The sequence below is a fragment of the Euphorbia lathyris genome, chromosome 6, assembly GCF_963576675.1.
Source record: "Euphorbia lathyris chromosome 6, ddEupLath1.1, whole genome shotgun sequence".
Classification (NCBI taxonomy): domain Eukaryota; kingdom Viridiplantae; phylum Streptophyta; class Magnoliopsida; order Malpighiales; family Euphorbiaceae; genus Euphorbia; species Euphorbia lathyris.
The window spans coordinates 76,115,583-76,187,671 of record NC_088915.1 but is presented as its reverse complement, the minus strand read 5'-3'; the positions used below and the strand labels follow the sequence as shown (position 1 = coordinate 76,187,671).

The 72,089-nt window shown below is 34.1% G+C and overlaps 1 long non-coding RNA gene across 4 annotated transcripts; it reads left to right on the top strand.

The window, feature by feature from the left end:
• Positions 1-16,998: 16,998 nt before the first annotated feature.
• Positions 16,999-20,363, top strand: LOC136233246 (uncharacterized). Of its 4 annotated transcripts, none has more exons than XR_010690742.1 (4): positions 16,999-17,204; positions 18,561-18,911; positions 19,925-19,954; positions 20,104-20,363. It is a non-coding gene; the product is annotated as an uncharacterized lncRNA (long non-coding RNA). The 4 variants fall into 4 exon arrangements; XR_010690741.1 differs by having other exon boundaries at positions 19,925-20,030; XR_010690744.1 differs by having other exon boundaries at positions 18,122-18,911; positions 19,925-20,030.
• Positions 20,364-72,089: the final 51,726 nt, after the last annotated feature.

Here is a 72,089-nt window from a genome sequence, read left to right as displayed (position 1 = left end):
TAGAGGTTTTATCAAACCAATTCCTAAATCAAACAAACGGTTTATCAACCAACTTCATAATCAAACAAACGGTTTATCAAACCAAATTCTTCATCAACAAACTTAACATTATATCCATCCTAGAGTTTCTCCCCATACGTATCAATCCCCATAATATAATCGAGATATCTCATAATTTTGCCTAACCCGCATGGTCTTATTCAACACTTATTTACCATAACCGATAGGTCTTTCAACTGTGTACACAGGTCATGTCCCTCACTGAACATGGGCTTCAAATATAAAACCACCGATCCGGATTGCTCTAGATGGATATATATAAAATCATAAAAGTATAATATGCTCAAATCTCTTTTCACAATCAAATTTTATAATTATTTCATAACCATAACCATAAACCATTTGGCTTCCGCAAAAGAAGCACAATTATTCAAATATTCTCAAAAAAAATTCGAAATACAAAATCATTTAAAAATCAAATACTCCTTTAATATAACTAAGATTGTCAAAATTCATATGAAATCACAAATTCATAATTTAATCAAACTCCAAGAATGAAATCTCCCAAATTATGGTATCAGTAAAGTTAAATATTCTTATCGGGTATTTTAAGCACGAGATTAGTAACTCTTATTTAGAGTAGTTAACTATTTATTAAACTCGTTAGATTATCATAAATCTACTTGTACAATTTTATGCTCCTCATTTTTGTACTGATTTTATATACAACTAATTTATATTCAAACTCTTTTGTGGATTGTAATTGACAATTATCAATAGTAATCATTTCTATTTTTCTAAGACAATTATCAATAATTATCATTTCTATTTTATAACTTATTTTAATTTTAACTTGATAAGATTTAAAATAATCAAAATATTCTTATTGGAATATTTTCGGTCACTAAAATGTAATTTTTAAACCGACATAATTAATTTAGACCGATTATACTTTTAAATTCGTAACGTTGCTAAAAGCCCATTAATACCGAATTTCACGTTAATAAATCTAAAGGACAACTAATCCAAAATTTATATGGATTATCCATAGTCGATAAATTATTAATCATAAATCTAAAGGGGCAAGTGTCTAAATTTTATATTTTCAATATAGACTTGATAAATCACTACTCCTAAACATGTTAAAATTTGATAAAACATAACCTAACTTACTCAAAATCATACTTATAACATTCTAAAAATAATTTAGATCTAAAATACAGTTACCGAAATGTCGTCGTCGGTTACCGAAAATCAATCGATATGATCCGTTGACAGTTGATCTGAAACTGATCCGAAACAGAACAAATCATCATCCTTTACGTTTTGGATACTTCAAATCCAAAACAACTAAACAATTAAAGAAAAACAATCACAAAATCCCATTTAGTAAACCCTTTTGTAAGTAAATGCCATTATTTATGCTTTTATAAAAAAAAACTCAAGGTGATATTCATAGAGGAAATATGTGATTGATATAAGGTTTATATTTGATTGTTGATGATGACTTGGAGTTCATATTCATCATGATTGGAGTGAAAAATTATAGATATAAGTATTATTATTATGATGGAGTAAGATTATAGGTTGATGCAAATCATTGATTCAGATTATTTAAAGGTTAAAGAAAATATAATATCGTACATACTAGTGGTTCAAACGTGATTTTTTTTGAAGTCTATAGAACTTGGAGATAGGGGAAATATATTCGATATATATGCAATTGATGGAATTAATTGTGATTTAAATCTATTAAAGTGAGATTGGGTTTAATGCTAGCAAAATACGAAATATTTGAAGTTTCGAGTTATATGATATTTGAAGTTTTATTGTGGATTTATTGGTGATGGAATTGACTAGGTTGAAAATTTAGAGTTACTAAGAGTTATGTATAAATAATTGTTACAGTGATGTGGATATAGATAAATGATGGAGTTAATGGAAGGAAACATTAGAATTTGTGGTTTTATGATGATTATGAGAAATCTTGATGATGTGAAATAATTTCGTGATCTTTGAGATTATTTGAGGAAGAAAATTTTGATTAGAGAACGTGAATTTCGAGGACGAAATTTTCTTAAGGTGGGGAAAATTATCACGTCCGGGTCTAAATTTCTAGAATTTATACCTTGATAGTAAAATATATTATAATTATTAGGTGTATGATTTTTATTTGGTGTTATAGAAAAAGTTTGAAGTTAATTTGATGGTTTTAGGTGTAAATTAAAAGTTTAGAGTAATTTTTAAAAGATTATATAAAGATGGAGGATCAAATTGGATATTCGTCAGATTTGGATATATATAATATTGAAGAGGTGGAGATAAGGATTATTTTTCTTTTCTGCTTCTTTCATTTTTGACCTTCTTCGTCGTTCTTCGACCGTTCTTCACCGTTTCTTTGATTTACGGAGATTCGACCTTCCGAATCACTCGAAATTGAAACCATAGCATCTTTATGTATAGATCTAAGTCCTAACCGAAGAGTTTTTGAGTTTCGGCAGTGTTTGGAGATGAAACGTCTTAGAAAGAGTTTAGAGGTGAATTGAACGGGTGTGTTTTCTTCAATCAACTATAGTTTGAGTTTTATGTATATAGATATATATATCTAATCAAAGAATTTTCAGACAGTGATATTTTAAGGTTATACATGAATTTTGTAAAATTGGATTTTTCACGATTTTGCTTTTTATTGTGAAATTATGGTTCAAATGAAACTATTGACTATGCTTCTATGTAAATTTCATATTTTACTTGATTATGTTGATTTAAGGCCTAATTTGGTTGATTTACATATATACATATATGTTTTTGGTTTCAATATATATATCTATATTGAACAAAATGAATTTGATGATTTCTTACGAATTATTTTTGGATTGAGAAATCTATTGCGGTTATTGTTGTTATTATTTTGGATTGAAGTCCAAATATAACTTTTATGATATAACATGGCTAATTGAAGCCAAATGATTTATGGTTATGAAATAGTTTGGAATTTGATTGTGAAAGGAAATTTGAGCACGTTATGATTTTATGATTTTATATCCATCGAGAGTTATCCGGATCAGTGGTTTTATATTTAAAGACCATGTTCAGTGAGGGACATGGCCTGTGTACACAGTCTGAAAGACCTATTGGGTATGGCAAAGAAGTGTTGGGTAAGACCATATGGGATAGGCAATGTTAAGAGACGTCTCGACTATATATGTGGTTATGGATTGATACTTAAGGGGAGAAACTCGAGGATGGATACAATGTTTTAAGTTCATTTGGATTATGTTTTCGGTTATGATTGATTTTGATATAAGGTTTTACGTTTGAATGATTACGAGGTGATTTGATAAAATATTTATTTGATTACAAGTTGGTTTGATAAAACATTCATTTGATTACGAATTGGTTTGATGAAACGTTTATTTATTTTGATTCATTTTGAGAAGATACATTATATATATAAAGTTATATGAACTTAAGCTTTGAGTATATTTTATAAGGTTTTGATTCAATCCCTTAATCAATGTATATATGTAGCTATGTTAAATAAAGTTGGTTTTTATAGTTAATAGTTTCTTACTGAGATTTTTGTCTCACGGTTTTAAATGTTTTAATGTTTTTAGGTGAGAAAGTACAAGATATAAAGAAGGTTACCGACCGCTTAGGTGAGATTTGGAAGTTGGCTGCTTATTGTTAGAATTATGGTTAGAACTTTGGTATTTCAATTGTAATATAATATGATATTATGAGATTGTGATAAATTAGAGACTCCTAAGTGTTGATTATGATTTTTTTTATTTCACGCTCGATGCCGATTGAGATCGTCTAGGGTCGGGTGTGACAGTTTGGTATCAGAGACTAGATTAAATTCTTCGGACCTAAGGTTGATAGTAATTGAGGAATATCGATATTTGGTGATAGCTAAGAACTAATCGATAGTAATTGAGGCATATGGATATTTGGTGATAGCTAAGAAATAATCGATAGTAATCGAGGCATATGGATATTTGGTGATAGCTAAGAAATAATTTGGAATTTTTCGAGGATTGAGTAGCTAGCCAATGAGGTGTAAAAATGAGATTTGATGGTTATCAATATTTAGGTGTATGAAAAATAGTAAATTATTTGATATTTGGTGATATGGGATATGAGTAAATTTTAACTTTGAGCTAGAGATAATAGAGAATTGTCTATCTAGGTGCTGTGAGAGAATCAGATTCGTATCTGAATATTATGATGCATTTTTCAACCAGATATAGGCCGAATCTGTCATGGAATCCTAAATGAAAGTTCTTTATTATTATCTTACGTTTCCAATGGTTTTTGAATCGCCTTAATCGGACTACGTATGAAAAAGTTATGCTGAAAACGGCATATGTTGGTCATTTTAGCTTTAAACCAGAATTTGGTTTTTGTTTGATTTTTTCCTCCGTATGATTTGACATTGATATTTGAGAGTTTAATAGTGGCTGAAAAATATATGTATCTCAGATGTGAAGTAAGGTTAGGCGACTTTGAAATGATATGATGAGTTTTGAAGATAATATATATGTGATTAAGAAAGTGAGAATGTGGAGATTTCAATTAATTGTTTTGGAGGTTAATTATAAATTGGAGATTATGATATGAGTTTACAAAGTTATGGAATCTTAATTGGAATAAATGATATCTGAATTCAAAGTGCAGATCTATTATTTAACTTTATCGGGTTGAGGTTTAGAATTATTGAGAGTTATATATATGATGTTTAGAGAGATAGCGATGCTAGTGATCAATGAGAAGTAAAGTGTGATAATATATTAGAGTTCATGATTTGATGATATATGAACATTTGGTAAGCTTAAATAGTGTTTGAGGAAATAATTAAGATGTGAATTTTGAGGTCAAATTTTTCCGATCTTAAGCACAGTTTGAGGTAGGAAATTAAGAGATAAATATGATGTAAGAGGATATAAGGATCAAATTGAGTGTTTATATGTCGAATAAGAAAAATCGAATGATATTATAGATTTATTAACTTTTATGGGTGTAAAGATATTATTTGGAGTTTGGAGAAGACAAAAAAAACATTGATTATCGTAATTTAGGTACTCTATCTTCCTTGGTTATATGGTTTGGAGAAAAGATTGAAGTTTCGAGGATTCTAGTCTAAATTTACATAAAAATCAAATTGAGTAGTTATAGATCAAATCAAGAAATTGAATGACATTATAAAAATTTTAGGTTTTTATTGTGTTAATGGGATGTAAGATGATAGATATAAGAATGATCTATATTGATTTTTCTTATTGTAAGGATTTGATGATAGAGGTTTGACGAAAATAAATAAGTCAAGGTGATATTCATAGAGGAAATATGTGATTGATATAAGGTTTATATTTGATTGTTGATGATGACTTGGAGTTCATATTCATCATGATTGGAGTGAAAAATTATAGATATAAGTATTATTATTATGATGGAGTAAGATTATAGGTTGATGCAAATCATTGATTCAGATTATTTAAAGGTTAAGGAAAATATAATATCATACATACTAGTGGTTCAAACGTGATTTTTTTTGAAGTCTATAGAACTTGGAGATATGGGAAATATATTCGATATATATGCAATTGATGGAATTAATTGTGATTTAAATCTATTAAAGTGAGATTGGGTTTAATGCTAGCAAAATACGAAATATTTGAAGTTTCGAGTTATATGATATTTGAAGTTTTATTGTGGATTTATTGGTGATGGAATTGACTAGGTTGAAAATTTAGAGTTACTAAGAGTTATGTATAAATAATTGTTACAGTGATGTGGATATAGATAAATGATGGAGTTAATGGAAGGAAACATTAGAATTTGTGGTTTTATGATGATTATGAGAAATCTTGATGATGTGAAATAATTTTGTGATCTTTGAGATTATTTGAGGAAGAAATTTTTTATTAGAGAACGTGAATTTCGAGGACGAAATTTTCTTAAGGTGGGGAGAATTGTCACGTCCGGGTCTAAATTTTTAGAATTTATACCTTGATAGTAAAATATATTATAATTATTAGGTGTATGATTTTTATTTGGTGTTATAGAAAAAGTTTGAAGTTAATTTGATGGTTTTAGGTGTAAATTAAAAGTTTATAGTAATTTTTAAAAGATTATATAAAGATGGAGGATCAAACTGGATATTCGTCAGATTTTGATATATATAATTTCGAAGAGGTGGAGATAAGGATTATTTTTCTTTTCTGCTTCTTTCATTTTTGATCTTCTTCGTCGTTCTTCGACCGTTCTTTACCGTTTCTTTGATTTACGGAGATTCGACCGTCCGAATCACTCGAAATTGAAACCATAGCATCTTTATGTATAGATCTAAGTCCTAACCGAAGAGTTTTTGAGTTTCGGCAGTGTTTGGAGATGAAACGTCTTAGACAGAGTTTAGAGGCGAATTGAACGGGTGTGTTTTCTTCAATCAACTATAGTTTGAGTTTTATGTATATAGATATATATATATCTAATCAAAGAATTTTCAGACAGTGATATTTTAAGGTTATGCATGAATTTTGTAAAATTGGATTTTTCACGATTTTGCTTTTTATTGTGAAATTATGGTTCAAATGAAACTATTGACTATGCTTCTATGTAAATTTCAGATTTTACTTGATTATGTTGATTTAAGGCTTAATTTGGTTGATTTACATATATACATATATGTTTTTGGTTTCAATATATATCTATATTGAACAAAATGAATTTGATGATTTCTTACGAATTATTTTTGGATTGAGAAATCTATTGCGGTTATTGTTGTTATTATTTTGGATTGAAGTCCAAATATAACTTTTATGATATAACATGGCTAATTAAAGCCAAATGATTTATGGTTATGAAATAGTTTGGAATTTGATTGTGAAAGGAAATTTGAGCACGTTAAGATTTTATGATTTTATATCCATCGAGAGTTATCCGGATCGGTGGTTTTATATTTAAAGACCATGTTCAGTGAGGGATATGGCCTGTGTACACAGTCTGAAAGACCTATTGGGTATGGCAAAGAAGTGTTGGGTAAGACCATATGGGATAGGCAATGTTAAGAGACGTCTCGACTATATATGTGGTTATGGATTGATACTTAAGGGGAGAAACTCGAGGATGGATACAATGTTTTAAGTTCATTTGGATTATGTTTTCGGTTATGATTGATTTTGATATAAGGTTTTACGTTTGAATGATTACTGATTTGATAAAATATTTATTTGATTACAAGTTGGTTTGATAAAACATTCATTTGATTACGAATTGGTTTGATGAAACGTTTATTTATTTTGATTCATTTTGAGAAGATACATTATATATATAAAGTTATATGAACTTAAGCTTTGAGTATATTTTATAAGGTTTTGATTCAATCCCTTTTTTTTAAAAAAAATTTGCGCAATGCGCTTACATTAAAGAAGAAAGAAAAATCTCCACCAGACCCGGATGTGATTCGAACACATGACCTCCCAAGGCATAGGTAATCTCTCAACCACTAGGCTAAGAGCTTCACCACCAAAAATGAGATTGGTGTAGTTTGTTGATTCAATCCCTTAATCAATGTATATATGTAGCTATGTTAAATAAAGTTTGTTTTTATAGCTGATAGTTTCTTACTGAGATTTTTGTCTCACGTTTTTAAATGTTTTAATGTTTTTAGGTGAGAAAGTACAGGATATAGAGAAGGTTACCGACCGCTTAGGTGAGATTTGGAAGTTGGCTGCTTATTGTTAGAATTATGGTTAGAACTTTGATATTTCAATTGTAATATAATATGATATTATGAGATCGTGATAAATTAGAGACTCTTAAGTGTTGATTATGATTTTTTTTTATTTCACGCTCGATGCCGATTGAGATCGTCTAGGGTCGGGTGTGACAGTTTGGTATCAGAGACTAGATTAAATTCTTCGGACCTAAGGTTGATAGTAATTGAGGAATATCGATATTTGGTGATAGCGAAGAACTAATCGATAGTAATTGAGGCATATGGATATTTGGTGATAGCTAAGAAATAATTTGGAATTTTTCGAGGATTGAGTAGCTAGCCAATAAGGTGTAAAAATGAGATTTGATGGTTAGCAATATTTAGGTGTATGAAAAATAGTAAATTATTTGATATTTGATGATATGGGATATGAGAAAATTTTAACTTTGAGTTAGAGATAATAGAGAATTGTCTATCTAGGTGCTGTGGGAGAATCAGATTCGTATCTGAATATTATGATGCATTTTTCGACCAGATATAGGCCGAATCTGTCATGGAGTCCTAAATGAAAGTTCTTTATTATTATCTTACGTTTCCAATGGTTTTTGAATCGCCTTAATCGGACTACGTATGAAAAAGTTATGCTGAAAACGGCATATGTTGGTCATTTTAGCTTTAAACTAGAATTTGTTTTTTGTTTGATTTTTTCCTCCGTATGATTTGGCATTGATATTTGAGAGTTTAATAGTGGCTGAAAAATATATGTATCTCAGATGTGAAGTAAGGTTAGGCGACTTTGAAATGATATGATGAGTTTTGAAGATAATATATATGTGATTAAGAAAGTGAGAATGTGGAGATTTCAATTAATTGTTTTGGAGGTTGATTATAAATTGGAGATTATGATATGAGTTTACCAAGTTATGGAATCTTAATTGGAATAAATGATATCTGAATTCAAAGTGCAGATCTATTGTTGAACTTTATCGGGTTGAGGTTTAGAATTATTGAGAGTTATATAAATGATGTTTAGAGAGATACCGATGTTAGTGATCAATGAGAAGTAAAGTAGGAGAATATATTAGAGTTCATGATTTGATGATATATGAACATTTGGTAAGCTTAAATATTGTTTGAGGAAATAATTAAGATGTGAATTTTGAGGTCAAATTTTTCCGATCTTAAGCACAGTTTGAGGTAGGAAATTAAGAGATAAATATGATGTAAGAGGATATAAGGATCAAATTGAGTTTTTATAGGTCAAATAAGAAAAATCGAATGATATTATAGATTTATTAGCTTTTATGGGTGTAAAGATATTATTTGGAGTTTGGAGAAGACAAAAAAAACATTGATTATCGTAATTTAGGTACTCTATCTTCCTTGGTTATATGGTTTGGAGAAAAAATTGAAGTTTCGAGGATTCTAGTCTAAATTTACATAAAAATTAAATTGAGTAGTTATAGATCAAATCAAGAAATTAAATGACATTATAAAAATTTTAGGTTTTTATTGTGTTAATGGGATGTAGGATGATAGATATAAGAATGATCTATATTGATTTTTCTTATTGTAAGGATTTGATGATAGAGGTTTGACGAAAATAAATAAGTCAAGGTGATATTCATAGAGGAAATATGTGATTGATATAAGGTTTATATTTGATTGTTGATGATGACTTGGAGTTCATATTCATCATGATTGGAGTGAAAAATTATAGATATAAGTATTATTATTATGATGGAGTAAGATTATAGGTTGATGCAAATCATTGATTCAGATTATTTAAAGGTTAAGGAAAATATAATATCGTACATACTAGTGGTTCAAACGTGATTTTTTTTAAGTCTATAGAACTTGGAGATAGAGGAAATATATTCGATATATATGCAATTGATGGAATTAATTGTGATTTAAATCTATTAAAGTGAGATTGGGTTTAATGCTAGCAAAATACGAAATATTTGAAGTTTCGAGTTATATGATATTTGAAGTTTTATTGTGGATTTATTGGTGATGGAATTGACTAGGTTGAAAATTTAGGGTTACTAAGAGTTATGTATAAATAATTGTTACAGTGATGTGGATATAGATAAATGATGGAGTTAATGGAAGGAAACATTAGAATTTGTGGTTTTATGATGATTATGAGAAATCTTGATGATGTGAAATAATTTTGTGATCTTTGAGATTATTTGAGGAAGAAAATTTTGATTAGAGAACGTGAATTTCGAGGACGAAATTTTCTTAAGGTGGGGAGAATTGTCACGTCCGGGTCTAAATTTCTAGAATTTATACCTTGATAGTAAAATATATTATAATTATTAGGTGTATGATTTTTATTTGGTGTTATAGAAAAAGTTTGAAGTTAATTTAATGGGTTTAGGTGTAAATTAAAAGTTCAGAGTAATTTTTAAAAGATTATATAAAGATGGAGGATCAAACTGGATATTCGTCAGATTTGGATATATATATAATTTCGAAGAGGTGGAGATAAGGATTATTTTTCTTTTCTGCTTCTTTCATTTTTGATCTTCTTCGTCGTTCTTCGACCGTTCTTCACCGTTTCTTTGATTTACAGAGATTCGACCGTCCGAATCACTCGAAATTGAAACCATAGCATCTTTATGTATAGATCTAAGTCCTAATCGAAGAGTTTTTGAGTTTCGGCAGTGTTTGGAGATGAAACGTCTTAGACAGAGTTTAGAGGCCAATTGAACGGGTGTGTTTTCTTCAATCAACTATAGTTTGAGTTTTATGCATATAGATATATATATCTAATCAAAGAATTTTCAGACAGTGATATTTTAAGGTTATACAGGAATTTTGTAAAATTGGATTTTTCACGATTTTGCTTTTTATTGTGAAATTATGGTTCAAATGAAACTATTGACTATGCTTCTATGTAAATTTCAGATTTTACTTGATTATGTTGATTTAAAGCTTAATTTGGTTGATTTACATATATACATATATGTTTTTGGTTTCAATATATATCTATATTGAACAAAATGAATTTGATGATTTCTTACGAATTATTTTTGGATTGAGAAATCTATTGCGGTTATTGTTGTTATTATTTTGGATTGAAGTCCAAATATAACTTTTATGATATAACAGGGCTAATTGAAGCCAAATGATTTATGGTTATGAAATAGTTTGGAATTTGATTGTGAAAGGAAATTTGAGCACGTTATGATTTTATGATTTTATATCCATCGAGAGTTATCCGGATCGGTGGTTTTATATTTAAAGACCATGTTCAGTGAGGGACATGGCCTGTGTACACAGTCTGAAAGACCTATTGGGTATGGCAAAGAAGTGTTGGGTAAGACTATATGGGATAGGCAATGTTAAGAGACGTCTCGACTATATATGTGGTTATGGATTGATACTTAAGGGGAGAAACTCGAGGATGGATACAATGTTTTAAGTTCATTTGGATTATGTTTTCGGTTATGATTGATTTTGATATAAGATTTTACGTTTGAATGATTACGAGGTGATTTGATAAAATATTTATTTGATTACAAGTTGGTTTGATAAAACATTCATTTGATTATGAATTGGTTTGATGAAACGTTTATTTATTTTGATTCATCTTGAGAAGATACATTATATATATAAAGTTATATGAACTTAAGCTTTGAGTATATTTTATAAGGTTTTGATTAAATCCCTTAATAAATGTATATATGTAGCTATGTTAAATAAAGTTGGTTTTTATAGCTGATAGTTTCTTACTGAGATTTTTGTCTCACGGTTTTAAATGTTTTAATGTTTTTAGGTGAGAAAGTACAGGATATAGAGAAGGTTACCGACCGCTTAGGTGAGATTTGGAAGTTGGCTGCTTATTGTTAGAATTATGGTTAGAACTTTGGTATTTCAATTGTAATATAATATGATATTATGAGATTGAGATAAATTGGAGACTCCTAAGTGTTGATTATGATTTTTTTTTTTATTTCACGCTCGATGCCGATTGAGATCGTCTAGGGTCGGGTGTGACATAATTTTTAAACCGACATAATTAATTTAGACCGATTATACTTTTAAATTCGTAACGTTGCTAAAAGCCCATTAATACCGAATTTCACGTTAATAAATCTAAAAGACAACTAATCCAAAATTTATATGGATTATCCATAGTCGATAAATTATTAATCATAAATCTAAAGGGGCAAGTGTCTAAATTTTATATTTTCAATATAGACTTGATAAATCACTACTCCTAAACATGTTAAAATTTGATAAAACATAACCTAACTTACTCAAAATCATACTTATAACATTCTAAAAATAATTTAGATCTAAAATACAGTTACCGAAATATCGTCGTCGGTTACCGAAAATCAATCGATATGATCCATTGACAGTTGATCTGAAACTGATCCGAAACAGAACAAAATCATCATCCTTTACGTTTTGGTTACTTCAAATCCAAAACAACTAAACAATTAAAGAAAAACAATCACAAAATCCCATTTAGTAAACCCTTTTGTAAGTAAATGCCATTATTTATGTTTTTATAAAAAAAAACTCATAAGGACATAAAACGTTTTTTTTTCATTGGTAAACCAAAAACTTCACAATTTTTATTGTTTTTCTTCATTTTAAAAATTATAAAACAAAATTAAATCTCCATATGGTTTATTCTAAATTCATTTAATAAATCATTTTAGCCACCAAATTAAAACTTTTCATAACAATAAACCATTTCAAATCAGGTAAAATTTCAATTTTGCTTTTCAAAAACCTCCATTTTCACCTCTTTCATGAAAATAGTATAAGTTTTTGTATCTCCATTTTCTTCTTCATAAACACTATCTATCACATTTTTTTATTTATTCATTTTTAACTAAAGTGTATGCATGAAACATTTTTTTATTCTAGATATGACACATGGTACTTAGAAATATGCATGGATGACATCTTTTTTTTAAATTGAAAATATGCATGCCACGTTTTTTTCTTTTGCATGCATTTTAAGTCATTTTTGGAACTTTCAATATATACTTTATATCTCAATTTTACAACACATGTCATATCATGCAATTATATATATATATATATATATATATATATATATGGGTGAGATCCAGCGTGACAATGGCTTAAGTTGTGACAAGGAGCTTATTGTGTGACATAACAAAACTACGTAGTTTTGATGATAATTAAAAAGGGCAAGGTGACAAATTGGTAAATAAAATGAAAAAGAGGATAGAGAAAATTGTTTTATATCTTTTCTTTAAAATACATTTCCCCGACATCTCTAACATCGTTTTTCAAAAATTTTTATACTATTAGACTCGTCTAAATTAGACGGTCATTTTAAGATCCCTAAAGCTCAAGTAAAAATATTTCCGGTGAACGGAATCCGGGTGGGCGTTTTTCGGCGAGAAAAAAAGTACCCAGAAAATTTTCAAAAATTTCCAGAAAATGTAAAACATTATTCTAAGAAACTTTAATTCTTGGGTCGAAACAAGATTTCTTACGGTTTAGTCCCAATAAAACGTTTTCCTTAATTTTATCCATTTTACATGCTTCAACAATTTGTTGGGACTATACCGTAAGAAATCCCGCTTCGACCCAAGAATTAAAGTTTCTTAGAATAATTTTTTACATTTTCTGAAAGTTTTTGAGAATTTTCTGGGCACTTTGTTTCTCGCCAGAAAACGCCCACCCGGATTCCGTTCACCGGAATTTTTTTTACTTGAGCTTCAGGGATCTTAAAATGACCGTCTAATTTAGACGAGTCTAATAGTATAAAATTTTTCGAAAAACAAGGTTAGAAATGTCGGGAAAATGTATTTTAAAGAAAAAAAATAAAACATTTTTCTGTTGGAACAATACAAGTATTATGTTGGAACAAATGGTATATTGATTTGGAACAAATGGTACATTGATTTGGAACAATGTAAGTAGGATAAAAAACGTACCCAGAAAATTATCAAAAAATTCGAAAACATGTAAAACATCATTTTAAGAAATTTTAATTCTTGGCTCAAAGCGAAATTCCTTACAGTTTTGACCCAATAAATTGTTGAAGCATGTAAAATGGATAAAATTAAGGAACAAGTTTTATTGGGACTAAACCGTAAGAAATCCCGCTTCGACCCAAGACTTAAAGTTTCTTAGAATAATGTTTTACATTTTTTAGAATTTTTTGAGAATTTTCTGGGCACTTTTTTTCTTGCCATAAAACGCCTACTCGGATTCCGTTCACCGGAATTTTTTTTACTTGAGCTTCAGGGATCTTAAAATGACTTTCTAATTTAGACAAGTCTAATAGTATAAAATTTTTTGAAAAACGAGGTTAGAAATGTCAGAAAAATGTATTTTAAAGAAAAGAAATAAAACAATTTTCTGTTGGAACAATATAAGTATTATGTTGGAACAAATGGTAAATTGATTTGGAACAACATAAGTAGGACAAAAAACGTGTCCAGAAAATTATCAAAAAATTTCAAAATATGTAAAACATTATTTTAAGAAACTTTAATTCTTGGCTCAAAGAGAGATTCCTTACAGTTTTTACCCAACAAATTGTTGAAGCATGTAAAATGGATAAAATTAAGGAAAAAGTTTTATTGGGACTAAACCGTAAGAAATCTCGCTTGGACCCAAGAATTAAAGTTCCTTAGAATAATGTTTTATATTTTTTGAAATTTTTTAAGAATTTTCTGGACATTTTTTTCTTGCCGGAAAACGCACACCCGGATTCCGTTCACCGGAATTTTTTTTACTTGAGCTTCATGGATCTTAAAATGACCGTTTAATTAAAACGAGTCCAACGGTATAAAATTTTTTGAAAAACAAGGTTGGAAAAGTTGAGAAAATGCATTTTAAAGAAAAAAAATAAAACAATTTTCTTTTTCCTTTTATTTATAAATTTGCGACCTCCTTTTGGTTAATTACAAAATTGGTCATTGTCACACAATAAGGCTTGTTGCACCATAAACAATGTGTCACACCTGATATCTCCTATATATATATATATATAAATTATTAATCATATCATTCTCCATTTTATCTAAAGACCATGTATTAAGTTCTTTGTATTCTTATTATTAATATTATAATAAAGGTCCTGAACTTTTCTATTTCTCCAATTTACACCTAAAATAATTAAACTAACTTCCATAATATACTTTTAACTTCTAGGTTTTTAATCTCTATTATAATATTCAAAATAATTCATACGATTATTTAAAATATATGATATATTATAGTATTGAATATTAACACTTATATATATTCTAGTATTGAATATTAACACACAATATAAAAAAAAATTAAGGGCACGAACGTGACATGCTTAGTAACTCAGCACATAGTAATCACACAATATATATGTCTAATCAGCATAAAGTGATTTTATGTCATTCATGTTAGCTCAGGATATGATAGTTACTTATTAAGCAATAATCACTCGGCATATTATAATCACTCAACATTCATTTAGCGTAGAAAACTTATTGAAGAGGATTAGTCATACCAATAGCTCCCCTTAGTATGTTAAACTGCTCACGAGCCAAGGGCTTCGTGAAGATATCCGCAAGCTGTTCATCTGTTGGAACATAGGTCAGCTTGATCTCATCCTTGAGTACATGGTCTCTGATGAAGTGATGCCTAATGCTGACATGCTTCATCCTGCTGTGTTGGATTGGATTTTTGGATAAGTCAATGGCACTTTTGTTGTCGCATTTGACTTCGATTGTCTTCGTTTGTACTCCATAGTCCTCCAGCTGTTGCTTGATCCATATGACTTGAGCCACACAGCTTCCAGCAGTAATGTACTCAGCTTCAGTGGTTGACAGGGCAACTGACGACTGCTTCTTGCTGAACCAAAACACTAGACATCTTCCAAGGAAGTGACATCCTCCTGGAGTGCTTTTACGCTCCAGCTTGTCTCGTCCATAGTCAGCGTCAGTGTATCCAATGAGTGTGAAGTCATTTGTGTTTGGATACCATAAACCTGCATTTACTGAGCTCTGCAAATATCTAAAAATTCTTTTCACAGCTATATAGTGAGATTCCCTGGGGTCAGCTTGATATCTCGCACAGTGACATATTGAGTACTGAATGTCTGGCCTACTAGCAGTTAGATAAAGTAGAGAGCCAATCATACCTCGATATAACTTGTTGTCTACTGACTTACCTTTCTCATCAGCACAAAGCACATTGTCAGTACCCATTGGGGTAGATATGGGCTTACATCCTTCCATATCAAATTTCTTCAATATCTCCTTAGCATACTTGGTCTGACTAATGAAGATGCCATTTTTACCTTGTTTAATTTGAAGTCTAAGGAAGAAGTTGAGTTCTCCCATCATTGACATCTCAAACTCAGTTTGAATCTGTTTGCTAAACTCCTTGCACATAGTTTCGTTAGTAGTACCAAAGATAATATCATCTACATATATTTGTGCCAACAGGCACTACAACAAATCATCACTTGCGCCACGAATCATGTCACATGAATTCAAAATTCGTGGCATATTTTCAGTTAGCCACGGAAAAAAGAAATTTCAGCACAAACTTTAAATTACTTGATATATTTATGCCACGGGTAAATGTTTTTCGTGGCAAAAATACACTTATGCCACGAATTTTGCCACGCGATTTTTTGTGTGTGGCTAAATCTATTTATGCCACGGAAAAGTTTTATACGTGGCTTAAAATTAATTACGTCACGAGTAATTTATTTCATGGTAAGAATATATTAATTATTTTCAAATTATTTTTAATCTATTAACTTTTGGATAATAAATTATTTAGTACTTATATTTTTAAGTATTACATCAAGGAGTTTCTAAAAATAATTATATAGCTCCTAAGGTATCTTTCTATCAACTAGTTAATATATTAAATAAAGACATAATGCCATTTGGCTCCCTAAACTAAGGCTTCAAAGTCAATTAAGACCTTAAACTATCTAAATCTTAATCAGGTTCCTGAATTAAGCAAAAATCAGAGTCTCAATTCTAAACAAATTATAACAGTCTATATTAAACAGTCACCGTTTCTTATTTTAGAATAAGTTTGTGGATTCAATTGATGATTTTTAGAGATTTGCTTAATGATTTTGATAGTTTAAATCTTAATTGACTTTAAAATTTTAGTTTGAGAACCCAAATAAATGTAATGCCTAGAATAAAACTACATAGACTAAATAGTTATTTAATCTTAATTTTAACATATCATTTTTTTTTTAAATTTTCCACTAGTTAATGTGGCGGGGAGAAGAAAATTTCATTTGCCCCAAAATTTGAGAACCCCGCCACTCCCAATTTTTGTACTCTTTCCTTAACCCTCGTTCTCTCTATGGTTGCTATCTCAAATTCTTTTGCGCCAAGAGGCTCGTTCACTGTCCGATCTCGATACCAACTCTAGAAGTCGAATTAATATTAAGGTTCTTTCAGATTGATTCTTACTCTTTCACAATTTCTGGGCAACATCTTCGCCATCAATGCCATATATGGTATTGTATCTCTCTCTGTTTTCTGTTACTTGTTTTGCCTTGTTGCTTGCTAGGAAATTTAGAACTAATTCGAATTTGTTGGTTCGTAGACCTTATGAAATTGAAAAGATGTAGACATTTAATTGTTCAATTTAAGTTTAACGGAGATCTCGATTTTAGTTTCATATTAGTTTGCATCTTAGTTTGTATGGTTCTGCATCTTTTTTCCAGTTTCTTACATTAAGGATTTGAGTGGATAATGCTTGAATGGAGTTTTAATGCTTTTTTATGGACATAATGTATTCAAACTTCAATTGCAATTGGGATTACTTTCATATTTATAAGAGGATTATTTTTCAAATGCACATGAATACTGCTCACAACCTGAGTTTCATAGCATTATCCACCATTTTGTTTTTCATTTGAAGCATTCATTGAGCATTATGCCTTTACCAATTGTATTATTAGCATACATATAGAAAATTGCATAATAAAATAAGAAAATGGTCACATAATAGAGTAAGCATTAGGGTTCTCATCGCTGAACAATTCAGGGGCATAAGCATACTACAAGTATGACTTACTTGGCATATATTTACTTCTTTTAATCTCACTATTCTAACTGGATGTGATATAAGCATGTGTGATGAATCATTTGGATATGGAAATTTTAACCAATTTATCAGTTAGTGTAAGGCCCCTGATCTTCACTGTTTTCATATGGTTAACTCCCTTATTTATGATCTTACATGTCAAGTTTCTGAGCTTTTATTTTTAGATATTGAGGTTCCAATTTTATATGTTTAAAACATTTAATTATTTAGAAATTTTAAATGCCTCTTTCATAAATCATAAAAAGAAAATAAGAAAAGCAGAAAAAGTCTGCTGCAAAGATTATATTAGGTTGATTTTGTTATGTATTTTCTGCTTTGTAGCAGGGTTCTGGTTTGAGCAGAGAGAGGAGACAAAGTTCTTCCTGGGAGGGTGTAGCTTATCCTTGTTCCTTTTATTTCCAAATTCGGATGAATTCAATAACAACTCCTATATTGTTTGCTATTTGGGTTAAAAATATCACATTGTTTGTTTCTATTAGAATTCAACGGACAATTTAAGAAATTTAAAGATTTAATGATTTGAATAATAGTCTTCTTGCATGCACAAAACTTCACTAAGCAAGGATTCTAACAACAAACTATAAAGAAGTACAAAGTCATGGTCTTGAAAACTGAAGACATTTTAGTAATTTAATAATTAAGGCAAGTTGGCATAGGTTGTCTTTTACTGCATTTTCTCAATTTGAATAATAAAAAATTGTGATAAAGCAAAGAATTACTCTGTTATGTTAAGTGTTTGATACTTTAATTTTATTTTTTCTAGCTTTGACACAAGTTGATTTGTAAAGCATTTTGAAGTGAAGCCTTAACGGTTGGATCTCGCGCAAGAGGCTGCTGAAGTTAAAAAGACCGTTGAACAAACAATTTTAGAAGCAAGAAACTATGACGAAAATGTTGGTATAAGTGGCTTAGGATGCTAGAAAAGAAGTTGAGGAAGCTAGAAAGGATTTCGAGCATGTGAAGAATGAAGCCAGAGATAATAGGAATTGGGTAGACCCAAAAATTGATGCAAACAATTAGGTTGGGAAGAAAAAGCTAAGCCAAATAATTCAAGCTTTGGGGCTGGAATTTTCTTACATTAATGACTCAGAGAGTGTCAATTCATCATCTTAAAGTAAGTATACTCATATTCGTAAATGCATTTGATTTGACTTTAACATTACAAATTTATTGTTTCAATTCAAATGGTGTGTATATGATTTAGTTTAACATGTTCATTATTGATTTTTACATTGATTGGGATTATTTGCTTCTATAATATGGTTCAAAATTTATAAGTTTTTAACAAAATTTCCATTCTGATGGGTATTGTTTCATTTGTCATGAATCCTGAATTGTAGAGTAGGTTAATTCACAAAGAACGAGATATTCACTTCAGCCCCCATGTGCTTGTCTATTGCGTGTTCCTCTAACTCAAAAAAAGTATGCATTTTTTGTGGATTGAATTCTACCTCCTGCAAATATTTTACACATATTAGTAGTAAGGATTTAGTGTTACTAGTTATTGCATTTTGTGGCCATTTGTTTGAGACCTCTTCTGTGGTCTCCTCTGGATAAGTATTTTTTGGATTTTTCTTCTATATATTATGTTGCTTTACTTTATAAGGATAAGGATGAGTTTAAAGGTTAGAATTGGTGCATGAAAAAAAGGCTTAATGGTGTTAGAGTTTCTATTCTCTTTGAGGAGTGTTTACGGTTTTATTTATCTCTATATCCTGATAATAGATGATAAAACAAGTAGTGCTTAAGGTGTAAGTCTTAAGTTGTTTAAGGTTTTATTTTCTAAATTATTTGTAATTGTGTTGCCACTTTATTGGTTATTGGTCATCTGATTTTATATCAATCTCTAGGTTTTGTTTATCTCTACTCTGATCATATATGATAAACAAGCAGCGCTAAAATTTAAGCTTTAAGGTTTTATTTTCTAAATTATTTGTAATCGATACCATGTCAGCCTATTGGTTAATATTCATCTGATTTTATTTTCTAAATTATTTGGAATTGACACTTTGTCAATCATATGGTCATAATTGTTTAAGTTATTTAAGGTTTTATTTTCTAATTCTTTTGTAATTTGCACTTTGTCAATTTATTGATTATTAGTATTTTTTTTTTTTTTTGTATTAGGCAAGCAGTGCTTCTCTTGGCAGCAAAGTGGTATGCAATAGTCGAGTTGTTCATTCAGCTTGACAATACATTTGTCAATTAAATTTGAGTTCAATTTTGATAGCATGTAAGTTAAGTCATATCAGTAGAAAATGAACTTTTTTTTTCTCTCTTAATAGATGATTGTTTGGGATTTGCAGAAATCAACATGGAGCTGATGGATCAGGAGTACATTGTAACTTCGAAAAATTCATTATATTCAACTCCACGATTTTTCCACTGTTATTCATATGTATTGTACCATATGGGAATAAAATCTTTGTGTTGGATAGATTTATTTTAAATTTGGGTTTCCTTAATATATATATTTTTTCTAATTAGGAGATTTTTTTATGTTGCTAGGAGTTCTTTTCGTTGTATGATCGAATGATTGATATTCATTTAATAATTTTTTATTTTTCATTAAGTATGATTAAGATTTTGGACTTTCTTTATTTTCTATTGTTTCATTTGATTTGAGTCGTAGCTCCCTTCAATCTAAAAGTTAATAATAATAACAAAAATTACCAAAATTTAATCAATTAAGGTTTCTAGCAACGAGTAGTGTTTTATTTTTGCCACGGTTATGTTTGTGGCCAAGCAAGATTTCTAGTAAGATGTGTCCTATTTTTGCCATGGTAATGCTCGTGGCTAAGTAGAATTTATTGCCACGGATCGTTATATTTTACCACATGTATTTTACTTTTGCCACGATTTTATCTGTGGCAAATGTATATGATTAGCCACGGATTTTCACGTGGCATGAAAACCAATTTATGCCACGACCACTATTTTTCCGTGGCAACTACTTAGCCACATTCACTTGCGCCACGGAAGTACCTACCTTGAATTTCTGTGGCTAAATAGCATAGCCACAGAAATATTACACTTAGGCCACGATTTTAACTGTGGCGCAAGTGATGATTTGTTGTAGTGAGGGTATCTTTACCCATTTTCTTAATGAATAAGGTTGTGTCAGCTTTTCCTCTGACATAGTTCCTGGTCAGCAGGAAGCTGGTCAGCCTTTCGTACCAAGCACATGGTGCTTGCTTTAGGCCGTATAGAGCCTTTTTGAGCTTATAAACATGGTTTGGAAATTTTAAATCATCAAACCCTGGAGGCTGACTAACATAAACCTCTTCATTTATAACTCCATTAAGAAATGCACTTTTTACATCCATTTGGAATAGTTTAAAATTCATAAAGCTAGCATATGCACACAGTATTCTAATTGCCTCTAATCTAGCTACGGGTGCAAAGGTCTCGCCATAGTCAATACCTTCCTGCTGACTGTAACCTTGAGCTACAAGTCTGGCCTTGTTTCTGACTACGTTACCTTGTTCGTCTAACTTGTTGCGAAATACCCACTTCGTTCCAATGGTCTTTTGATTCTTCGGTTTAGGCACTAAATCACATACTTCGTTTCTCTTAAACTGATCAAGTTCTTCTTGCATCGCATTAATCCAGAATTCATCGTGCTCAGCTTCGGAGAAGTTCTTTGGTTCATGAACTGAGACGAAGGCAACATTACTAAGATATCTCCTGAGTTGATTTCTTGTCATCAGGTTGTTCTCAGCAGCATCAAGAATGGACTTCTCTGAGTGTCCTCTTGGAATTTTGATCTCTTTCAGCAGTGTTGAGTTTTTAGGAGTTGGTGTTTCCACAATCTCTGCGGGATTATATTGGTCAGCAAAGATAATTTTAGGTTCATTTTTACCTTTGGTCAGCCCTTGAGGAGGTGACTCAGTGGCTCTAATTTGGTCAGCGGAAGCTGAGCATGGGTCATCTTCGGTAGGCTGACTTGTCTTCCCTGCATGGTCAGTTTCATCGAACTCAATATGTACAGACTCTTCTACGACCTGAGTTCGTTTATTAAACACCCTATATGCTTTGCTGTTTGTTGAGTACCCTAAGAAGATAGCTTCATCAGCTTTAGAATCAAATTTAGCAAGGTTGTCTTTCGTATTAAGAATAAAACATTTACAACCAAAGGCACGAAAATATCCAATGTTGGGTTTTCGTCCTTTCCAAAGTTCATAAGGGGTTTTCTTAAGTATAGGTCTAACTAAAGCCCTATTGAGTATATAGCAAGCTGTGTTGACAGCTCCACCCTAGAAGTACTTTGGAAGCCTATTCTCACTCAGCATTGTCCTAGCTATTTCAACTAAGGTTCTGTTCTTCCTTTCAACTACCCCATTTTGTTGAGGAGTTCTAGGAGCAGAAAAATTATGGTCAATGCCGCTGACTTCACAGAATTCATCAAATTGTTGATTTTTGAATTCTCCGCCATTATCACTTCGGATGTGAGCTAATTTTAGGTCTTTGTCATTTTCTAGTTTTCTAATCAGTGTTGAGAACATCTCAAAAGCTTCATCCTTACTACTCAGCAAGATGATCCAAGTATATCGAGAGAAATCATCTACAATGACCAAGGAAAATCTCTTACCACCCAAGCTCGGCGGCTGGACTGGTCCGAAAAGATCCAAATGTAGTAATTCTAACGGACGCTTGGTTGAGACAACATTTTTACTATGAAAAGACTTTTTGGTTTGTTTACCTTGCTGACAAGCATTGCATAATTGATCCTTCTCAAATCTAAGTTTGGGCAAATCCTCAACTAATTTCTTTCTTTCTAATTTGGCAAGGAGGTCCATTCTTACATGACCAAGTCTCCTATGCCATAGCCAGGAATTATCTTCCTTTGTCACTAAGCATATATTTTTGGAAAAAAGCATATTTAAGCCCCTGAACTTTATCTGTTTTAAGGATCAAGCCCCTGATCAATTATTTTTCCACATTGAGCCCATGAACATTGATTTTGTTATGGTTTTGGCCCTTATTTCACTTTTTTGTCGAGTGTAGGAGATGAGAAAATCTATATGGCAATTTTAATGTTGAAAATCACAAAATGGGAGAGAAAAAAATCGAGTTTGGAAAGAATATACTGAAAATTAATTACTATAATTTCGTTTTAATTTTTAATTTTTATCTCTCCTAGTCAATGAATTCTTTTTTTTATTTGTCCATGTCAACAAGCCGAATCGCCCTAACGATGTATCCAGTCCAAACTGGACAGGAAAGTTAAATAAGGGCCAAATCCATAACAAAATTAATGATCAGGGGCTCAATGTGGAAAAATAATTGATCAAGGGCTTGATCCTTAAAACAGGTAAAGTTCAGGGGCTTAAATATGCTTTTTGCCTATATTTTTCGAAAACTTCTTTTCTAAACTCAGCATGAAAACATTGTCAACACGAGGGGCAGTTAAAATTAAATCATTTGTTTTACCCTCGAGTATCCGACACTCAGTGGCATCAAATACAACCTTTCTACCGCTGTCACACAGCTGAGCCACGCTCAATAGGTTATATTTGAGATCCTTGACTAGGGAGACTGACTCAATAGTAGGATTTCCTCCAATAGTACCTGATCCCACTATCTTACCCTTTTTATTGTCTCTGAAACTTACATTTCCTCCTCGTTTATGCACAAGCGTGATGAACTGAGTTTCATCACCAGTCATATGGCTCGAGCATGCTCTGTCAATATACCATAGCTTTGACTTCTCAGCACATCTCAGGCTCACCTGCAATTGAACTAGTTATCTTTAGGTACCCAATTCTTTTTGGGTCCTCGTTTGTTAGACTGAACAGGTGAAGCATCATATTTTATCTTGTGACGGCATACGTTTATGGTGTGGCCATCTTTCCCACAAAAGTCACAATTAACTACCCTTTGAGGGTGTTTCCATTTTTGGTCAGCACGATGGTGCTGAGCATACCAACACACACTTACAGTGTGTCCTCTCTTTCCACAACAGTCACACTGATTGTTCTGCTGAGTGTACCTTCTTTGCTGACTAATACCTGAATACTCAGCATTTGGATAGAACCTTCTCTTGGCTGATGAACTCAGCTGGTTCTGTATTGAAGTGATGTCCTTTCATTTCTGAGCAAGGATATAGATGTTACCTCATTAGAGTGTTCCTCATGATCAGACTCATCGGAGAGGTCAGCTCCCGGAGGGATTCTGGGGACTGGACGTAGGCGGTGAGGCTGAACCAGGATAAGACTGCTGAGTAATCTCTAACCCTTTGCTCTTGATATATATGTATGTGTTGCTTGCTTAAATTACCCAGTATATAATTTGTATAAGGCGACGCTGAGTAATCAGAGTGCTGAGTTGGAAGCTGACCTAAAGTGTTACCTCCCAACTCACAATTGAAACAGCTCTAGTCAGTGTCTGATTAAAGCTATCTCACACTTCACTCAGCCTTGCTGACCTAAAGCTGAGTTAAATTATCAAACATTTAATCAAGTCAGCATCATTAAGCGAAAAAGTTATATTAGTTCCTAACCCCCCTTGGAACTAATCATATTAAGTTACACGAGACCAACAGTTTGTGCTTTACCTAAAAGAGCTCGGTAATGGATTAAAGCTTGGAAGGATTCCGGGGACTGGATGTAGGCAGGAGGCCGAACCAGGATAAATTTGCTGAGTAACATTTCTAACCCTCAACTCCTTAAATTCTTGCTTTATATTGTGCCTAGTAAAACACTTAACTAAATTAATGCCGAGTTGTGCTATTGGTACTGAGCTCAGGAATAGACTCATTAGTGCTATTTCTTGACTCAACGGTAGAAGCAGCCTTATTCTTTGATTAACTAAGTGCTAAGTATTAAAAGGAAAATCTTAAGTGATATAAGAATTAAGTCAGCCTTTAAAGGATAAATTTTTTAAATAGTTCCTTATCCCCCCCGCTAGGAACTAATCCTTATATCACAAGGGACCAACACTACCTGCTTGCCTTTTAAGCAGGCAGATGAAACTCCCACATGCCCTTAGGGCAGGCGGGATTTTCTTCCACCCAGGCAATCTTCAACGAGCGGAACTCATGTTTTCGATTCAAATTAAGCAAAAAAAACTTACCGGGTGGATCATTAGTTCTTTTTGTTTGTCGTATCCGCCAGCCATGATTGTTGTTTGGGTTTGTAAGTTTGGAAGAAATTACAGAGAAAATTTCAGTTTTTGATTGAGAATATGACAAGGGAAAAAATGTCCAAAAGGAGGCAGTATTTAGCAATTCACAACAAGTAACTATATAGATACATATTTTAGGAAAGCATAAAATTTGTAAAAGAAAATTGTTTAAGAAGTAGTTTATTTTATGAATTGTATATGTAATTTCATACATATTTAATGAATACTATTTTATATTTTTAGTGGACCTCAAAGATTTTTTTTTAAATTATTATCTTATTCATTTAATGAGATTATTATTTTATTCAATTGACTCAAATCAGAACTGAAAAAATTATTATTTAATTAAAATTATTATTTTATCGAATATTTGATTTTACTATAGTATTGACTAGAGTCAACAACATAAAATTTTGTTTGATTAGGTTGTTCATCCAAACATAATCAACTTTTTCACAATCATAGTTTTCTTAAAATTCAGCAAAGTAGTCACACTGATCATAAAATAAAATAAAAAGAATACAAAAAGAAATTGAAAGTACCATCCAAAATTTTTAAGACTCAATTCTAGAAGACATGTATTAAGAAGATATATTCCACGCATCTTCGAGTTAGCCACATACTCAATCAACGTCAAGTGAGGATCCGTTTGTTTTACCTGCTGTTTGCTGTTTGCTGTTACGGTTTGCTATTTGAAAAAGGTGTTTTTCCAAAAAGTAGGGATTCACTGCTTTTATAAAAAAACTATTTTTCAGCTAAAAAGGCAAACATGATGTGTCTAATCAAATACCTAAAACTCTCATTTTCAAAGTGAAAAGGAAAATATGAGATCAAAAAGCAGCAACCAAATAGCCCTGAGAATTACTAGGATTTGGTGAATTTAGACAAAAATAATTAGTAGATCGCTTTGAGATTAATTGTATTTCATTAATATGTTTGTTTTGATGTTAAGTATTGTGTTTGTTTTGTAAATTTTACTCACAATTTATTGTAATCATCAAACTTGTGTTGATCATAAGTGATGAGCCCAAAATATACCTAAAATAACATCAATAATTACGTCAGTTTCGTATTGAAATCATGTTAATTATATCTATTTAGAATACTTTTACGTCTATATTTGTTTATATTGTGCAAGGTACTTAGTTATTTGGAAAAATCCAAATAGGAGCTAAAACAGAGCAAAAACGAGAGAGAAATCACATTTACAAGCTAAAAGGCACGTACGATTCAGAAGCCATGACGAAGGAGTTGGGAAAGATCTTGGAACAGAGACAAAAGTCTCTGTCGCTACTGAGATTCCTAATATCTCAGTCGCGACACGCGTTTTCCAGGATAGGAAACACGCATTCGTGCATGATTCTCCCTCAATCCAAAGCCGCGACCGAGATTATTGAAATCTCGACAGAAACATCGACTTTCCTGCACATATTTTACATGTTTTTAATTTAAAACGATATGTCTATTCATCCGGATAGAAATGACTCTTCACCAGCGGACACGACACTTCAAACAAGACTCTTCAGCAATTATAAATAGAGCTCAGGGTTGGATTTTTTGTTGATAATTCTCTAATTCAGAAGAGAGTTAGATAGTTAGATTTTAGTTTTCAATTCTGTAAAAGCAAACTTGTTGTACATAAGTTGTTCAATTATTTTAGTTACAAACACAAATTTTATAGTTTAAGTTCGAGAATTGTTCGAAGACGAGTTTACACTCTGTAGAAGATCGATCATAGTCTCTATTTCGAGGATTCAGCGAGAAGAACCAGTGGATGAAGCGCCCCAGGGTCTGACAAGCCTACAAAGTTTGAGGAAATAATTGACAACCTAGAACTCAAATTAGTTAAAATGCTATCCAAGCTTCTTCTTCTCTGTTAACATGTGACGATTCACAATTCACTAATAAATTATCTTTTCAATACAATATATTTTTTACTCTTGTTATTTTCAAGTTTAATCTAGCGATATTCTTTAAAGTAATAAATTGGTGTTTTCAATAAAAACCTTTTTACACAAAATATATTTCAATGGAATTATTATGTGAAGAGTCGGGAAAAAAAATGTACGGGATATGTACGACTCAATATGTGAGATAATGAATGATTTTTTTTATAAGTGGTTGACTTTCAGGAAAAAGATATACAAATCACTAGCAACCATCATTAGAGTATCCCACCGTATAGAGAAAGCACTCCTTTACAACCTTATTTCTCCATCGATTAGTGAATACATCACAATTCCTTCCTAGGTAAGGATGTATTTATCATTAACACAGTGACAGACATGATTTTTATTCAATATCACGATATATTTTGATATCCTATAGAAAATAACTAAGATATCCTCATGAGTTCTTAGATTGACATGTCTTGGGTGAAGATCAAAGCTCCCCTAGAAAAATATACAAACGTGTCTCCACTCAATTATCAAGCAACGTGTAAGTTGTACCAGTGATTTACGCATTAATACCCCCCAAATGTTAAAAACATAAATAGAAAGTATATGTACGCCTGTCGTGGCTAATAGGGGAAATTGGAGTGAGTAAGTATTATGAAATCCAACGAAAGAAACTGATTAGTAATTATTAAGTATTCTAAATTAGATCTACTTCGCCTCATTATTTAAGCGCATACTTTTCGATTAACTAATCGATTTGAGAAATAATTACGCTTTCTATATAATCGAAAGCATAATGTAATCAATCCATACTCTCCATAATTCCCTCTCGAAGCTAGGTACTTAGTCTGATGAAATCACCGTTCCGCATAGCAACCCCGGGTAATCCATAAGGGTACGGGTTAACTATTTCTCCTAAATCGATTAATTAGTCAAGATTTGTGTTTAAAGTTCCCAAATAGAGGTGCCACTGTCAACGACGTTAAAACTCACTCGAAGAAAAATGTAAAAATTTAGACCTAAGGAAAATGTTTATGATACGTACAACGCCTACAGAATTTGTATGTAGACGGCCTAAAATTGCATGAATTTACACAGAAGGACAATATACGGGATACATATGACTCGTACATATGACCTCGTATGAATTTACAACAACAAAAAAAATGTACGGGATATGTACGACTCAATATGTGAGATAATGAATGATTTTTTATAAGTAGTTGACTTTCAGGAAAAAGATATACAAATCACGAGCAAACATCATTAGAGTGTGCCCACCATATAGAGAAAGGACTCCCTTACAACCTTATTTCTCCATCGATTAGTGAATACATTACAATTCCTTCCTAGGTAGAGATGTATTTATCTTTAACACGGTGACAAAAATGACTTTTATTAAATATCACGATATATTCTGGTATCCTATGGAAAATAACTAAGGTATCCTCATAAGTTTTTAGACCGGCCTGCCTTGGGGGGAACATCAAAGCTCCCCTAGAAAAATATACAAACGTGTTTCCACTCAATTGTAAAACAACGTGTAAGTTGCACCAGTGATTTACGCATGAATACCCCCAAAGATTAAAAACATAAAGAGAAAGTATATGTACGCCCGTCGTGACTAATAGGAGAAATTGGAGTGAGTAAGTATTATGAAATCCAACGAAAGAAACTGATTAGTAATTATTAAGTATTCTAAATTAGATCTACGTTGCCTCATTATTTAAGCGCATACTTTTCGATTAACTAATCGATTTGAGAAATAATTACGCTTTTCGTATAACCGAAAGCATAATGTAATCAATCCATACTCTCGATAATTCCCTCTCGAAGCTAGGTACTTAGTGTGATGAAATAACCGTTCCGCATAGCAACCCTGGGTAATTGATAAGGGTGCGAGTTAACCATTTCTCTTGAATCGATTAATTAGTCAAAATTTAAGGTTCCCAAATAGAGGTGCCACTGTCAACCACGTTAAAACTCACTCGAAGAAAAATATAAAAATTTTGACCTAAGGAAAATGTTTATGATACGTACAATGCCTATGCAATTTGTATGTAGACGGCCTAAAATTGCATGAATTTACATAGAAGGAAAATGTATATGATATGTATGACTCGTACATACGGAATTTGTATGAAAATGGCATAACCTCGTATGAATTTACAACGGAAAAAAATGTACGGGATATGTACGACTCAATATGTGAGATAATGAATGATTTTAATTATAAGTGGTTGAATTTCAGGAAAAAGATATACAAATCATGAGCAACCATCATTAGAGTATGCCTACCGTATAGAGAAAACACTCCCTTACAATCTTATTTCTCTATCAATTAGTGAATACATCACAATTCCTTCTTCGGTAGGGATGTATTTATCATTAAGATAGTGACAGACATGACTTTTATTCAATATCACGATATAGTTTGCCATCCTATGGAAAATAACTAAGGTATCCTCATAAGTTTTTAGACTCGCCTGTCTTGGGTGAACATTAAAGCTCCACTAAAAAAATATACAAACGTGTCTCCACTCAATTATCAAGCAATTTGTAAGTTGTACTAGTGATTTACGCATTAATACCCCCCAAGGTTAAAAATATAAATAAAAAGTATATGTAAGCCCGTCATGGCTAATAGGGGAAATTGGAGTGAGTAAGTATTATGAAATCCAACGAAAGAAACTGATTAGTAATTATTAAGTATTCTAAATTAGATCTACTCCGCCTCATTATTTAAGCGTATACTTTTAGATTAACTAATCGATTTGAGAAATAATTACGCTTTCCGTATAATCGAAAGCATAATGTAATCAATCCATACTCTCCATAATTCCCTCTCGAAGCTAGCTACTTAGTGTGATGAAATCACCGTTCCGATAGCAACCTCGGGTAATCCATAAGTGTACGGGTTAACCATTTCTCCTGAATCTATTAATTAGTCAAAATTTAAGGTTCCCAAATAGAGGTGCCACTGTCAACGACGTTAAAACTGACTCGAAGACAAATGTAAAAATTTAGACCGAAGGAAAATGTTTGTGATACATACAACGCGTACGGAATTTGTATCTAGACGGCCTAAAATTGCATGAATTTACACAGAAGGAAAATGTACGGGATTCCTATGACTCGTACATACAGAATTTGTATGCAAATGACATAAACTCTTATGAATTTACAACAAAAAAATGTGTGGGATATGTACGTCTCAATATGTGAGATAATGAATGATTTTTTTTATAAGTGGTTGACTTTGAGGAAAAAGATATACAAATCACGAGCAACCATCATTAGAGTATGCCCACAGTGCATGAATATGTATATAGACGCCCTAAAATTTCCCGAATTTAGAGTATGCCTACCGAATAGAGAACGATTAGTGAATACATCACAATTCCTTCCTAGGTAGGGATGTATTTATCTTTAACAAGGTGATAGCATGACTTTTATTCAATATCACGATATATTTTGGTATCCTATGGAAAATAACTAAGGTATCCTCATGAGTTTTTAGACCGACTTGTCTTGGGGGAACATCAAAGCTCCCCTAGAAAAATATACAAACGTGTTTCCACTCAATTGTCAAGCAACGTGTAAGTTGCACCAGTGATTTACGCATGAATACCCACCAAAAGTTAAAAACATAAAGAGAAAGTATATGTACGCCTGTCGTGGCTAATAGGGTAAATTGAAGTGAGTAAGTATTATGAAATCCAACGAAAGAAACTGATTAGTAATTATTAAGTATTCTAAATTAGATCTACGTTGCCTCATTATTTAAGCGCATACTTTTCTATTAACTAATCGATTTGAGAAATAATTACGCTTTCCGTATAATCGAAAGCATAATGTAATCAATCTATACTCTCAATAATTCCCTCTCGAAGCTAGGTACTTAGTGTGATGAAATCACTGTTCCACATAGCAACCCCGGGTAATCGATAAGGGTACGGGTTAACCATTTCTCTTGAATCGATTAATTAGTCAAAATTTAAGGTTCCAAAATAGAGGTGCCACTATCAACGACGTTAAAACTCACTCGAAGAAAAATGTAAAAATTTAGACATAAGGAAAATGTTTATGATACGTACAATGTCTACGCAATTTGTATGTAGACGACCTAAAATTGCATGAATTTACACAGAAGGAAAATGTACGGGATACGTATGACTCGTACATACGGAATTTGTATTTAAATGGCATAACCTCATATGAATTTACAGTGAAAAAAATGTACGAGATATGCACGACTCAATATGTGAGATAATGAAAGATTTTTTTTATAAGTGGTTGACTTTCAGGAAACAGATATACAAATCACGAGCAACCATCATTAGAGTATGCTCACCGTATCGAAAAAGCACTCCCTTAAAACCTTATTTCTCCATCGATTAGTGAATACATCACAATTCCTTGCTAGGTAGGGATGTATTTATCTTCAACATGTTGAAAAATATGACTTCTATTCAATATCACGATATATTTTGGTATCCTATGGAAAATAACTAAGGTATCCTCGTGAGTTTTTAGACCGGCCTGTCTTGGGGGGAAGATCAAAGCTCCCCTAGAAAAATATGCAAACGTGTTTCCACTCAATTGTCAAGCAACGTGTAAGTTGCACTAGTGATTTACGCATTAATACCCCCAAAGATTAAAAACATAAATAGAAAGTATTTGTACGATCGTCGTGGCTAATAGGGGAAATTAGAGAGAGTAAGTATTATGAAATCTAATGAAAGAAACTGATTAGTATTATTAAGTATTCTAAATTAGATCTACCTCGCCTCATTATTTAAGAGCATACTTTTCGATTAAGTAATCGATTTGAGAAATAATTACGCTTTACGAATAATCGAAAGCATAATGTAATCAATCCATACTCTCCATAATTCTCTCTCGAAGCTAGGTACTTAGTGTGATGAAATCATCGTTCCGCATAGCAACCACGGGTAATCGATACGGGTACGAGTTAGCCATTTCTCCTGAATCGATTAATTAGTCAAAATTTGTGTTTAAAGTTCCCAAATAGAGGTGTTGCTGTCAATGACGCTGAAACTCACTCGAAGAAAAATGTAAAAATTTAGACGTAAGGAAAATGTTTGTGATACGTACAACACCTACGAAATGTGTATGTAGACGGCCTAAAATTGCATGAATTTACACAGAAGGAAATTGTACGGGATACATATGACTCGTATATATGGAATTTGTATGCAAATGGCATAACATCCTATGAATTTACAATGAAAAAAAAAATGTACGGGATATGTACGACTCAATATGTGAGATAATGAATGATTTTTTTAGGGTAAATAATTTATTAGTTCTTTACTTTTTACCTAACACACTGTTTAGTCCTCCTATTTTGAAAAACACATTATAAGGTTCCTAGCTTTTGCCAATATTAACTCTTTGATCCTTTTGTCTAGTTTTTTTAGACTTGTAATCGTTATATTTTAGCATAAACAAATAGATATAAAATAATAGAGTAACATGGTCAACTTTTATTATACTGTCGTTGTCCTAAAAGCTAAGATATGTTCGGTTAAAAGTCTAAAAAAATATATAAAAGGACCATAATGTTAATATTGGCAAAAGAAATGGACCTTAAAATGTGTTTTTCAAAATAGGGGGACTAAACAGTGTGTTAGGTAAAAACTGGGGTACTAATAAATTATTTACCCATATTTTTTTATAAGTGGTTGACTTTTAGGAAAAAGATATACAAATCACGAGCAAACATAATTACAGCCCACCGTATACAAAAAGCACTCCCTTATAACCTTATTTCTCCATCGATTAGTGAATACTTCACAATTCCTTCCTAGGTAGGGATGTATTTATCTTTAACACGGTGACAGACATGACTTTTATTCAAAATCACAATATATTTTGGTATCCTATGGAAAATAACTAAGGTATCCTCATGAGTATTTAAGCCGGCCTATCTTGGGGGAACATCAAAGCTCCCCTAGAAAAATATACAAACGTGTTTCCACTCAATTGTCAAGCAACGTGTAAGTTGCAGCAGTGATTTACGCATTAATACCCCCAAAGGTTAAAAATATAAATAGAAAGTATCTGTACTCCCGTCGTGGCTATTAGGCGAAATTGGAGTGAGTAAGTATTATGAAATCCAACGAAAGAAATTGATTAGTAATTATTAAGTATGCTAAATTAGATCTACTTCGCCTCATTATTTAAGCGTATACTTTTCGATTAACTAATCGATTTGAGAAATAATTACGCTTTCCGTATAATCGAAAGCATAATGTAATCAATCGATACTCTCTATAATTTCCTCTCGAAGCTAGGTACTTAGTATGATCAAGTCACCGTTCCGCATAGCAACCCCGGGTAATCCATTAGGGTATGGGTTAACTATTTCTCCTGAATCGATTAATTAGTCAAATTTTTTGTTTAAAGTTCCGAAATAGAGGTGCCACTGTCAACGACGTTAGAACTCACTCGAAGAAAAATATAAAATTTAGACTTAAGGAAAAAAATTTGTGATACGTACAACGCCTACGGAATTTTTATGTAGACAGCCTAAAATTGTATGAATTTAAACAGAAAGAAAATGTATATGGTACGTATGACTCGTACATACGGAATTTGTATGCAAATGGCATAAAGTATGCCCACCGTATAGAGAAAGCACTCCCTTAAAACCTTATTTCTCCATCGATTAGTGAATACATCAGAATTCCTTTCTATGTAGGGATGTATTTGTCATTAACACAGTGATAGACAAGGCTTTTATTCAATATCACGATATATTTTGGCATCCTATGGAAAATAACTAAGGTATCCTCATTAGTTTTTAGACTGGCCTGTCTTGGGTGAACATCAAAGCTCCCCTAGAAAATTATAAAAACGTGTCTCCACTCAATTGTCTAGCAACGTGTAAGTTGTACCAGTGATTTACGCATTAATACCACCCAAAGGTTAAAAACATAAATAGAAAGTATATGTACGCCCGTCGTGGCTAATAGGAGAAATTGGAGTGAGTGAGTAAGTATTATGAAATCCAACGAAAGAAATTGATTAGTAATTATTAAGTATTCTAAATTAGATCTACTTCGCCTCATTATTTAAGCGCATACTTTTCGATTGACTAATCGATTTGAGAAATAATTACGCTTTTCGTATGATCGAAAGCATAATTTAGTCAATCCATACTCTCCATAATTCCCTCTCAAAGCTAGGTACTTAGTGTGAAGAAATCACCGTTCCGCATAGAAACCCCGGGTAATCCATAAGGGTACGGGTTAACTATTTCTCGTGAATCGATTAATTAATTAGAATTTGTGTTTGAAGTTCCCAAATAGAGGTGCCACTGTCAATGACATTAAAACAACTCGAAGAAAAATGTAAAAATTAGACCTAAGGAAAATGTTTGTGATACGTACAACGCCTACGAAATTTCTATGTAGACGGCCTAAAATTTCATGAATTTACACTGAAGGAAAATGTACGGGATATATATTACTCGTATATACGGAATTTGTATACAAATGGCATAACCTCGTATGAATTTACAACGAAAAAAATGTACGGGTTATGTACGAATCAATATGTGAGATAATGAATGATTTTTTTTATAAGTAGTTGACTTTTAGGAAAAAGTGATAGGGGAATTTCGTCCCTATCTTTTAGCGTGGTTTACGGTTTATTTTCGAGCTAAATAAATAAGTTTAATTACAAAAATAATGCGTTTTAATAAAATAATGAAATAAAAATAAAAACCGAGCTTTCGGGTAATTTCCTTTATTTTTAGTTGAATTTAGAGAATAAAATGTCAAGCTAACTCGGCTCGTGAGAAGTGCATTTCGCAGGTACAAAAATACAATACACGCAGGGCGTATTCCCATCCACGCGGGGCGTGCAGACAAGTGAGTTAGAAATGATTGATCAATCCTGAACCACCACATGGGATCTACTCAGCACACGCAGGGCGTGTCAACCACCACGCAGGGCGTATGACATCTGTCAGAACATGATTAACCCAATCCTGAAAGTCAGACTGCATTGTCCCCTAAGTCAACTATCAATACGCAGGGCGTGTTTTGGGACACGTAGGGCGTACATAGGGTAATTCGAGCAATAAAATGCCAGGAGCTCAAACACGCGGGGCGTATAGCAAGACACGCAGGGCGTCTCCTTCCATACGCAGGGCGTGCCATGAGATTTCTGCACCAAATAATGTACCTCTATGATTGTACTTTGTGAAATTACCACTCCACCCCTAGCTTGATGTATAAATAAGAGTGACTAGCACTCATTTTAGTAATCTAGACCTAGCCATAGAGTTTAGTAATCTAGACCTAGCCATAGAGTTTAGTAATCTAGACTTGGCTATAGAGTTTAGACATTCAGATTTTGTATAGCTTTATTCTATCACCTTGAGAGCTTGTTCGTTGATCCCGGCATTCCATCAAAGTTCCGCTCCTTCTCCGTTCACCGAGCTCGAAAGTCCCACCTCCAAGTCCTAAACGACGGCCTTGAGTCCGGTTAGCTAGTTCCGAGGGCCGATTCTGCCCTCTTCGCTTGCTAACTAGCTTGCACTCTTCCTATGTACTAGGCTTGGTTGTATTCATCATTTTTATTCTCCATATTTATAATATATGATTTGCAATTTCCGTTTCTATATACGTGTTAATGTTTATTACTTGCTTTGATACTTATAATTGACTATTGTGTAGGGGAACGCGATTTCCGACGCCATCCGGGCTATCATTAGGGATTCATATAGGTGTTGCCTTACCGGAAGTGACGCTCCGGAAACCGTAGGACTTGACACGCCACGGAACTTACGGCCCTAGTTTCTGATCCCCAACATTAGACACGCCTTGACTAGGAATCACGTAGTCTAAGTACTTCACGGGTCGGTCGAACTACACGTAGTCGTCTTTGCAAGAGTCGATTATTAATCGTATATACTCGGAGTCTTTGTTTGTCATATTTATAACTTATCGTCGCCATTGCACTTCGTAGAGTATTTGTTATATAAAATCTATCTTACCAATAGTTTAGGAATAGTTGGTGGTTGTCACCAAAACCCTTTAAGGTATTCACCGCTTAAATAACGTATAAAACCGAGTCGTTTAATACTTGTAGTTATAAATCCCGTGTATTCGATACCCTGTCTTAACCGGATTATTACTTGATACGACGGGGTACACTTGCCCCTAAGTAGTGACGTCTAGTGAACTTAGAGCAATTAGAAAGAGCACATCCATAGTCCCATAGCACACTCATATCACACTACATCCGTAAACATACACCGCTAGACTACACCTGCATCAAGTTTTTGGCGCCGTTGCCGGGGATTTATAATTTCTTGCAATATTAGACAAAAACGTTTTATTGTTAGTTTAAGCACTCGTAAATATTACTTTCTTTTTGTGCGAATAAGTTTTTTTGTTTCGTGTTGTTACTAATGATTTGTTTCATGGTATGATGCTTCATAGTCATCATCGGTGGGACGACCGCATGGATGACGAACGCCCATACTCAACCTCGCAATTCGATGTGATAAATTCTTTGCTTAAAGATATTCATGAAAGTTTATCTAACACTGAGACATATTTCAGGGAAATAGGAAATCTATGGGCCAGATTGAAGTCTCCTCTTGATTCCGCCGCGGATGAATCAATTCGAGATTCCAATTCGGTTCGCCAAAATAGGAAGGTCGAGTTAATTGAGTTTTCTCAAAAGGATCACCCAAGGAATAAAAGTCGTTTCAGTTGTGAGAAAACGGACATCAATGAGTCGGTTGTGCGCGGACCCATGGAAATAAATCCAAAGTTAGAAGAGTCGGAGGTTCCTTCTACGTCGGAACATTTCGCTCTTTTTGAACTACCAAAGGAGTAAAAAAGGGAGCAAACTAAACTCTTCGATAACTTCTGTAAATATAGTTTTTGGTTTTTGTTAAATTCTTTCGAAGCTAACAATCCGTTTTGTAGGTACGGGTTGTTTATTCAAGAATTTGGATATCTTACGCGATTAGAGGCATTCACCTAGGATGGGAAAAAGTCGAGCTACTCCGACTCTAAACGTAGCATCAATTTGAATTTCTCAAACCACTTGCACGCTTTCTTTATTTTTACGTGTGACATTTTTCCTGTGTCTTGTTATATTGGTACTATTTTTATTTTTATTTTTTCTCAAAAATTAAAAGAAAAACAAATCCCTTTAGAAATCTAAATATACGCGGGGCGTATACACCCGTACGCCCCGCGTGTTCCGGGCTCTGCTCTTTTTCATAGCAAAAATTGCAGAGGACGCGGGGCGTCCCTACTCCACGCCCTGCGTGTTTCCCTTTTCTACAAAGAATAAAAAGCCACGTGTCAGGGACACGCAGGGCGTCCCTTCAGGCACGCCTCGCGTATCCTGGGGAGCTGCGAAATGTAGATTCCCCATGGCAACCTTTCCTCTTTCCTCCCCTATCAATCACCTCTTCCCCAAAAATCTTTCCCACTTCTCCACTCCACCTCCCTTTCTCTCCAATCACATCACAACCTTTTCAAATCCATAATAAATTCATCTTGATCACTTTCTTAATTACTCATTAAGAATAATAAAAACATTAAACACACTATTAAAACCCATAAAAATTTGAAAAGACCCTCTTCAAAATTAAAAAAAAACGTGCATGCACGCGGGACGTACCCCTGTGTACGCCCCGCGTCTCCGCCTTCACCCAGAAAAAATCTAACTAGGAGACTTGACACGCAGGGCGTACCATACGGTACGCCCCGCGTGTCCTACCAAAATAAAGTCAGGAGGCGGGATACGCAGGACGTGGCCCCTTCACGCCCCGCGTGTCCCGCCTGGGAATCCGAACACTCTTGGATTCCCCCTTCTTTTTCTATTTAAACTTACCCTCATTTTCCCCTTTCTTCCTCATAAATCACTCCAACCTTCCCCACTATCTCTTCATTCTTGCTTCCCCCTCATACAACCATGACCCGAAGCAAGCGACCCACGAGTGACCGCCCCCCACGTGCCACTCGTGCTCGCTCCGCTTGTTCCACCCAAAATCCACCATCTCTCGACCGGGAAGAAAGCCCACCACTCACCCGACAATACCGGGCACCCTTCCACCTTCTCTCCGAGGCCGAGGCCGAGGCTTATCACACCCTCTCCACCAATCAGCCCTTGGTCCTCCCGTACTTCACATTGGACACTCTCGAGCATGACAACATCCGTGATGCTTTCGTAGAACGCCTCCGCACTCTTGGTTTGGAGGACCACTTCCGGGCTCGTCATCATGTTTATCCATCCTTGGTGTTGGAATTTTTCACCACCATGGCTTCCAACAATGTCCCGGGTGCGGCCCTTTTCACCTTCCGTCTACACAACAACCCCTTCTCCATTGACACTCAATGGATCCGCACTCACTTCACCAAACAAACTGAAGAGGGCATCGCTGCATGGCCGGATGGCATCTCCGCTAAGGAATTCTGGACCTCCATCACCGGGTCCAAAAATTTGACGTCTCCAACCTCCGGCCATCATGCATCCGAGACCCCGGCCTCCAACTTCTCCACCGGTTCATCAATTATTATTTCTCGGGGAAATCAGAGGCTGTCAAGGTGAACATTCATGAACTACTTGCCTTCTATTGTGCCGAAAATGAGCTTGCTTACGACTGGTCCTATCTCGTGGCGGTCCACCTCCACGCAATGCCACGATGGAAGCGGGCTCAACTCGGTTTGGGGCACCTCATCACTATCTTTGCCACCTCCGCCCTTGGTGCAACCACCTTGGATCGCCTCCCAAGCCACGAACCACGGCCGCTAAGTAAGAACGCTTTCAAATCCCTTGGGCAGCCTACTTCCGGTCCGGGGGAGAGTTCGGGGGCGGCCCGACATACGGAGGAGACCCAATATCAAGGGGATAGCGGTTCGGACTCGGACATGGGGCTTAATTTTAGTCCTCCACCCAACCATGACTTTAACACCATTTATGCTCGGTTGGATATCTTGGAGGATAACCAACGCCGGGACCGGGTCCATTATGACGCCCAATTTGCCACCCTCAACACCCGCTTCGATACCATTGAGGCACAACAACGTGAGGACCGGACCCATATCGATACTCGTTTCGATGCCCTCACCGCCTCATTCGCTTCCTACTTCAACCTCAATGGCAATCCGCCCCCACCTCAACAATAGTTCCCTTTCCTTTTTGTTTTTCTTGTGATGTTGTTGTTGTTCTTTTTGTTGTTAATGTACTTTCCGTTTATTTTATTAGTGATTTCGGTTTGTGTTTCGTATTGTTTTTCATTTAATTTTGCTATTCGTAATAACAATACGCAGGGCGTACCCCATGGCACGCCCCGCGTCCTTTCATTTTTATGATTAACAACAGTTCAGAGACTCAAACACGCGGGGCGTCCCCCAATTGCGCCCCGCGTATTTGAGTCTCTGCCCAAAAACATTACCAAACATACTGGTTACGCAGGGCGCCCCTGTGGGCACGCCCCGCGTAACCCCTGACCATTAAAGGGCCCTCTTTTTCTTCTCCTTTCTCACTTTATTTTCGTTTTTATTTTTGTTTTCCTTTCTTTTTGCGACGCCCTTGGAATAGGCGTCATTTTAAATAACGCGGAGGGACGTGCAACCCCGCACTTAACATTTGTTTTGCACTACCAAAAACAAAAATAAAAATAAAATAAACAATAAAATAATTAAACTAATTTATTGACTCTCGTAAATTTTCCCGACACGCTATCCCTCTTTCGAAAATTAATTAAAGTTCCGTTATTTGTCATCAAAAATAAAAGTGTCGGAACATAAATGAATGATTCGATGAAGAAATTTTAGTCTTGGTTTTGAAATTAGGGAATTTGTGCAAAGCTTAGGTTAGTACTAAACTAAGGCATTGAGTCCTAACCCCATTTGTTATCTCCATAATGAACTTTAAAAAGACAATAAAAACGGGATAGTTGAGAATTTAGCGAAAACTTGATAGTGCACAATTTGAACCCGAATCTTTGTGAGGTATTTTTGAGCCTAAAAGAGTTCGTACGAGAAATCTAATTCTTTCACAATTTTTCGAGAGCTTTGACTTCACTCGACTCATAGAATTTGCATCAAATACCGGGTTAAGTACACTTATTTGTGGTGAAAACGGCAATAGATGATAAACCGAACCCACTTAGGCTAATTTTTCTTAATTTATTTTTCTCGTTTTCATTAAACATTAGGAAACCCCTTCGAGCCTAATAACCCATTTTTTGTTAATACCCTTTCAACATTCAACCCTTTTTCCTCTTGTCCAAATACCGACAAAAATCAATTTGCACCCGAATTATCCGAAATAAGTCACGACCTTAGCAAATGAGCACCATAAGCTTTCAAAATTTTGTTTTTGTGCCTCTATCAAAACAAAGGATACAATAAAAGTAAAAAGGCATTCTCAAGCTCCACCCGAGCAATTTTGAAGTACATCTTGTAAAATTCGCTAAGGCCGAAGAAAAACACGGTGCGATCATAAGTCGATATTTTGGAACTTGAGTTTCTCAAAAACTCACCACTGAAAAGCCTCCCACATTACAACCCCCCTCCGGGTTTGTTTTTAATATTGCCTAAACCATAAAAGTAGGAGGAAAAACCCGGATAAAAATGCAAATTCAACATGATCTCGAGTAAGTGCAAAGAAGAGTGATAAAACACCGACCCACCTAAAATTGAGCGTAAGAGTGAAATTCCGTGGTGAGGTACTATCGGGTTCTCAAAAGATAATCAACCCCCGTTAATATTGCCTATTAATCTTGATCATGGAGGTTTCAAACAAGTTTTGTACTCAATTGTTTGCGTAGTTACTTACCGAAACCTTTGCATAAAACCGTAGCTTTGAAACCACGCACTTGGTAAAACCCCGAAGGTTTGTTTCTTAATCACCTCAATCCATTGTCTTTCGATTTCTTTTTACTTGAGGATAAGCAAAACTTTAAAGTCCGAGGAGGTTTGATAGGGGCATTTCGACCCTATCTTTTAGCGTGGTTTACGGTTTATTTTTGAGCTAAATAAATAAGTTTAATTACAAAAATAATGTGTTTTAATAAAATAATGAAATAAAAATAAAAACCGAGCTTTCGGGTAATTTCCTTTATTTTTAGTTGAATTTAGAGAATAAAATGTCAAGCTAACTCGGCTCGTGAGAAGTGCATTTCGCAGGTACAAAAATACAATACGCGCAGGGCGTATTCCCATCCACGCGGGGCGTGCAGACAAGTGAGTCAGAAATGATTGATCAATCCTGAACCACCACATGGGATCTACTCAGCACACGCAGGGCGTGTCAACCACCACGCAGGGCGTATGACATCTGTTAGAACATGATTAACCCAATCCTGAAAGTCAGACTGCATTGTCCCCTAAGTCAACTATCAATACGCAGGGCGTGTTTTGGGACACGCAGGGCGTACATAGGGTAATTCGAGCAATAAAATGCCAGGAGCTCAAACACACGGGGCGTATAGCAAGACACGCAGGGCGTCTCCTTCCATACGCAGGGCGTGCCATGAGATTTCTGCACCAAATAATGTACCTCTATGATTGTACTTTGTGAAATTACCACTCCACCCCTAGCTTGATGTATAAATAAGAGTGACTAGCACTCATTTTAGTAATCTAGACCTAGCCATAGAGTTTAGTAATCTAGACCTAGCCATAGAGTTTAGTAATCTAGACTTGGCTATAGAGTTTAGACATTCAGATTTTGTATAGCTTTATTCTATCACCTTGAGAGCTTGTTCGTTCATCCCGGCATTCCGTCAAAGTTCCGCTCCTTCTCCGTTCACCGAGCTCGAAAGTCCCACCTCCAAGTCCTAAGCGACGGCCTTGAGTCCGGTTAGTTAGTTCCGAGGGCCGATTCTTCCCTCTTCGCTTGCTAACTAGCTTGCACTCTTCCTATGTACTAGGCTTGGTTGTATTCATCATTTTTATTCTCCATATTTATAATATATGATTTGCAATTTCCGTTTCTATATACGTTTTAATGTTTATTACTTGCTTTGATACTTATAATTGACTATTGTGTAGGGGAACGCGATTTCCGACGCCATCCGGGCTATCTTTAGGGATTCATATAGGTGTTGCCTTACCAGAAGTGACGCTCCGGAAACCATAGGACTTGACACGCCACGGAACTTACGGGCCCTAGTTTTTGATCCCCAGCATTAGACACGCCTTGACTAGGAATCATGTAGTCTAAGTACTTCACGGGTCGGTCGAACTACACGTAGTCGTCTTTGCAAGAGTCGATTATTAATCGTATATACTCGGAGTCTTTGTTTGTCATATTTATAACTTATCGTCGCCATTGCACTTCGTAGAGTATTTGTTATATAAAATCTATCTTACCAATAGTTTAGGAATAGTTGGTGGTTGTCACCAAAACCCTTTAAGGTATTCATCGCTTAAATAACGTATAAAACCGAGTCGTTTAATACTTGTAGTTATAAATCCCGTGGATTCGATACCCGGTCTTAACCGGATTATTACTTAATACGACGGGGTACACTTGCCCCTAAGTAATGACGTCTAGTGAACTTAGAGCAATTAGAAAGAGCACATCCATAGTCCCATAGCACACTCATATCACACTACATCCGTAAACATACACCGCTAGACGAAACTTGCATAAAAAAGGTATACAAATCACGAGCAAGCATCATTATAGTATGCCCACCGTATAAAGAAAGCACTCCCTTACAACCTTATTTCTCCATCGATTAGTGAATACATCACAATTCCTTCCTAGGTATGGATGTATTTATCTTTAACACGGTGACATACATGACTTTTATTCAATATCACGATATATTTTGGTATCCTATGGAAAATAACTACGGTATGCTCATGAGTTTTTAGACCGGCCTATCTTGGGGGAACATCAAAGCTCCCCTAGAAAAATATAAAAACGTGTTTCCACTCAATTGTCAAGCAACGTGTAAGTTGCAGCAGTGATTTACGCATGAATACCCCCAAAGATTAAAAACATAAAGAGAAAGTATATGTACGCCCGTCGTGACTAATATGGGAAATTGGAGTGAGTAAGTATTATGAAATCCAACGAAAAAAACTGATTAGTAATTATTAAGTATTCTAAATTAGATCTACTTCGCCTCATTATTTAAGCGCATACTTTTTGATTAACTAATCGATTTGAGAAATAATTACGCTTTCTGTATAATCGAAAGCATAATGTAATTAATTCATACTCTCCATAATTCCCTCTCGAAGCTAGGTACTTAGTATGATGAAGTCACCGTTCCGCATAGCAAACCCCGGGTAATCCATTAAGGTATGTGTTAACTATTTCTCCTTAATCGATTAATTAGTCAAAATTTTTGTTTAAAGTTCCGAAATAGAGGTGCCACTCTCAACGACGTTAAAACTCACTCGAAGAAAAATATAAAATTTAGACCTAAGGAAAATGTTTGTGATACGTACAATGCCTACCGAATTTGTATGTAGACAGCCTAAAATTGTATGAATTTACACAGAAAGAAAAGGTATATGAAATGTATGACTCGTACATACGGAATTTGTATGAAAATGGCATAAAGTATGCCCACCGCATAGAGAAAGCACTCCCTTAAAACCTTATTTCTCCATCGATTAATGAATACATCAGAATTCCTTCCTATGTAGGGATGTATTTATCATTAACACGGTGACAGACAAGACTTTTATTCAATATCACGATGTATTTTGGCATCCTATGGTAAATAACTAAGGTATCCTCATGAGTTTTTAGACTGGCCTGTCTTGGGTGAACATCAAAGCTCCCTTAGAAAAATATACAAACGTGTCTCCACTCAATTGTCAAGCAACGTGTAAGTTGTACCAGTGATTTACGTATTAATACCCCCCAAAGGTTAAAAACATAAATAGAAAGTATATGTACGCCCGTCGTGGCTAATAGGGGAATTGGAGTGAGTAAGTATTATGAAATCCAACGAAAGAAATTGATTAGTAATTATTAAGTATTCTAAATTAGATCTACTTCGCCTCATTATTTAAGCGTATACTTTTCGATTAAGTAATCGATTTGAGAAATAATTACGCTTTCCATATAATCGAATGCATAATTTAGTCAATCCATACTCTCCATAATTCCCTCTCGAAGCTAGGTACTTAGTGTGAAGAAATCACCGTTCCGCATAGCAACCGCGAGTAATCCATAAGGGTACGGGTTAACTATTTCTCCTGAATCGATTAATTAGTCAAAATTTGTGTTTAAAGTTCCCAAATAGAGGTGCCACTGTCAACGACGTTAAAACTCACTTGAAGAAAAATGTAAAAATTAGACCTAAGGAAAATGTTTGTGATACGTGCAACGCCTACGACATTTGTATGTAGACAGCCTAAAATTGCATGAATTTACACTGAAGGAAAATGTACGGGATACGTATGACTCGTATATACGGAATTTCTATGCAAATGCCATAACCTCGTATGAATTTACAACGAAAAAAATATTCGGGATATGTACGAATCAATATGTGAGATAATGAATGATTTTTTTTATAAGTGGTTGGCTTTCAGGAAAAAGATATACAACCTTATTTCTCCATCGATTAGTGAATACATCACAATTCCTTCCTAGGTAGGGATGTATTTATCTTTAACACGGTGACAAACATTACTTTTATTCAATATCACGATATATTTTTGTATCCTAGGGAAAATAACTAAGGTATCCTCATGAGTTTTTAGACCGGCCTGTCTTGGGGGAACATCAAAGCTCCCCTAGAAAAATATACAAACGTGTTTCCACTCAATTGTTAAGCAACGTGTAAGTTGCACCAGTGATTTACGCATGAATACCCCCCAAAGCTTAAAAACATAAAGAGAAAGTATATGTACGCCCGTCGTGGCTAATAGAGGAAATTGGAGTGAGTAAGTATTATGAAATCCAACGAAAGAAACTGATTAGTAATTATTAAGTAATCTAAATTAGATCTACTTCACCTCATTATTTAAACGCATAGTTTTCTATTAACTAATCGATTTGAGAAATAATTACGCTTTCCGTATAATCGAAAGCATAATGTAATCAATCCATACTCTCGATATTTCCCTCTCGAAGCTAGGTACTTAGTGTGATGAAATCACCGTTCCGCATAGCAACCTCGGGTAATGGATAAGGGTACGGGTTAACCATTTCTCTTGAATCCATTAAATAGTCAAAATTTAAGGTTCCCAAAATAGAGGTGCCACTGTCAACCACGTTAAAACTCACTCGAAGAAAAATATAAAAATTTAGACCTAAGGAAAATGTTTATGATACGTACAACGCCTATGCAATTTGTTTGTAGACGGCCTAAAATTGCTTGAATTTGCACATAAGGAAAATGTACATGATACGCATGACTCATACATACGGAATTTGTATGCAAATGGCATAAACTCATATGAATTTACAAAGAAAAAAAATGTACGCGATATGCACGACTCAATATGTGAGATAATGAATGACTTTTTTTTATAAGTGGTTGATTTTCAGGAAAATGATATACAAATCACGAGCAAATATCATTAGAGTATGCCCACCGTATAGAGAAAGCACTCCCTTACAACCTTATTTCTCCATCGATTAGTGAATACATAATAATTCCTTCGTATGTAGGGATGTATTTATCATTAACACGATGATAGCCATGGCTTTTATTCAATATCACAATATATTTTGGCATCCTATATGGAAAATAAATAAGGTATCCTAATGAGTTTTTAAACTGGCCTGTCTTGGGTGAACATCAAAGCTCCCCTAGAAAAATATACAAACGTGTCTCTACTCATTTGTCAAGCAACGTGTAAGTTGTACCAGTGATTTACGCATTAATACCCCCCAAATGTTAAAAACATAAATAGTAAGTATATGTACGCTCGTCGTGGCTAATAGGGGGAAAAGGAGTGAGTAAGTATTATAAAATCCAACGAAAGAAACTGATCAGCAATTATTAAGTATTTTAAATTAGATCTATTTCGCCTCATTATTTAAGCGCATACTTTTCGATTAGCTAATCAATTTGAGAAATAATTATGCTTTCAATCGAAAGCATAATTTAATCAATCGATACTCTCGATAATTCCCTCTCGAAGCTAGGTACTTAGTATGATGGAATCACCGTTCTACATAGCAACCCCGGGTAATCCATAAGGGTACGGGTTAACTATTTCTCTTGGATCGATTAATTAGTAAAAAATTGTGTTTAAACATCCCAAATAGAGGTGCCACTGTCAACGACATTAAAACTCACTCGAAGAAAAATGGAAAAATTTAGAACTAAGGAAAATGTTTGTGATACGTACAACTCCTACGGAGTTTGTATGTAGATAGCCTAAAATTGCATGAATTTACACAGAAGGAAATGTACGGGATACGTATGACTTATATATACGGAATTTGTATGCAAATGGCATAACCTCGTAAGAATTTACAACGAAAAAAAATGTACGGGATATGTACGAATCAATATGTGAGATAATGAATGATTTTTTTATAAGTGGTTGACTTTGAGGAAAAATATATACAAATCACGAGCAAACATCATTAGAGTATGGCCACCGTATAGAGAAAGCACTCCCTTACAACCTTATTTCTACATCGATTAGTGAATACATCACAATTCCTTCTTAGGTAGGGATGTATTTATCTTTAACAGGGTGACAGACATGACTTTTATTCAATATCACGATATATTTTGGTATCCTATGGAAAATAACTAAGGTATCCTCATTAGTTTTTAGACCGGCCTAACTTGGGGGAACATCAAAGCTCCCCTAGAAAAATATACAAACGTGTTTCCACTCAATTGTAAAGCAACGTGTAAGTTGCACTAGTGATTTACGCATGAATACCCCCAAAAGTTAAAAACATAAAGAAAATTATATGTACGCCCGTCGTGGTTAATAGGGGAAATTGGAGTTAGTAAGTATTATGAAATCCAACGAAAGAAACTAATTAGTAATTGTTAAGTATTCTAAGTTAGATCTACTTCGCCTCATTATTTAAGCGCGTACTTTTCGATTAACTAATCGATTTGAGAAATAATTACGCTTTCCGTATAATCGAAAGCATAATGTAATCAATCCATACTCTCGATAATTCCCTCTCGAAGCTAAGTACTTAGTGTGATGAAATCACCGTTCCACATAGCAACCCCGGGTAATCGATAAGGGTACGGGTTAACCATTTCTCTTGAATCGATCAATTAGTCAAAATTTAAGGTTCCCAAATAGAGGTGCCACTGTTAACCACGTTAAAACTCACTCGAAGAAAAATATAAAAATTTAGACCTAAGGAAAATGTTTATGATACGTACAATGCCTACACAATTTGTATGTAGAAGGCCTAAAATTGTATGAATTTACACAGAAGGAAAATGTACATGATACGTATGACTCGTACATATGGAATTTGTATGCAAATGGCATAAACTCGTATGAATTTACAACAAAAAAAAATGTACGCGATATGCACGACTCAATATGTGAGACAATGAATGACTTTTTTATAAGTGGTTGACTTTCAGGAAAATGATATACAAATCACGAGCAAACATCATTAGAGTATGCCCACCGTATAGAGAACCCACTCCCTTACAACCTTATTTCTCCATCGATTAGTGAATACATCACAATTCCTTCCTATGCAGGGATGTATTTATCATTAACACGATGACAGACATGACTTTTATTCAATATCACGATATATTTAGGAATCCTATGGAAAATAACTAAGGTATCCTCATGAGTTTTTAAACTGGACTGTCTGGGGTGAACATCAAAGCTCCCCTAGAAAAATATACAAACGTGTCTCCACTCATTTGTCATGCAACGTGTAAGTTGTACCAGTGATTTACGCATGAATACACCCCAAATGTTAAAAACATAAATAGAAAGTACCTGTACGCCCATCGTGGCTAATAGGGGGAAATTGGAATTAGTAAGTATTATGATATCCAAAGAAAGAAACTGATTAGCAATTATTAAGTATTCTAAATTAGATCTAATTTCCCACATTATTTAAGCGCATACTTTTCGATTAGCTAATCAATTTGATACTCTCGATAATTCCCTCTCGAAGCTAGGTACTTCGTGTGATGGAATCACTGTTTCGCATAGCAACTCCGGGTAATCCATAAGGGTACATGTTAACTATTTCTCCTCAATCGATTAATTAGTCAAAATTTGTGTTTAAAATTCCCAAATGGAGGTGCCACTGTCAACGACATTAAAACTCACTCGAAGAAAAATGTAAAATTTAGAACTAAGGAAAATGTTTGTGATACGTACAATGCCTATGGAATTTGTATGTAGACGGCCTAAAATTGCATGAATTTACACAGAAGGAAAATGTACGGGATCCGTATGACTCATACATACGGAATTTGTATGCAAATGGCATAAACTCGTATGAATTTACAACAACAAAAAATGTATGGGAGATGTACGACTCAATATATGAGATAATGAATGATTTTTTTATAAGTGGTTAATTTCAGGAAAAACATATACAAATCACGAGAAAACATCATTAGAGTATGCCCACCGTATAGAGAAATCACTCCCATACAACCTTATTTCTCCATCGATTAGTGAATACATCACAATTCCTTCCTAGGTAGGGATGTATTAATCTTTAACAAGGTGACAGATATGACTTTTATTCAATATCACGATATATTTTGGTATCCTATGGAAAATAACTAAGGTATCCTCATGAGTTTTTAGACCAGCCTGTCTTGGGGGAACATCAAAGCTCCCCTAGAAAAATATACAAATGTGTTTCCACTCAATTGTCAATCAACGTGTAAGTTGCACCAGTGATTTACGCATTAATACCCCCCAAAGGTTAAAAACATAAAGAGAAATTATATGTACGCCCGTCGTGGTTAATAGGGGAAATTGGAGTTAGTAAGTATTATGAAATCCAACGAAAGAAACTGATTAGTAATTATTAAGTATTCTAAATTAGATCTACTTCGCCTCATTATTTAAGCGCGTACTTTTCGATTAACTAATCGATTTGAGAAATAATTACGCTTTCCGATAATCGAAAGCATAATGTAATCAATCCATACTCTCAATAATTCCCTCTCGAAGCTAGGTACTTAGTGTGATGAAATCACCATTCCGCATAGCAACCCCGGGTAATCGATAAGGGTACGGTTTAACCATTTCTCTTGAACCGATTAATTAGTCAAAATTTAAGGTTCCCAAATAGAGGTGCCACTATCAACCACGTTAAAACTCACTCGAAGAAAAATATAAAAATTTAGACCTAAGGAAAATGTTTATGATACGTACAACGCCTACGCAATTTGTATGTAGACGGCCTAAAATTGCATGAATTTAAACAGAAGGAAAATGTACATGATACGTATGACTCGTACATACGGAATTTGTATGCAAATGGCATAAACTCGTATGAATTTACAACGAAAAAAATGTACGCGATATGCACGACTCCATATGTGAGATAATGAATGACTTTTTTTATAAGTGGTTGACTTTCAGGAAAATGATATACAAATCACGAGCAACCATCATTAGAGTATGCCCACCATATAGAGAAAGCACACCCTTACAACCTTATTTCTCCATCGATTAGTGAATACATCATTAGGCGAATTTGATGTTCGTTACGAAAGTCGATCTGCCCTGAAAAGTCAAGTCTTGGCAGACTTTGTAAATGAATTCACTGAGGAAGGTATGAATCTCCCCAAACCTAAGGTCGAAGAATGGACGATGTATACAGATGGGGCTTCTTCGGTAGAAGGCGCAGGTATAGGCATCGTGATCAAAGGGCCCCAATATATAAAACTACATTATGCTGCAAAATTGGACTTCCTCACAACCAACAATGCAGCGGAGTATGAGGCCTTAATATTGGGACTGCGCCTATTAAAGGAGATCACTCCCGAGCGGATCGTAATCTATAGTGATTCAAAATTAATGGTCAACCAGGTAATCAAAAATTTTGAGGTGAAAGACGACATTCTGGCCAAATATGTTGAAGAAGTTAAGAAATTGCTGAACCACCTCGAAGTCAAAGAAACCAAGTGGGAACTGATCCATGTGCCCACAGAGGCCGATCACTTAGCCAAAATGGCTTCAAGCAAGGAGCATTGGGCGGATCTACAGTGCCCGTTCGAGGTCAAGACAGCCCCGGCATTCGCCTCAGAAGCGATATCCTTACTTGCATCCGTCGAAAGTGATTGGAGGTCACCGATCCTCCAGTACCTGATAGATGGAACTTTGCCTCAGGACACAGAAGAAGCTCGACGGACGGTAAGGAAATCGGCCTATTTCTCCATGATAAATGATTGCCTATACAGAAAGTCTTTTGGGCACCCCTGGTTGAAATGCATCACGACGGAAGAGGGACAACATGTCCTCAAAGAGTTGCATGAAGGCACTTGTGGAGCCCATGAGACGTCTGCCTCCATTTTGAAAAAGTCCAGGTTAGCAGGATTTTATTGGCCCACAGCGGAACTCGATGCCCAAAAGTTAGTGGAGTCGTGTCATAATGCCAGGTGCATGCAAATGAATCTCACACAGCCAAACACTTTCAAAGGCCCATCATCGAAGGTCGACCCTTTGCAGTTTGGGGGATTGATATCGTTGGTCCCTTTCCTCCTACCAAGAGACAGAGAAAGTATGTGGTGGTGGCTGTGGATCATTTTACTAAATGGGTAGAGGCCGAAGCTGTCTCCTCTATCAACGCTGAACGAATGGTGGAGTTCGTCAAGGATAATATCGTTGGAAGGTACGGGGTTCCCCACATGATTATCACTGACAATTGAACGCAATTCAATTATGGAGAGTTCAAAACTTTCTGTGAGAAGTTGGGCATTCAAAACAGGTTCGACTTTGTTTACTATCCCCAATCTAATGGGATGACCGAGGTTACAAATGGGACGATCGTTAAAGGAATAAAGAAAAGGTTGTGGGAATATGATAAAAAATGGGTGGATCAGTTAATGAGCGTCCTATGGGCGTATCGAACCACTCCACGAACGGCCACAAGCGAGACACCATTCGCCCTTTCTCATGGCGTGGAAGCTGTAATCCCTGTTGAAATACAGGTCCCAAGTGACAGAGTTGCATTCTATTGCAAGGATGAAAATAGCCAAAGGTTGAAAGAAAGTCTCAATCAAGTGGAGGGGAAAAGGGAGAAGGCGTATGTACGCATGGCAGCCTACAAACAACGGATCGTAGCTTATCATGATAAAAATGAAAAGCTTGTGATTCTGAATGTTGGAGATCTCGTGCTCCGAAAGGCGGATAAAATCCAATCTATAGAAGGAAGAGGAAAGCTGGGGATCACCTGGACAGGTCCATATAGAATAATCACCAAGATTGGATCCTCCACGTTTAAAATTCAAGACATGGAGGGGAACACACTACCACGTACGTGGAACATCCAGAACCTCCGCAAATATTTCACCAGAAAATAGAATGTAATCAAGGTCTTGAGTCCTCTTTTTCCTTTCCTAAGTTTTTATCCCATGAGGTTTTTCTTATTAAAGGTTTTAATAAGGCTCACATGTAAGACCCGCTTGCTGTAATAAGGCGCATCGCCATTCAATAAAAAGCAACTTTTGTCCTATCAATCCTTTTTTAAGTATTTTCTTGTAGCAATATAAATATTTCAGACTAAAAAAGAAGGGGGGGGGGCAACCAACGCATTCCCACAAGTGGAGTAATGCTATCACAACATAGCTACTTTCTCTACTTTCTCCTCAAAGATAGGAGAACAATCTCATAGGCGGATGAATCCATAATTGATCCCCGTCAGAGATAGAGTTAAAACATTTCTCAGACGTGAGATCTTTACACTCTCATACGCTCTTTCCAAAGAAGAGTCCAAAGTCCTAGTGGAGGATCGATTCACCTCAAAGACAGGAAGCCAATCGATCGCCTAAGGCAGCTTAACTTCCTCTAAAGGAATAAAAGCTCCAAGCCTTCACAAAGGTTCACACTTTGAGGTATGGCTGGTCACCTACCTCAAGTCAATCCTAAAACCTATGGATTTACTCGCTGAAAGATATAAAGCGTAAAGTAAAGATAAATGGTTATAACAAGGATTAAAATAAACAATTGTACTTAGTTTTACAAAGAACTAAACATCTATAGGAGCATCCTCCTTGGCATCTTTCACACCAGATGCGCCCTCTAGTGAGGCTTCCTTCTCTACAGAAATAGTTCCTTCTTGAGGAACAGTACAATCGATTATCGGCTCACTCGCCGTTTGGGACACTCTATCGAGGACCTCTAGTTCGAGATAAGCAAGGGGCTTGCTCTCTTCAGCAGATCCATTCATCACTTTGCGAATATAATCACGGATGAAGTCCTTAACGTTTGGGATTTTTTGATACTTAAGGCAATCCTCCACATCATGGACCACGTACTCAGGATCAACAAAATCTATCTCGGGATGAGCAAGCCTGACATACGCTATGATCCACTCACCATAATAGTAAGCTCGCTCCCCAGCCAGGATCTCCGTGTCCAGTAAGGCAGCTTTATGCTCTTTAGCATCCGTATCCATCTTCTCCTTCAATCTAAGGATCTCGGCATCCTTAAGCGCAATGGCGGAAGCAGCGTTCTCGTTGGCAACAGCGACCTCTTTCTCTAGCCTCTCTATGGTTGCCTTGTCCGCCACTCCTTGAAGGAGATCCGCTTCCATAGCACGCATGCGAGTATACACCTATCGAGGCAAGAGCCAATTCAAATAAAAAAATAAAACCGACAAACTCTCCCAAAAGGAGATCACTCTTTCATCCAAAAATGTGAAAAGAAATAGAGGAAGCTTACTATGAGAAGCTCAGTTTTTCCCATCTAGACATGGGCTGATCCCGAGATCTTATTTTGGCTCTCCCGTACTTCGCCTAGTTGACCAAGAGATTCATCCAGATCATTAATGACGGATTCATTCTTTAAAGATCCTTTGTCACCATATTTGGCGAGCCAGTAACCTCCCAAGTCCGGCTTCACCACCTATACAAGGATTAAGAAGCAGAAAATAAGATCCCAGTAAGAGAAAAGAAAATGATAAAACAAACGCACCTCTTCAAGCCTTGCCATTGGTTTCTCGGCTCTCATGGCATCCGCCAGTAGCTTCCCTCCACTGGTAGACACAGATTTCTTCTTCTTTGGGGGAGGAAGATCAGCCATATCACTAGCAGGACGCTTCTCAGAACTCTTACGAGGATCCGCTACTTGCCTTTTCTTTCGAGCCTCCTCCTCCTTCTGTTTCTTGCTTATCTCTACAAGGGCGCGACTGGCCTCAGACATACCCCTGATAAGGGAACAATAAAGTAATCAAAGTTCAAGGAAGAAACAAGGTTACCTCCATTTAGTTGTGTAAACTTTGCGTAAGTGATCTTGTCTCCTTCCCGACGGATCAATGGAATGTCATTCATCATGAAATCCAAGGCGTCAGCGTATGTCCAGGCACCCGCCTTGATACTTTTCATAAGATCCGCCACTTTCTCATCATTATCTGTCAGTATTCGCAAGTCTCTAGCCATATGCAAAGGTTTGGCATTCCAAACCGATGGAAATCCTAGAGATTCGCCCTCTTTTATCTTTACAAAGAAGAATCTTTCGTCCCAAAGATGGACATTTGACATCTTACCACAGAAGGGCGAATAAGTCTTGAATTTAGCGAAAGTGAAAAAAGACTCGGCCTTTCGCTTCGTTGGTTTATGAAGAGACCGAAAGACACGAGGATTGCATACTACCCCAAAGTTCGAAGCTAAATAGGAATCCAGAGCCAGATCTAACCAGCCATTTGGATGCAGCTGGCTAACAGTGATTCCAAAGTATCCCAGGATATCCGCAATCATCTTAGGAAGAGGAAGTCAGAACCCTCTTTCCACATGACAACTGTACACAGTCAGATATCTCCTCGGCGGACAGACGGGTCGCTGGTGAGCGGCCTCCAATTCCGTCTCATAATTTTTAATCCATGGATAGCGATCTGCCAGATTCGCTAGATCCGCGGTGCTCATACGAGATGGAGTGGACTCCGCACGTGGCGCCTTTTTCCTAAACGGGGCAGAAGAAGAAGCCTCCATCCTAGAAAACCGCCTATAATCTATCACCGGAACAATGGGGGTAACGACGACGGGAAGGTTCTGAGTCCTAGCTAAACGAGTTCGATAGCTACTACACGCCGAGTTACACAACTCAGTTAGGTCGCAACTGCCAGTGCCTTCGGAAGAATCATAATTTTTCGAAGAGGTAGTCCAGCTAATTGTGGTTTCAGAGGAAGTGGTCAAATTAAAGAGTTCGAAGGTAGACTCAGAAGAAGAAGAAGAACTCCTAAACATTCAGAAAACAGAGCGAAAAGATTCACTTACATGAGAGTTAAAGGCTTTGAGGATTCTGAACTCCGAGAAAAGCTCTGAAAAAGCTCGAAGAAAACCGAAAGAGGAAGACACAAATGAAGGGAAAAGAGAAAGGAAAGATGGAAGAAGGTGTTTCCCCTTCCCTCGAGCAACGTGCCTATGACACCTGTCACCCAACAAATGGCATTGAACAGAGTGGCCATTAATGCGAGTCATCATGACGGCGCACAAGGAAGCTCAAAAGCCCTAAAGGACTTTAAAGAAACTTTAGGGGGGCTTCTGATAACATCGGGATATTATCCAAGGGATCAAAGGAGATATTTACCCAAACGACCGCGTATTGAACCGGTCTAAAAAGGCAATGGCGTATCAAGCAAGACATCCAATGGGCGGATCACTGAGACTCCGCCACACGAGATCCGTAGTCAGACCTACGTGAGATCCGCCGTCATCCTTCGATCCGCCAACTGAACAACTGAGCCGATTCCCTGATAAAGGCCATTAATGGACTATTAATGGGATAACGGGCATACTTAAGGGAAACCTATAACCGCCATTAATGAAGCATTAATGGAGACTTTCTAGTTGTCGAGGGTTACAACTACATGGCTATATATAGCTAGCATCTCAAGCTATTAAGGTACACATTCACACAATCCTAGAAACCTTACTTTGTCAATTCAATTTATTCCTCCATTCACTATGCTGACTTTGGCATCGGAGCTTCCCCCCGTCGAACCCAACGACGCCCCCACAGGGACAGAAGAAAATCGGAAATTCTCCACTAGTCATCATGAGGTTTTTAATGTTTATGCATGTAAAATTATATTATTTCATTTGCTAAACATTCTATTATTTTATTTGATATTATTTCATTATGAGCAAAAGAAACGAGCTGCTCGCAATAAAGTTCGTGATTAAATAAATGAGCAGCTTGCGAGCTAAACCTGTGGACAAGATAAATGAGCTGGCTCGTGAGCATCTCGTGAACAAACGATCTTCTAAATGAGCCAAGTTGAAACACAAATATGAGTTCGAAGCTCGACTCGAGCTCGTTAACATTATGATGAGGCGAGGTTGAGCAAGCCAAAACTCGGCTTGGATCGGCTCGATTACAGCCCTAGTTGTAACAGAGCCGAGCTTTGGCATATCCATGTTCGGCTTATTAGAATATTGACAAGTTCGAGCTCAATATTTTTTTTGTGAGCTGATCGCAAACTTTTAACGAGCTTATTCACGAGCTTTCTTACCACTAGCTCGTTAGTTTTCTCATAAGTTTATCCATGACTTTGTAATCGAGCTTACTCATGAGCTTTTGAGCTGAGATTCGTCATGAGTAAGCTTGTCTTGTTTAAAAATTAAGTTGAAACTAATCAAACTTTTATCAAAGCAGTATATATTATCCATCTCCATTAAGATGAATCTTCTAGAGAAAACGATAACATGGAATATCTGCCTCGTTGACACTCCTAATTACATCATAGAGCTTTAAACCTTAATTTCAAATGTTACATCCGTGTCTAATTTATACCTTGATAGTAATATATATTATAATTACTAGGTGGGTGATTTTTATTTGGTGCTATAGGATAAGTTTGGAGTTAATTTGATGGTTTTATGTGTAAATTAAAAGTTAGGATAATTTTTAAAAGATTATAGAAAGATGGAGGGTCAATATGGATATTCGCCAATATGGATATATATATATGCGAATAGGTGGGGAGAGATCAGGATCATTATCTGATTTTTTTTTCTTTTTTTTTCTTTTTTTTCTTTTTCTTCTTCTTTCCATTTCTTCTACATATTTATCGTTCCTGAACCGTTTCTCCACCGTTTCTTTGATTTACGGAGATTCGACCGTCCGAATCACTCGAAATTGAAACCATAGTATCCTTATGCATAGATCTAAGTCCTAACCAAAGAGTTTTTAAGTTTCGGCAGTGTTTGGAGGGAAACGTCTTAGATAGAATTTAGAAGAGAATTGAACGTGTGTGGTTTCCTCAATTAGAGACCAAGGTAAGTAACTACAACTATATTTTGAGTTTTATGTGTGTATATATATATATATATATATATATAATCAAAGAATTTTCAGAAATTGATATTTTAGGGTTATGTAGAAATTTTGTAAAATTGGGGTTTTTCATGATTTTGCTTTTTCTTGTGAAATTATGGTTCAAATGAAGCTATTGATTATGCTTCTATGTGAATTTCAGATTTTACTTGATTATGTTGATTTCAGGCTTAATTTGGTTGATTTACATATATACATATATGTTTTTGGTTTCAATATAAAATATATATTTATATTGAACAAAATGAATTTGATGATTTCTTACGAATTGTTTTTGAATTGAGAAATCTGTTGCGGTTATTGTTGTTATTATTTTGGGTTGAAGTTCAAATATGATTTTTATGATACAAAAGGGCTAATTGAAGCCAAATGATTTATGATTATGAAATAGTTTGGAATTTGATTGTGAAAGGAAATTTGAGCATGTTATGATTTTATGATTTTATATCCATCCAGAGTTATCCGGATCGATGGTTTTATATTTGAAGACCATGTTCAGCGAGGGACATGGCCTGTGTACTCAGTCTGAAGACCTATTGGGTATGGCAGCGAAGTGTTGGGTAAGACCATATGGGATAGACAATGTTAAGAGACGTCTCGACTATATATGTGGTTATGGATTGATACTTAAGAGGAGAAACTCGAGGATGGATACAATGTTTTAACTTCATTTGGATTATGTTTTCGATTATGATTGATTTTGATATAAGGTTTTACGTTTGATTAAATACGAGTTGGTTTGATAAAACACTTATTTGATTACAATATTTTATAAAGTTTTAAACTCAAGAATGGATACAAGATTATATATTTTTACGGTTTTGGTTTACTACTTTGACTATATTATGAACTTAAGTTTTGAGTATATTTTATAAGGTTTGGATTAAATCCCTTTATAAATGTATATATGTAGCTATGTTAAATAAAGTTGGTTTTTATAGCTGATAGTTTCTTATTGAGATTTTTGTCTCACGTTTTTAAATGTTTTAATGTTTTTAGGTGATAAAGTACAGGATATAGAGAAGGTTACCGACCGATTAGGTGAGGTTTGGAGGTTGGCTGCTTATTGTTAGAATTATGGTTAGAACTTTGGTATTTCAATTGTAATATAATATGATATTATGATATTGGAATAAATTGGAGACTCCTAGGTGTTGATTATAATCTTTCTATTTCACGCCCGATGCCGATTGAGGTCGTCTAGGGTCGGGTGTGACATCAAATACTTGAACTAGGGATGCAAACGAGTCGAACCGAGATCGAATATGGGTAGGTTCGGCTCGGCTCGAGAAGTTCGGAGATCGGGCTCGACTCGAGCTCGATATAGGTTCGGTTCGAGCTCGAAGCTCGTCAGGCGACTTTTTTTTTTAAGTTTTAAATATACTTAATTGTAGTTTATTAACATTTTATTAACTAAAATCAGCATTGAAAGAATACCAAATTTAAACTCCAAAAAACAAATATAACATACAATGTACAACAAATTTAAACAAAGTAATAAGATTAAACAAATATAGAATCTGACAAATTTTAACTAATTATTACTAATCCCAAAAATTAAAAAGTAATTACTAATACATTTTTCTTTTCAAATTCACTTAGATGAATCCCCAACAAAATTCCTATATTCAATGTATAATAAGAAGATGATGAGAAGTCAGGATTAATTTAACACTGCCTTCAATAAAATATTAAATATATTTTAAAATTTCAAGTTCCAATAACTAAAAATAAATAAAACAAAATATGATTATACAAAAGGAAATATGATATTTTAATGGATTCTATCTCCAATTTTGCTCGGTTAAACCTTTAAATGGGATTAATTGAGAAAATAACTAGTCGAAAACCTATGCGATGCACGGGGTATGAAACTTTTATATAATTTAGATAAATAAATAAATTGACATATTTACTTTTAAATAATTTTATATCATGCTATAAAAAATTATATTATGTATATTTGTAATTAATATATATTTTTTTAATGATAATTCAAATTAAATTAATTTTAAAAATAATTGACTATTTTTTTATAGAATTTTAAATAAAGATGAATGATTTATTTATTTTTACAAAATTCAATGATTTATACTTTTTAGGAATTTTAATACATTTTCATATTCCAAATATTCTGTGAAACAATAATAATAAAATAGCAGATTAATTAAGAAATATATTAGAATATAATAAAAAAACCAAAAATTGAATTAAACTATAATTAAAATTAAATATTATATTTACGATACAAAAGAATTACAATATAGGTTAAACAAAAATTGAATTAAACTACAATTAAAATTAAATATTATATCTACGATACAAAAGAATTACAATCTATGTTAAAATGGAAGCAACATCAATATATTATTCTATAAACTATTACAATCAATACTTTTCTAATGTTGCATATGAAGAAACTTTATCAATTCAATATGTTACATATAAAAAAATAAAATTCGTAAGAATTAGTCACAAATTAATCTTGATGATAATTATTTTGGTTGATGGAATTTCATGATCACCAAGTATTCGAATTCAATTATTCATTCTGCTACAATAACCCAATATATCTAATTGAATCAGTTTAAGATGATGATTTCTCCTATTTTCATCTCGTAATATCTCATCAAGACATTCGATCAATTTATTCTTCATTCTTTCACTATATAGAATATCAGCCATACTCGCAGATATCACTTATTTGACTTCATTAATATTTTCTCATAATTATATATTCTTGAATTTTGTAAGTAAGAAAAACAAACAAAAGAAGACGGGACGAAAAAGATAATTAGGAGAGAACCATCTTCCTCTCGGGTTTCTTTTTTTGAAAATAAGAGAGAATGTCGAGACATAAGCGTATAAAGAGGAGAGTGAAAATATTTTTTCCCATTAATTAAACATTTTATTTTTTCTTAATAAAGTATTAAGGGCATCAATTAATTTTAGTTAAATAGAATTAAATCGCAATTGTAACCACTCAGTACAAAAAAACGTTTTATAATTAATATGTGAAATTAATTATATTAATTAGAATCATTATGCTCAATATTTGAGAATTTGAAGAGATTCAAATAATAATATTTTCTTAATTAATATTTTTCAATAATTTGTCCTATGATCATATTTCATTTTCATCTGTTAAAAACTCTTGAAATACTAACAATTTTGTACGAACCATAATATAATAGTAAAAATTATATAAGTCAATGTTGCAAAAGCAATTATCTCAATATCCATAATTAATGTACATTTTTAGGATTTTGAGCTTCAATATTTTTTTTATTTACCTTGATTTTGAATTCGTACCTAACATAATCCAAATTCTTCAAGAATAAACATCTTATCAAGCGTATTAGACGCTTACAATCTCCTTGTCTAGAAAATTGGGAAAAAATAATTTCTTGATAATAATAATAATATAACATAATTTATATTGAAATAAACTCCATTGTAAGTATAATATTCCAATATCTCTTTAATATTTTATTTAATATGTCTCAAACTTCAATGAAGAACTATCGTGTGAAACTTTATATCTATTTGTACCAAAATGCATAAAAATAAAAAATACAATCCATATCAATTAGCTAAACTCAAACTAAAAAAATGAGTGGATTTCAACATGTTCCGAATTAGAAAAATTAATCTAACTTCAATTAAAACTAAAAATTGAGTTCATAAAAAGCCGAAAATCTAAATTTTAGTTAGAGTCAACAATCAAAACGATAACACCTAGGAACATATACTAAAAAAGAATGCAAATATACAAAATCTTTATTTTAGTCATTTTGAAAAATAAATAAATAAAAAAGAAAACATGGATAAGGTAGCGAGAGGTATGGAATCTCGATAACAACAGAAATGGAATTTCATCTCTGAAAGATGAAACTATAACAACAATTGTTTAATAAAAATAAAACAACAGCACAATTGAGAAAGCCAAAAATTGAGTTCATATAACGCCAAAAATCTAAATTTTAGTTAAGAGTTAGCAATCGAAACGATAACACCTAGCAACATATACTAAAAAATAATACAAATTTACAAAATCTTTATTCTAGTCATTTTGAAAAAAAAGACAAATAAAAAAGAAAACATGGATAAGGTAGCAAGAGGTTTGGAACCTGGATAACGACAGAAATGGAATTTCATTTCTGGAAAATGAAACTATAACAACTATTGTTTAATAAAAAGAAAACAACAACACAATTGAGAACAAAAATAACTACAACATATGAAAAAAATCGAATAATTACCTTGAGAAACATAAGAATTTCTTGTAATTTTGGACACTTTTGTGTTTTCCAGTTTTAGTTGTTCATGCATCTTCTATTTTTGTCGGATTTCTTGAATTGAAGCTATCAGTTTGGAAAAAAAGACAAATAAAAAAGAAAACATGATAAGGTAGCGAGAGGTATAGAACCCGAGTAACAATAGAAATGAATCTGAAAGATGAAACTATAACAACTATTGTTTAATAAAAATAAAACAACAACGTAATTGAGAACAAAATAACTACAACATATGAAAAAAATCGAATATTTACCTTCAGAAATATAATACTATCTATCGTGATCAATGAATATAATGGTGGAATACTATCTATCATGCTTTATATAGAAGTTTATTTGTGACTTTTGGATTTCCTTTGCTTTGTGTTTTTTCATCTTCCCGTAACTCTTGCTTTCTTTTATTATTTTAATTAATAGGCTAGTAATTATTTAATATATTATAAATATAAATTTGTTATTTTTAATTAATTAAATATTTATTTTTAATTAATTAAATATTTATTTTTAATTAATTAAATATTTTTAATCTGATTTTTTACTACATTGACAACTCATCAAAAAGACCTCTAAAACACTTCTTCTCATTTCTCTCTGCTTCCGTAATTATATATAGTATAGATAGTATAAATTCCCCATTTATAAAGGGTTAGGAATTATTTTCCTATAAGAGGCTTTTTTTAACTCATGATTAAAAATGGTCCCACAAAAAATATTATAATTGTTTTTTATATATAAAAAATTTAATATAGGCAAAAGGTACAATTTGGCCATTGATCTATCTAAAATTTGTGTGTTTGGCACCTGATCTATTTTTTGGTCATATTTGGCCCTTCATCTATCCCAATTAGTTAAATCACACACAAAATGGATGGAAAGTTAACTGAGACTGATTCTGTTAATCTAAGGTGGTATTAGTAAAAATTCCAAAAGATCATTGAATCTAAAAGGATATTTTACATCCTAACCCATTTTATTCTTCATCTTCTTCCATTCCACAACCGGTTCTTCTCGGCTTCTGTGATTCCTCCTTTCCCGACTGCGGTGGCAGCTTCCCTAACCTAGTTTGTTCTTCATCTTCTTCCATTCCGCAACCACTTCTTCCTGGCTTCTGTGATTCCTCCTTTTCTGGCTGCGGTGGCAGCTGCAAGGCCGAAATCATCATTTGTTGCGGCGACAAATAATGCTAATAATCAGTTAGGAGATTGAATTGAGATTATCAGCTTCTTCGGTGGCAACGAGCACGTCAGCGGGAGCGAAAGTGGCGAAGAAATCAACGATGGCGCCGAGTACGAGTTCTGGAGGAGGAAAATCTGAGATGCTTGCTGCCGAAGATGAAAATTCATGGGAAAATGGATGATTATGTGAGCTTGAAGAGTTGAATGTGAAACAACAATAAATTTCTACAGTAGTAGATTTCCTGAAATTTGAATGTGAAACAGAAGTAGATTTCTTGCAATTTCACAGCCCAGTTTATGAAGGAATCGCAGAAACCAGCGGAGTCGAAGAAGACGATGACTCAACTTGGAATTGGATGTAAAATATCCTTTTAACCTCAATGATATTTTAGAATTTTTACTAATGCCACATTAAATTGCTTATGTGTAACAGAATCAACATTAGTTAACTTTCCATCCATTTTGGGTGTGATTTAACTAATTGGGATAGATGAGGGGCCAAACATGACCAAATAATAGGTCGGGGGCCAAACACATAAATTTTGGATAGGTCAAGGACCAAATGATGCTTTTTGCCTTTAATATATTAAATAAGTTAAAAAATATTTATGTATATATTTTGGTATTTTTAGTATTTTTTTATCAACGAAGTATTTACTGTGTAGTTACAAAAAAAAGTACAAAACTGTTCAGTTTATACACAAATTTATTTGGAAAACTCATTGTGACAGTTAAATAACAGTCAAACCAATCCAACTCGTACAAAGTACAGTATAATTTTTTTTCCACATCCAATTATATGTTGTGGTCTATTACTAGTTAGTGATAAATGATACAAATTGCTTCATTTTAGACGTTAGGGGTAAAAATACCCCTAACGTTTACGACAGGAGCAATTTTACTCCTAACGTCTAAAATGGTGCAGTTTGACCTCTAATATTGACATTCAAAAGTAATTTTATCCATAACGTTTAAAATGGTACAATTTTACCCCTACATACATTTTAATTTTCACTTTTTCAGCATGAAACGTTGCCGTTTCAATTGTTAATGAATTAAAATAAAATAAAAATTGAAAAATAACTATTTCAAGACAATGACAGCCACAACTACAGAACCGTATATATGTACTTTTTCTAGGACTTTCTTGTTTTTAATGCTGTAAAAAAATATAATACTAATATACTATAATAAATATTATTTTCTTCTTTTGTTTTTATTCAAGCCCAATACTTGCCTTATAAAATTTAGAGTTCTCATGTTTTTCAATATCAATTTCTTTTATTATATATTCATGAAATTTATTTATTTATTTTGAACAATTCATATTTTAAATTATTTTTTAAGTATTTTATCATATTAAATTCGGATTGAAAAATAAACCAAAAAAATTAAAAAAAAAAATTGTTAAAGGAAAAAGGTCTTAGTTATTGTTTTTAATAGGTATAAACATATATTTGATAATAAACCAATAATTTTGTCTATAAAAATAATTAAAAATATTATGCAAAATGTATTTGTTTTTATCAAATAATATTTTTTTTTGATTAAAAATTGGTTAGCGAGGAAGGGTAAGCGGTGGACATCCCAGCTATGCTGGCACCCCCACCACAGACCCAAAAAAGCCCCGAACCAAATTTATTAAAAGAGTAAATAAATGTCATAATACAAAAGGAATAAAGAATAAAATGAAGCCAAAGAATTAAGAAAAACGATAAACGCAACGTCCTACACGATCATGAAAAAAGACCGATTCACAAAAATCTAGGACAACATCCCACCAAATCAAAGTTGTTGCCGTCCGTCCATAATTTGCAAGCGAATCTGCAACATGATTTCCTTCACGAAAAATATGAGACACCACAAAAGCCACAGAATCGATCTGATTTAAACAACTGAACCATTTTTGTCTAAGCAACCAAGGAACCGAACAAGATTTAGATTTGAACATCTGCACAACATACATTGAGTCGCTTTAAAGCCAAATTTTCCGCCAACCTTTGATGATAGCCATGTCAATGGCATAAATAGCAGCAGATAGTTCAGCAAGATAAGCAAAGGAACTTTCAATCGGAAAGGCAAACGCACCAAGGCACATGCCAGTATGCAAGCGATAAATACCTCCACAACCCGCAGGACCAGGAGCACCCGTGACAGACGCATCAGTATTGATCTTAATCCAATCCCTCGGAGGTGGTTGCCAAAAAATCGGAGTAATGTGCGGAGCCTTAGCAAGACGCTTTTCAATCCCGAGCTCACCTAAGATTTGAAGTTCAACTAGCGAATTCCAAATGGAGCCCCGTCCAGTGTGAGCAGATTCACGAACAGCTCCCCAAATCCATCTCAGCGTGACGGAAGTATCAACCCTCTCATCCTCAAAAATGGACATATTACGAGCAAGCCATAGAGCCCAAATTGTATTAACAATTGCAGCCGCCCACAAATCAGCGATTTGAGTACTGAAACGTTGAATAACAGCATGATCAACCAGATTCTTAAGACTCGAGTCTGTGTTAATTTGTCTTCCAAACAATGAGCTAACACCATGCCAAATAAATTTGGAAAACCGACATGAGACAAAAAGGTGGTCCAACATTTCAGAATCTAACGAGCACAAACTGCAACGAGAAACAACTTGACAGCCGCGCAACTGAAGCTGATCATGTGTTGGCAAATACCCAAGATAAGCCCGCCATCCAATAAGCGAGTGTGCATGAGGAACACTCTGACACCTTAAAAAACGACTCCAAGGCTGTTGAGTAGGAGGAGATCTAAGCCAAGCGTACATGAGCTTAACAGTTAAAACCCCACTCGTAGTAGGCTTCCAAACACAAATATCAACATCATCCCTACCTGCCTAATATTCCGCAATCTATTCTCCACATCCGCAGGTAACACGGGAAAATTATGCCAATTATTACCATCCAAATAATCCTCCACCAAATCAAAACAACGACGCTGTTGACTAGCAGATAGGCCAACCTGTGCAGCCAGTGAAGGACGCATCCAGGCCCCATTCCAAAAATTAAGTTCAGAGTTCTGACCAATCCACCAAAAACAGTGATGCTTAACTTCAGAATAAATGGATTTTATCGAGCCCCAAATAGAAGAATTCATGATATAATATCGTGACTGTCCCGCTTTATTGAGAAAACGAGTTCTAAGTAAGTTAAAGCAGAGAGACTTTTCTTGAAGAAGACCCCAAGCCATCTTTCCATTCAACGCTTTGTTTAGAATAGACAGATTCTTGATTCCAATACCTCCATCCTTGAAGTTTTGATAACAAATTTTCCAAGGGACAGTGACAAGCTTCTTGCAATTAATGGACCCATACCAAATAAAATTCCTTATATGCCTAGTCATACGTGTAAGCAGCACAGAGGGCCATTTATAAATGCTAAAAGAGTGAATGAAGCTACAAGTAATTACAGAATTTACCAGAGCCACTCTCCCATCCATAGACAAACAATGCCCTTTCCATTTAGCAAAGTGAGCAAGCACCCTATCCATCAAACTAGTCAGATGTCGTGTCTTTGGTAAACCAAAAAACAAAAAGACTCCAAGATAGCGAAATGTAACAGACCCTTGACGAATACCAATAATATCAGCAAGATGATTGCCACGTCTATAAGAAACAAATGAGCCCAGATATAATTCAGATTTGTTCCAACTAACACACTGACCAGAGATAGATCCATACAACTCAAATACACCCTTAATAACAGCTAGATTACCCGAAGAGGCCCTGCAGAAGAGAAGAATGTCATCAGCATAAAATAAATGAGTCGAAAACACCTTTGCAGAAGTATATTGCATTAGAGCAAGTCGCCCAGTATCCACGAGATGAAGCAACCAACGGCTAAGAAAGTCCTCGGCAATACCAAACAATATAGGAGACAGCGTATCGCCTTGTCGAACCCCTCTTGAACATCTGAAATATCCACTAATGGCTCCATTGTTCAAAATTGAAATCCGAGATGTAGATAAAACATTCAGAATCCAGTCTCTGAATTGAATAGAGAAACCAAAAGCGTCCATCACGGCAAGTAAAAAATTCCAATTTAAAGTGTCAAAAGCTTTTCTGATGTCAACCTTCAAGGCTAAGTTCCCTCTAAAACACTTTTTACGAAGCATATTAGTGCCTTCAGAAGCAAGCGAAATGCATTGGTGAATACTTCGTCCAGGAATAAATCCAAATTGATTCTGAGAAATAATGCGAGATGCAATAGAAGCGAGTCTATCAGCTAGAATTTTTGCAATTATTTTATAACTAAAGTTGCTCATTGCAATATGCCTATACTGATCAAGAGATATCGCACCCTCCACCTTCGGGATAAGGACCATAATACTGGAGCACAGGCCAGGATGTATCATGCCACTCATAAAGAAGCTTTTGATAATAGCAAACACATCAGCACCAACAATATCCCAGAAAGACTGAAAAAAGACCCCAGAAAACCCATCAAGTCTAGGAGAACTATTGTTATCCATTGCAAAGACTGCCATACGAACTTCATTCATATCCGAGCAACGAGTAAGCAAATCATTATCCAAGTCAAAGACAAGATGTGGAACAACCTCATAAACTAGATCATAATTCTACGGCAAGACCTCATCATTTTTAAAAATACTTGAATAAAATTCAGCAATATGTGTCCCAATTTGATTCGGATTAAAGACCAGCTCATCCTCAATTTGAAGCACCGAAATCCCAAAGGTAGCAGCTCGAATAGATGCCATACGATGGAAGAAGCTGGTATTTTGATCTCCCTCCTTAATCCATCTAACTCTGCTCTTATCACGCAAAAAAGCCTCCTTTCTATGCAAAATATTATCCAAGTGTGCATGAGCATTCATCTCCTCATGATGTAGTTCAGGAGTAAACCCATTCTCAGAGATTTCTGCCTGCACATAGGCCAGATCCGTCTCAGCATCAGTGAGACACATATCAATGTTACCAAAAACCACTTTATTCTAGTGACGGAGCACCGGCTGAAGTCGCCTGAGTTTATCGCATAAAGCTTGCATAGGAGGTAAGCTAGGATGCATTCCATTCCAAAAATCAGCAATTACCTCCCTAATCCCCGGATGCAGAATCCACATAGACTGAAATCTGAATCTAGAGATAGGGCCATTCCCCTTGGAGCAGCTAAACATCAAAGGGCAATGGTCAGAGTGATGTCGCGGCAAAGCCAAACTGCAAATCGATTCCCAGAAGTCCGAGAATAAAGCAGATAATAAAACTCTATCCAGCCGACATTCAACCCGCGCAGAGCCAGACCTGCCATTAGACCAAGTAAAGAAGGCCCCATGAGTAGGACCATCAACAAAAGAACTAGAATCAATAAAATCATGAAACTCCCTACAAGGACGCAAAGCAGGAGCCCGTCCCGATTTCTCATGAGATCCAAGGACAGAATTAAAATCTCCAAGAAGCACCCAATGCCCATTCAACCTATTTTGATGAGCCAAAATATCATCAAACATAGTGACACGTCTATTTGACCAAACGCTCCCGTAAACAAAGCAGACAAAAGTATTTAAATTAGACAAACTCAGAATAACAAATTGTTCATGTCTGAAACAAATATTGGTAACCATGGAAGAATTAATCTTTGCAAAAACCCATAGAGTTGGAAGCTCCTTATTGTTCATAGCAATTAAAGATAAACCAAGCCTTCTCCAGAAGGCCTCATTAACAGAACTGAACTCCACCATAGGCTCAGCTAAACAAAGAAAATCTGGTTTATGAAAAGAACACAAATGATGCAAGTAACCCTGAGTATCCCTATTAAGAATACCCCTACAATTCCAGTAAAGAAAGATCATTTAAAACGGACCGGAGGTTTATTGGCTCGTTTGTTTCGAGCTGGCAAATTCTCCGTTGTTGTCATAATTTTTTCCCTCCGCCTTACTTTCTTAGTGCTAACTGTTCTCCAGCTATTGTCATCCTCCTCTGCCATATCAGCCCAGGATTTAGTACGGGATGATGATTCAGATGCTGAATCAGCTCCCTCATATCTAGTGAGAATATTGTCCATTCCAGGTGAATCCGGCCTATCAGTTTTATCACAACTGTATTCATCCTCCTTCCTAAGTTGCAGGCTGCCAGGTAGAACAACCTCCACCACACAACCAGTATCAGCAGGAGGCCTAAGCTCAGAAACAATCCGTGAAGTGGCATGTTGAAGTTTTTATCAAATAATATAATTTAATTTTCTATATATATATATCTCAGCTAGTTTTAAATTATGTATTTAATTTAATATGAAAATACATTAACTTGTCACACTAAATTTAATTAAAGGCATTATATCCATTTGGGTCCTTAAAATAAATTTTTAAAATTAATTATGACGTTAAACTATCAAAATCATCAATTATGTCCCTCAATTAAATAAAAATCATCAACTGAGTCTCCATTTTATCCTAAAATAAGAAATTATGACTATTTGATATACACTGCAATAATCTCTGTATTGGTTCAAAATGAGTTTGAGAAAAAGAGTCTAAAAGTATTCAACCGAATAATTTTTTATGAGTTTTTGATGAAGCCTCAATTGATGATTTTTTGTTTAGAATGAGACCTCAATTGAATCATTTTTTTAATTTAATGAGATTAATATTTATAAATTCATGAATTTTTTTTATCTAATTCGTACAAAAGACAGTATGTTTTTTTTTTATTTTTCACACCCCAACATATGTTTGTGATTTGTTATTAACAAAATGACGCGCGTATGAAGGGTAGATGATAAGATTCATGACCAAGAAAACAGTTTAATGAATTATTTTTTAAATTGATCCAAATTGTCACACCCAACCCTAAATGACATCGGATATGAATGAAAGATAGAATAACGAACGCTTAACAGTCTGAAAAACGAACCTATTTTCTAATAGATAAAAATTTATTCGGACTAAAAAATTTTATTTAATTATTTAGCCTAAACTCGATAATTCTACCAAGCTTTCTACATATCCTGAACGTCTTTAATCTTTAAATCGGAAATCAAAGCCACGTAGTTCTACTGATTTTAGGTAGTTCTCTTAATTTAGGTAGTTCTTTTTAATTATTCACATCTTGTTTGACTCATTAATCATTTAATTGTATATTTCACTTTATTACTATACAATTTTATTTTTTTCACAATACAATTATTAAGCATAAACTAATATTTAGTATCTCAAATTTATTTGATAATTCATATAATATAATCTTCTTAAAATGTAAATATATATTTAAAAAAAAATATACATAAATATTTCATCAAAACCGATTAACTTTTAAGTTTCCAAATCACTTTCTCAAATCAACTCATATCACAGATGAAATCAATTCACAAATAAATATCGATATTTTCGAATTAGCAAAATAAAGAGGTTAATCAAATAAACTCTTTATTAAACGAGTTCGTAACCAAATAAATGTTTTACCAAACCAAATTCATAATCAAACAAATAGTTTATCAAACCAAATTTGTAATCAACAAACTTAACATCATATCAATCCTAGAGTTTCTCCCCTTACATATCAATCCTCACAATAAAATCGAGATATCTCATAATTTTGCCTAACCCGCATGGTCTTATTCAACACTTCTTTGCCATACCCGATAGATCTTTCAGCTGTGTACACAGGTCATGTCCCTAACTGAACATGGACTTCAAATATAAAATCACCGGTCTGGATTACTCTAAATGGATATATAAAAATCATTATCATAATATTCTCAACTAAAACTTTCTCAATCCAAAAACCATTCATATCAAATTCATTTTCTAATATATAAACTTCATTGTTCTTGCCTTTAAAAGTTATAAAACTAAAATGAAATCTCAATTTGATTTATTTGAAATTCATTTAATAAATCATTTTGGTTTTGAACAAAAAGCATTTTATCATAAGAATTCCAACATATATAAAATTCAAATATTTTTCTTTTAAAATCATCCCAGGACATTTTGTCCCTCTCTTTATATAAACCCAAAACTTTTCTTTTTATACTTAATGATCATTTTTTTTATAAAACCTTTTCTTCCCCTAAAAATCAATCATAACACTTATATATATATTTATAAGAAATGGTTCATATAACTACTAGTCAAACTTTTCTAAAATAATTACACATGGATAACATGCAAAATGATAGGTGTAAGATTTTGAAATAGAATGCATGTCATGCATGCCACATTTTCTCTTTTATGAATTTTTGGCATGACACATGCCACATTTTCCCTTTTATGAAATATGCCACTTGTTTTTTTATTAAATTTATACATGACACATCTCCTTACAAATATCAATGTGATCTATTTAAAAGACACATCATCCTTCCACTATTATAATATGACTTTTATATATTATTAATGAAAAATTTAAATTAGGTTAAACCAATATCATATAAAAATGAAAAATACATCTTTAATTCTAGAAATTTGGAGACTTTTACTTGTAATCCTCCCAAACTCTTATTTCATTTACAACTTCTCATCAAACATTTCAATTTTGCTCTTAGAGACATAAAATGAACCTCTAAACTATATTCATAATACCCAATTAATTCTTCAATCGATAAATAACTCTAATATTAGGCTATAATAGCTACAATTAAAGACACGGATGTGACACAAATTATCAACATTAGGGATAAAAATTACTCTTGGCTTTCAAATTTTAAGGGTTAAAGTACTAATTGAAATCGATTTGTGTAATTTCTTTTATTTTACTCTCTCCCCTAGTTAAGAAACTTATTTTTTATTTTGTCCATATGGAAGTAAAAATGTCACGTCGACAGAATGAATTCCTTAACGGTGCTTGTCGTCCAAATTTAATAAAAAAAGTTAAATAAAGACTAAATTTATAATAAAATAAATAATCAAGGTTTAATATAGAAAAATAATTGATTTAAAATAGATAAAGTTTAGGGCTAATTATGTATTATTCGATCCATGCAACCATGTAAATTCCAACCATTTTCTGTCATAACACATACAAAACAATAAAATAAGAGCATTCCTTTAATAGTATGGAGTATTCTTTTTATTTTGTTTTTGTTTTGTTTTTTTTTTTTTTGTTTTTTTTACCTCTATGTGTCTTTTTACATTTTTTCCTTTGTTTATAATTTGCCTCCGCATATTCTTTTGGACACTGCTAAATGGATTGGATTAAACACCCAAATGGGGTTAATTATAAAAATAATTTTTAATCTAATGATAATTAAAAATTACATCTTCAAAAGGAGAAAATATAATAACTTACCTAACCTCATTACCGCGAATACAACTCAAAAGTTGAAGTAATAAATAATAATAACCTCATTACCGCGAATACAACTCAAAAGTTGAAGTAATAAATAATAATAAACAAAAGTAACATTTTTTTTTGACAGGAATGCGAATATTTGATTAGATAATAAAATTGCCAGTACAAGATGAAACCAGTAAGAAATAAAACCTTACACACATATAGACTAAGCCTAATACATAGCCCACAAGGGCAATAAAATGACTATTAAAAGCAAGTAACATAATAATAAATTAAAAAGTAATAGCACTTATTGGCCTCCACTAGATGAAGCTCCTTGATCCATTCCTAACATTGATTCATCTATAAATTCAAAATTAAGCCTAAACAACTCGTTAATCGAGTCCTCAAAGATTCTTCCAAACCCGTTCTCTCCAAACTCCTCACCCCACTGATTTTGGAAAATAATATATTTATAGGAATCATTTACACCTTGTGAACTTATATCTATCTTTCCTATCCCGTAGGTTACCACTACATGCTGCTCTCCGTATCCGTCCGCTCTACGCGTCTCTCCAAGTACTTTGTCTTTTTTCTTATTGAGAATGTGGAGCTTATTACGAGTAAATAAGGCTTTAAATTCTTTAGTGGAAGTTATATTAAAACAACACATCAGTGGTACATCTAAAGTTATTGGTATATCATCATGTGAGATCCTTTCCCAATTTTTGAGAACTGCCACCCTACCACCACCAATTCTTACAAATTTTTTCTTACAACGTGTGAAAATATCATCAAGCACATTTTCATCTGGTCTTTGTATGATGTTCCAAGCATTATTGGTAACAAAGTCTGGGTTAATGGGGAAAGTATTGTCAGCTTGAAAATAAGTGACTGGTTTTTTAGTTTCTAGGCAAATAATTGCTTCCATTATGGAAACATAACTATTTGCAATACAATCTGCATTTAACAAAATTTAATTAGTTAATAATTGTCAAATTTAATTAGTTAATAATTAATAATATGAAGTAAAAAAGTAATATAATTAAGAGATTGAAAATAAAATTATTTTACCGAATCC